Raw genomic sequence first — 72089 nt, 5'->3', positions numbered from 1 at the left:
GGTTAAAGTGGTCCCATACCTCAGACCTCTTTCTAATAGAATTTGCATTAGCTCTTCTTTTCTTCCGGCCAATAGGAGGAAGATCTACGGTTGGCCCAATGGGTGTTGTTGATGTTACAGTGTCTTGCTCCATAACTGAAACAAATGTGCAACCAATGAATTAAATTAAATTCAACTCAACCAGATACTACACAACTAAGAACATATGTGTAACAGACTATATCATGTGAGCAGTCCCTGTTTCCCCACATCAGTAGCAGCCTTATTTCCCCACATCAAACAAATGGAACTACATTTAATCTTGAAGCTTGCATAACAAAAAACAAAGAGAAGATTCACATAACAAAAACTTGTATATACTGGAACTACATTTAATAAAAAAATTGTTTATATACTTGTAGTTCCAGTACATTTAACCATAACAAAAACTTAAGATTCCATTTAAGTTTAATCATATACTAGAACTACATTTAATCATATACTTGTATAACAAAAACTTATACACCTAGTAAAAAAAACTTGCATAACAGAAGCTTGTATAACAAAAAAACAAAGAGAATATTAACATAACACAACAAGTAATTCACATACACCTAATCATGAATAAAACTTAGCCTATACATATCGTTATTTTGCGTATTTTCATGAACTCTTTGCATATCTCAAACTCCTTGCATATTTCGAACTCCTTGCATTTCTCGAACTCCTTGTATATATCAAAAAAAGTTACTGACTAATTACATAACACTGCATATCAATAAAAGTAGTTCAGTACAATTGAAAATTCTGAGTTAAATGGTCTGAGTTGCATAAGTTCGTCGAAAATATGTCTTCTCTTAATTTATCTGAAAAATATGATAAGAAATAACACATTAAACTCTAAATCATAAATGGAGAGAACAAAAAGAAAAATCACTACTTTAAATACAGAGTTTCAACGTGAACGATGGGTGCTGACAAGTTTCAAAGCTGAGCTCGTGATTTCAGTCAGATGTTGAAGGTTGAGGTATGTCATCTACTTCTATTTTTTCTTCTCTTAATCCTTCTTGCTCTTCGTCTTCGGTATGGTGGAAAGATTTGATTTCTCTTGGTAATATCCCGGTGGAAGACCCTTTAGAGATGAAATGTCGGTTTGAGATTGGTAATGGTTTTATCACTCCGTTTTGGGAGGCTCGATGGGTGGATAATTTTAGTTTGAAGGAGTTTTTTCCTTTGTTATTTTCGGTTTCTTGTTTGAAACGGGTGGCGGTGGCTAGTATGGGAGGGTGGGTGAATGGTGTGTGGAAGTGGGAGAATTTTGGTGTTTCTTTGAGTGTAGACTCCGACCCGTTGGTGTTAGCGGAGTATGTTCTTCTCCATCTTATGTTGATTGGCCGAATTACTAACATGGAGGGTAGGGATAAGGTCTCGTGGGGTGGTTCGTCGGAAGGTTTGTTTTCCGTTGCCTCTTGCTATGATTTTTTGGCCGGTCATCGTTATCCTTTTGGTCCTTCTAATAGAAGTGATGTTGCTTTAGATTTAATTTGGAAGGTTCATGTGCCGTTCAAAATAAAGGCTTTTGGTTGGAGGATTTTTGTAAATAGACTTCCAACAAAGGATTTATTAACGGTTAAGGGCGTTCCATTATCGGTAGAGAATTTAAAGTGTGCTTTTTGTGGTTGTTTTCCGGAAAGTTGTGACCATTCTTTTTTCAAGTGTGATATGGTGAAGGTTGTTTGGAGAGAGTTGGCTATTTGGGTTGGAAAACCGGTGGGTGGTATGGAAGAAGTTGGTTTATCGAGTTTCATGGATTGGTACCTCTTTTGTAAAAAAAAGAAAGTTAAAGAGGGGAAATGTGGCGTGATTTGGTTAGCTATTTTGTGGATATTTTGGTTAACTAGGAATGGTATTTGCTTCCGCAATGAAGGTTGGGTTGTCGATAATACGGTTTGGAATATCAAGTCTTTGTTATGGAAGTGATCGTTTTTTGGAGAAATTACGCACCCAATATATAGTTTTTATGAGTTTACAAAAGATCCTTTGTATTTTCCCTCATAACTGTATTTGGTTTGTAATTTCTTTTCGGCGGGCTTTTTTTTGTTTGTTTCCGCCCTATTGTGTAAACAGGTTTTGAGAACTCTTAGTTCTCTTTTTAATTTCATCTTGCTTAAAAAAAAACGTTTATTTCTATTTGTATACTTGCAATTATTTATAGGTCACCATCAATTAGACATTTAGGTAGACAACAAAAAATCTATTTTTACACGTAGAGCCATATATCATGGAGCCAGTATGATTAACTAAATCAAAATTATTAATCATCTAAGTGGAAGATGGGTCACCCATGTCTTTGAATTCCAACAAAAGGAAGAGAGGTTTATAATTATAATTATGTATTTTTGGTTTATTTTCCAATCATAATAATATGCCTATAATTCAATGAGCAAAAGAAAAACACAATGTAATTTGATTTCTTCTCGTATTAAAACTTTGTTCTTTTATTCATACATAGTGCATACTATAAGTCATCAGAGAGAAGATAGATAGATAGTGACCTATGTTTACCATAATTTATAATACAAGCATGTCTTTATTTTTTTGATTAAATAATTTAGGATTTGGGCATTATTTGATCTAACATCTCTTTCACTTGGTATAAAGTTGTATAAGTGTGGTCCCTCTAGCTATCAATTTCTCTTTAAAAGGGGTGGATTATTTAATAGCAATTTTCTCAAAAATTAAATAATTGCCAAGGCATGCTTGATTCACCTTAAAAAGCAAAGAGAGATCATACTAGTGCAGTTTGTCCTTTTTTTCTTCTACTTTTCATTTTTCTTTATCTAAATAGTTTGGTAGCATTGATTTTAGTTAAAGAGTTCCATCTAATTAAATTTATTTTTGAGGTATAGGAGATCCTTTTAATCTTATATACTAATACATTGACTAGTGGTGGTCAATTTCATGTCCATGAAGACAAAGTGCTTGCCTCTTAAACGTTTAGAAGCACAAATCAATCACATACATATATATATATATATATATATATATATATATATATATATATATATATATATATATATATATATATATATATATATATATATATATATATATATATATATATATATATATATATATATATATATATATATATATATATATATATATATGAGAAAAGATAATATTTTTAAGATTTATAATTTGTAATTAATTTAATAAATTTATCAATTTTAATAGGTCAAATTCATTATTTAGTCATTTATATTTTGTCTTAATAATGTTTTGGTCTTTTTATTTTGAGTTTTAAATCGGTCTTTTATCCCATCAAACTGGTCTTTTATGTTTGCCTTAATAACATTTTTGCTTATAATTCTTTTTTGTCAAATTTTGGAAATGTTTGATTACATTTGTATATATACTCTTCTACCACGTACACTTTAAAATAGTTAGCCAACTTATCAGTACAATGAAATTTTTATCTTTAAATATGAGTTGCCAAAAAAATTGATCTTCCATGCTAAATAATTATATAAATCAATGATACAAAGTAAAACTCTTAATTTGGGAATATTTAGTTAATTTTAAAACACCATATAAGAGCTGAAAAAAGGAGGTAGAAAAAGAAAGAATTAAATGAAACAATAATGAATTAGTTTAATGGGTTAATGGTTCAATCCCTAGCTCTTATCTGTAAAAGAAATCCAGTTGAAAGTAGGGAAATCGTGGTATGTGTCTAATAAATTTGAGAAGATTGAACATTATAATAAAGAAAGAAGAAGAAATAACTTAATGTGATGAAAATGGAAAATAAAAAGATGATTTTTTTACTGAGCCAAGGTCATATAAAAAGTATATTTGCTATTTTTGGTAAGGAAAATTATGATTGCACCATATAGTTACTCACAGACCTACGGTGAAAACTCTAAAATACTTCTATATTTTAAATATACATATTCGAAGACACCTTTAAAAAAAAGGTGACTTCACATATGCATATCTGAAGTTATATTTTTTTAAAAAAAATGTGTCTTCGGATATATCTCCGAAATAATTTGGAGTATTTCACAAAACACAAACAATCACCCCCAACTATTTGCATACTCCACAAAACGCAAACAAACACCAAATTTTAACTTCTAACCCATTTTTACCAAGTTTGATTCAAGCATTCATCTTCTACAAATTCCATTCAAGCATTCATTCAAGTTCTACTTAAAGCTCCAAAAAATTGTAAGTTTCCTCTACTTTCTAGCCCCAAAAATTGTTCTTATGGTTGTTAGAAGTTGGAATAATGTGTATTTTGAAGTTATTGTAGTTCAATGAGTGTTTAGATGGAAAAAATTGGATTTTGGATGACTTAGGGCAAGAAATGAAAGTTTGCCATAATTGGTTGTTCGCACCACATTTTGGATGTGCATATCCGAAACTGATTTATGATGTCTTCGAATATGCATATTCGAAGAGCATTTTGGAAATTTCAGAGGTGTTTTTCATCCTATATGGATGCAATAAGAAATTCCCTTTTGGTAAATCATTTGCCAAAAAAACCTCACTAACTTTAGTGTAGATCGTTCCGTGGAGTGTTGTTTTCGATCAAGGTGTAAGTTGAAGGTGATAAATTAAATGAAGATCTAAATAAATTGTTCGGGTATCCACCAAAGTCTAATTCATTCAAGATCATAGCACCAAACATCTCACATCATATAATATGTGCCGTCAAATCCATCCAATGTACTTTTACTACAACAAAGTTATGCTTTAGCGTCGGCCAAAAGCCAACGCTACAAGGCTAAAAGCCGCCACTAATATTGATTAACATGTTTATGACCAATGGAGGATAAAGAGCTTTATTGCTTTCCTCCTTTTGTTTCCGATCAAGGTCTATTTGTTTCAGCTTTAAAAAAATGGATTTTTTCTTTGTATTTTTTAAAATAGATTTTCCAATACCGTTTTTAAAAATATTACAAGTTTTTTTATATTCGTTTTTTCCAAAATGAAAAACTTATTTTGACATCCTATAACATAAACATGCATTATTGAAGACCAAAATTTTGTCAAAATCCCAATTTTTTCAAAAAGTTATATTTCAAAAATGATTTTTATGAAAATCTATTTGAAATAGCATCAAAATTAAATGATTTTTTGAAATTTTGATATCCAAATTTTTTCTCATAAATAGACAAAATACCTAAAATCACATTTTAAAAATAACTATTCAAACAAAAAATTTCATTTAAAGCTTTTATAAAAAAATTCTTGATAAAATTTTTTTCATAAAATTATGTAACACCATAAAAATCATTTTTTAAAAAAAAGAAGCCAAAACAAACGGATTCAACAAAGTTTAGGAATGGATTTGATACAACTTGTGTTGAAACCTGTTGGATCATTTCCGTAGCAGTAGGTGTAATCCATCGTAGGACAGTTTGCTTGTATTTTTCATAGGACTAAACTTACATGGAGTTGCTTATATATGGTTTCTGTTGTTCTCCATTCATAATATAACACGTGGAGTTAATGTCAAAAATAAATATACAGCAAGTTCATGTTTTTTACGGAGGATATTAAAATGAGTACAGTTGTCACTTTATGAATGGAAAAAAGCACCAACAGCACAATTGGAACTGCACCAAAGTTTTATCCTTTTTCATATTCAACAATCTTGTTTTTTTCACCAATTTCACCAAACTTGGAGACAATCAAGTTCAATATCACATGAGAAACAACATAACCCAAATTTAACAGTGCATCTCGCAGCTCATTTCAATCGATTTTGCCACTCACATCTTTATGAAATCGCTTAAATATTCCTTGTAACAAAAACCACTTAGTTAAAGAAGTTGATTACATATTGTATGATGCGAATATTTAGCTTAACAACATAAAAACTTGGGGGAGAGAAAATACCCTCCATCTCTAAAGATTGTAAAATGAGGGCAACTTCTCTACCCATCACAAAAAGTTGGGTAGTGTACCTCCAACCAATCACATAATTCCATCTCATTTAACACATTTAATTATTTATTAAAATACTACAAATATTTGTTGTTTTCAAAGCATTTTACAAAGGAGGTAACCTTACCCAACTTTTTGAGTTGGGTAGATAAGAATTCACCTTGTAAAATATATAGTGAACTCCATAGGTCCTGCATTACTATGTCCAAAATTCAAACAGCGAGGGCAAAACAAAAATCAAATGACCATGAACTATTAAACAAACGCGTTAAATTATAGGAAAATGGAAATGAAATAGACACTTAGGGTCTGTTTGGTAAAAATAACGGTTGACTGATAAGCTAGCTGATAGCTTATAGCTTATGACTGATGGCTGATGACTTATAACTTATAGCGGATGGTTGAGACTGATAGCTTATAAGCTAATTAAAGTGTTTGGTAAAATTAGCGGTTCAATTAACTTATAAATGTAAAATGACATAAAAGATATTTAATATATAATTATTTTATTTTAAATTAAAATAAATTATAAGGGTTAAAAATGGATATTAATTAAAATATTAAGGATAAAAAAGAAAGAAAAAATAATAAGCTATAAGACATAAGCTAAAACGCTATTTAAAATAGCGTCTGAAAAATAAGCTATAAGCTAGTAAAATAAGCTATAAGCTCGTGATGAAAAGACTGTTACCAAACGAGTCTAAATTATCATATGAGCTTATAAGACATAAGACATAAGCTATAAGCTCGAAAACATGTCTTACCAAACAGAACCTTAATGATTATAGTATCCAAAATTTAAATAGTGAGAATGGTGTAGCTGAACTATTAAAATTGTACTTGGGGATTTGGCAAAAACTGAAGCAAATTAGGGAAACAGAATTGTAACGAAACAAAAATGAATTAGAAATTTAGGATTAAGAAAAACTAAGTCAATTGAGATGAAGATAAGGAAAACTCTTATGTAAAACAATGGAAGTGGATTGGATTCTTCTTCTTCGTTCTTTATTTTGAGAAAAAAGTTATTTATTCTTTCTTCCGAGGTCGGGTTCATGTTTGCAATTTTACAAGTCAGAGGAAGAAGGTAGTTGAGGGATAAAAAAGGAATGAAGAGAAAGAAAGTAAAACGAATGTGAGAAGAAGATGAAGATTGTTAATGTTTTAATGTAATGAAAATAATTTCACATTTTCATGGTAAAAAAGAAAGTTACAAGATTTGAGATCGAAATTTTCAGAGAACGAGAGGGGATTTGGTCGTGATGAGAGCAATTTGTTTTCTAGAGTTTTCAGTAGAAAAGGAGAAGACACGATATTACATGAGTTTTGTTTGTTTTAGTTTTTTCTCTAAGAGAAATTAAAAAGAAGGAAGCGAAAAAATAAGGGGCAAGGGATGAAATTTTTAATGTGGGGATTAAATATATAAAATTTTAATGAATAAATATAAAAAAAAAATTATTCGTGGGAAAATAACATTAGAGTCGGTTCTACTTCTAATCGGCATTAATATTTAATAAATAAATAATTTTAGTCACGAAAAAAATTTGTGTGGATTAAGACAAATCTAATATTTAATAAATAAAAATTAAAATATAATGAAAGACGTTAGTGTTGACTTACACAGACGCTAATATTAAAGTCATTTAAAAAAAATAAAAATTAAATGAATAAATGCATTAGCGTCCGTTAGGATGACGTAAAGTCGACGCTACTAGCATTCAAGTTGGGATCGACACTAAATATTTGAAGCTAAAGTGCATTTTTCTTGTAGTGTTTGAGAGAACTTAGGGCATCCATACTAGAAGAACGACTTAGAACTTTGGACAAATAGATCCACTACCGAGGAAGTTGTTCCCAATAATGTTCTATTAATTCAAAACCTTGAGATGGTCTTGCCTTACTGGTACACTTGATTAGAGTTAAGTGATCATTTGAGGTTGTTATATTTTACTATATTGGATGTTCTAACATTAGTTTTTCTTGACAAATGTGGCTAGTAGAAGGTTCTAGTACCTCAAAATCTTACCATCCCACTATAAAATATTACAGACCAGACTGGGGTACATATTGTTCAAATATAAATTTCGCTGACTTGATCATCGTAGTTTCTGGATGTACACCCTATCATTAGACACATTGCAAGGCAGGTCACACTAGAGTTTATCATCAAAATTACTACCACCAACACAACACTTTAAAGAAAAGGATCACACCGATTTGAAATTAATATTGATCAACTAATTTATTTTAAAAGTATAAGATAGAAACCTAATTTCTTAATGAAATAATTATTTTAAAATACCAAATTCTTCATGTGGTCCTTTATATCTGTCTTTTGAATTTATTTTTTTTTGGTTTCAAAACAATCCTTTATTAATATTTTCTTGGGAAAATGGTAATCATTTACAACACAGTAATAACTTATAAGTGACTTAAAGGACAATTTAAAAAAATAATTAAAAAATGACCAAATCACTACTAATGCCAAACATAAAGGACTGAAGAAAGTGTTTGGTCTATAAAATAATTAAATTTGAGGAGCTGGTAAGAGTTTAACCTTTAACCTTAAATTACCTAATTCAATGACTATTAGTGTAGCCTTAATTTAAAAAAAAAAAGTTCACATTCAATTTTGTAAAAATTAAATAAAATAAAATGACTTGTTATGTAAACAAATTCATGATTTATTCTATTAACTGTTATTAATTTTGTAATTGCTATTTAAATATTAGTTATTTATTTTACTCTTTAAGATTAATTAATATATAATGTATTTGTAACACAATTTATACCGTCAATTAATCATAAATAATTAGAAAAATTATTTTTAAAATTTTTAATGACAAATTAATATTATATATAATAAAGAAATAGTGTACAAGGGATAAACAAGTTATAAAAAATCTGGATAATGAAAAGGGCATCAAAGGTTGGGCTCCAAGCTCCCACCAGAATCACAAAGATAAAGAGCACAATATTATCTCGAAAGAAAACTGAAACTAATTTTTTTTAATAATCAAACATTTATGGTTAATTAGGAGGTTAAGTTTTTTTTTTTATTGAAGGGAGGACTAAAAAACCAAAAAAGAAGAAGAAGGAACTACAAAATAATCACACGAGAGAAGGAGACCCCTAATAAATCAGATTGAAAAACAGAAAAAATCTCTTCAGAACAACTAGTTAAGTTAGAGAGCATTGAAATTTTTTTTTTTTATAATAATCAAACATTTGGGGTTAATTGGTAATGTAAAAAGTCTTTGCATTATAAGTACATGTGAATTAAATTTGCCTTCTTTAAATAAAATATTCAATTTAGAGAAATTAAAGTATAATTAAGTGGTTGAGCTCAAATGATTAATAATATTCCGTTAATAATAATATTCTTTTTGAAATATTATATTAAAATATTAATAAAACATATTTTCATTTTAGTCCATTAATAATAGTCCATTTAAATTGACATCGACACTTCTTCTATTTCTAAAATATAAATTAATATTCTCTAAACTTATATATATCATTGGAAATTTTTAGTGAAATACAAAAACCATAAATAAATATCATTTGTATGTTTTTTATTGTTACTAAAAGTTTTGATTGATATAGGTAAGTTTAGAAGAAATAAACACATAATTAGATAAAATGTTAGTTTCATTTTAATATATCTTATAAGAAATGTGGGTGTAATTTCCTCTATAAAATATGACTCTAACATGAAAGTGTAATGGTTTGAACAATATCATCACTAGGAAGAGACCAATCATTTGGTTAATAATTTTATCATCAATTTTAGGCAAAAAGAGCTTCATGACACCGAGGAGGCCACCCGATTAGTAGCACATTGTATCCTTTATATAATCATACTTTATTCATCTGAAAAGTTTGGGACAATATATAGTGGCTAGTTTTGCTTTTACTATAAATTTGTTAAATAAGCAAGATATTTTCATATAATTTATTAAGAGCAATCAGATAATTGGTTTAATAAACACTACATTTTCATTCAAAATTGTAAAAAAATCAAATGTTTGAATTTTCTCACATATATATTAATTAAAAAAGTTTTAAAATATTTATTATGAAAATCAAATAATTGAAAGTTTTGGTAACTGTTTACTACTGTATTAGAAATTGTTTTGTAGAACAGTTGTAATCAGTTATTACGTTTTGGTAACCGGTTACCATTATGTTGAAAATTTATTTTAGAATACCTATAATCGATTACCAAAAAATTGTAACCGATTACAGGAAGACAATTTTAATTTTTTTTCATTTAGCTGCTTGTATCCCAATCAATTCTACTTGTGTATATACCTTTGAAGTATCAATGTAATTACAATGTTGAATGCACATTTTCACTTCAATTATACTCTCTAATTTTCTCTCCCACTCTCTCCCTGTCCACACTCAATTACTCAATTTTCACAAGCCTTGTGGTTCCAAATTCTAACATTTGACATCAAGAGCTTGGTTCGATCCACCAAACATCTAATGTGCAACACGAATTCTGTCTCTAATGAAAGAATCCATGCAAATTTACTCATCCTTGATGCGAAGAATTGAGACAAATGGTGCAAGCAAATGAAGTTGTTGTTTGGCTACCAAGATGTTCTTGGTGCGATCAAGAACAGTGTTAATCCTCTTGTTGAAGGTGCAAAGGATGCATAACGAGCATCACATAAGATGCTAAAAAGAAGAAAGATTTCAAGGCATTGTTTTTAATCCATCAATGCGTAGATACAGATAATTTCGAGAAATTTAGTGATTGTGAATCATCGAAGCAAGCGTGAGAAATTTTTTAGATGGAATATGCAAGGTTGAAAAGACGAAACTTTTTAGGTTAAAAACTCACTAACGTCAACTTGAGTTGATTTAAATTGAGGAGATGGAAACCATCCACGTTTTCATGAAGAGAATTACTTTGTTGGTGAACCAAGTGAAAACATGTGGAGAAACTATCATACATCAATATGTTGTCGGGAAAATCTTGAGCTCTTTGACGGCAAGATTCGATAACTTGGTCGTAGTAGTTGAGGAATCGAAGGATCTTGCAACGATGACCAAAGAGGAACTACAAAGCTCTCTTGAGGCACATGAGCAGAGAATGGAGGAAATGAATGTTGATAAATCAAAAAACGGAGATCGCTTTACAAGCTCGTTTCAATGAGAGAGACATAAAGGCGAAGGGAAAGTGGCCCGTGAACAAAGATAGAGGTAACTTTCAGAATCTTGGTGGAAGACAGTCCCAAAATTCCAAGAATTCAACATCCCTAAAGGATCAAAACAATGGTAGCAGGGGTGTTAAATCAAACAACTCTAGAGGAGACAATCTAAGAGGTAGAGGTGGAAGAAGAATGGTTGACAGGAGCAACGTGCATTGCTTTAATTGTCAAAAGCTTGGCCATTTTGAAAGAGAGTGCAATTCCAACAAGAAAGAACCTCAAGAAGATGAAGCTAGAGTTGCAAGGCAAGAGTTTGATGATGAAAACACATTTCTGGTCATGATCACAAAGGAGGAATACAATAGCAGCAAGCGGCGAGACAACAACAATAGTAGTTTGAAGAATGATGCATAACCATGAAGTAGTTGGTTACGTAAATACTATAACCGATTACATGTTGAAGAAAATACAATCATGACTTTCAAAGAAGCATTGTAGTGAAGCGATCAATGGTATTTGGACTCCAAAAGTTTAATGCATATGACAGGGAAGAAAGGTTGTAGAGCCAAGCAACACCTTAAGGTGGTGTATTCGAATGTGTATGGACCGATGCAAGTTGATTTGATTGGTGGCAATAGATATTTTTCCACATTCATTGATGGTCATAATAAAAAGCTCTAGACATAAATAATCAAGAGAAAGGTGAGGTATTTGAAGTTTTTAAGAAGTTCAAGTCCATGGTTGAGATACAAAGCGGTCATAAGCTCAAAGTTCTCAAAACGGATGGTGGAGACGAATATGTCTCAAATTACTTTGGGAGGTTTTATAATCAAGAGGGCATAGTACATGAGGTAATACCACCCTATATATACTACATCAAAATGGTGTTTCCAAAAGGAAGAATCAATCGATCATGAATATGGTTAGAAGCATGTTGAACGAGAAGAACTTGTTGAAAGAGTTATGGGGGAGAAGCGGTGTCCACTGCTGCATATTTGTTTATTAGATGTCCAACAAAGAAGCCTGAGAATTTTTATAAATCTTTTTTGTGGTAGTATTCAGGGTCTTTGACTAGGGGGGTCATAGTGGCACTTATGACAAAAGGAGAACTCACAAGAAGAGATGTAGAGAAAATATGAGATGCAAGAAAAGTGAAAATGGGTTTACCTATTTATAGCGTGCTTCTGAAGATTTGAGTGTGTATTTTAAGCAAGTATTAAGTGCAGATTGTGGTGATGGAAAATCAAATCATAATCTTTCCTTTTTGGCTTTCCTAATCGATTATCTAGTGGCTATAATCGATTATATTTGTAATTTCTTCAAGATTTAATGAAATATTCATAAATAATGAGATTTGATTTACATGACGCGCAAGGAAAACTTGAATTTTATTTGAAAATAAGTCCTCCAAGATTTTCTAATCGGTTAAAAATATGTGCTAATCGATTATTTCTTTCATGGTCCAGCTTTCTTAGTGCTTAATGGGTTTTGGGCTGGATTTTCCATTCTCATGGGCCCCTATCTGTCATTATTTGCACCTTTTTGCTATAGAACACTACAAATACTCATTTTATGGGTTATACATAATTTATTTTAAATGAGTAAATAATTAAAGTTATTATTTTAAGGGTTTAATCAGATTTTCCTTATCATTTCAACCTTAAAATAATTTTACCTCCCTTATCAAAAAAATATTGATAAATATTTCCCAAAGGGAAGACATCACATGGTGTATCCTTCTTCAGGCATCATTGGATGCTAGAGTTGGTAAATCCACATTATAGATAAGTCCATTACAGACTTATTCATTCAATTGATCATTTCACATCATTAATTTGAAATATTCTCAAATATCTTGCTTTGATCACAACGTTTGACATTTTCCACCTCTTTTATTTTCGAGATCAGAGACTCTCATAAATCTTTGTATACTTCTAGAGTATAATGATGCTTTGTATAACTTTCTCAAATAATATTTAAAGCTTCAAGCTGCAAAGTATACCTGCAAAACAGTAAATGTTTCACCTTTGGCGCCCATATCATCTTCTTTAGCTCAGATGCATTAGTCATAGAAAGGTCTAAGGTTATTACTTTTAGATCTTTTCAATTTTATGAAAAAAGATTTATAAGTGTCCAATTTTCTTATATTAAGTGCATTTATATACTGAAAACTTCTCTTCTTTGCGATATACTTTTTCCAACCTTGAAAATGTATCTCCCTCGTTGGGTGCCTTTAAGAAAATTCTATCTTCTTCGTTGGAATACAATTCTTTCATATTTCTCTCTGAGGTTGATGTTTCTCCTCCTCTTATTTGTTCAACTATTGAAAAAAATTATTCATCTTCTTTGTCGATCGTTGAACAAGAGGATCCTTCATCTGATGTTGAATTTTCCGAAGATCGTTCAAATAATGAGTATGTTCTTTTGAAGTATTGAACTAGAGTTGTATGATAAGAACAAGATGAGGATGATGATGCTTCGGTTTGGATTTGTTCGTCTTAAAGTAGTTGAATCATCTCTTTTATCTTTTTTAAGATTTCCTTTTTTCTTGATTTTTCCTGAAATTCATGAAGACTCCCATCTACTGATACAATGGTTAGATTGAGTTTCCAATTCTTAATTCTTAGATATTTGTTAGTAAAACAGTTTTTAACAAAACTTTCTATATTTCTAATGTTGTGAATTCAATGCCAAGAACAAAGTATAAAACAAGGAAGAATAAAGGACAAGGAAGAAGAGGAACACAAGAATTGGTTATAACTGTTATTCTTTCACTTTCTCTTAAAACAAGATTACAAGTTTACAAGAATAACAAATAACCTCTCTCACCCTAAATTAGGATTTGCAGCTTAGCAATGATGAAAGACTAGTATGCTATTTATAATAAAACCTAACATACTAACTAATGGGCTTTTTCAGCAAGGCCCATTACACAAGCCAACTTAATAAACAAGCTAACTTAACAAATTAGGGTTTAAACACTAAAACCTAATTTAACATGCTAACAACCCTAGCATCTTCGACATCTGCATGCTAGACCCATATTCGACTACAGCATGCACACTTCGACACCAGCATGTGAACAATCCTTCGACTTCATGCTTAACTCTGTTGAACTGTCGAACCAAGAAGCTACCCTTCGACAATACTAGAGTTCGATCCAATATCTCACAAATCTCCACCTTGGACCTAACTCTACAACGTCAAGGAACAAACTAACTTTCTTCATGCAGCTTTATCAACTGCATACAGTGGAAAAACTTGCAACTCGGCAATGTCTTGGTGATCATATCAGCAGCATTTTCTTCAGTCGAAACCTTCAGCACTTGGACTTCTCCATGCTCGATTACTCCTCTGACGAAATGCAGCCTCACATCAATGTGCTTAGTTCGCTCATGATAGGCTGAATTCTTCGACAGGTGTATTGCACTTTGACTATCACATTTAACAGTGATACCTCGACCTTGAAGTTTCAGATCCTTCGCAAAACCTTCAAACCACAATGCTTCTTTCACAACTTCAGTTAGGGCAATATACTCCGCTTCAGTGGTTGATAGAGCAACAACCTTCTAAAGTGTTGCTTTCCAACTAATTGCAGTGCCAAACATAGTGAAAACATATCCAGAAATAGATTTTCTGGAATCCATACAACCTGCATAATCAGAGTCGACATATCCTTCTATTGCTGCTTTACTATCTTCACCCAAGGCTCCACCATAAATTAAGACTCTATTTAGAGATCCATTTATGTACCTTAAAATCCACTTCAATGCTTGCCAGTGAGCCTTTCCAGGATTCGCCATGTACCTGCTTACAAGACTTACTGCGTATGCTATGTCGGGTCTAGTACAAACCATAGCATACATCAAAGAACCAACTATATTAGCATACGGAATGCTATTCATATAGGCTCTTTCGACATCAGTACTGGGACACTGATTAATACTCAGCTTGAATTGAGAGTTTGTTGGAGTCACAACTGGCTTCGAATTCGACATACCAAACTTTTCAAGAATCTTCCGTAGATATGCCTTTTGAGATAAGCATAACTTCGACTTCTTTCTATCTCTTCGAATGTCAATTCCAAGAATCTTGGAAGCAGCTCCCAGATCCTTCATATCGAACTCCGTATTGAGTTCAGCCTTCACCCTCGTCACATCTTCAACATTGTTGCTTGCTATGAGAATATCATCCACATAAAGCAACAAAATAAAAAATGAATTACCAGGTCGAAATCTGAAGTAAACGCAGTGGTCGAACTGACTTCTAATGAAACTTATACGTGCCATGAACTTGTCGAATCTCCTATTCCACTGTCGAGGAGATTGTTTCAGCCCATATAAAGATCTCTTTAACTTGCACACATAATCTTCCTTCCCCTTTTCGACATACCCTTCAGGTTGCCTCATCAGGATCGTTTCATCTAGATCACCATACAAGAACGCAGTCTTCACATCCATCTGTTCCAGTTCAAGATCGAACTGTGCCACCATGGCAAGCAACATTCGAATGGACCTATGCTTCACAACAGGAGAAAACACATCATTGAAGTCGACACCTTCTTTTTGAGTGAAACCCCTTGCAACTAACCTTGCCTTGTATCTTTTCAACGTCACTCCTTCAATTCCTTCCTTAACTTTGAAAATCCATTTACAGCTGACTAACCTTGCCCCAACAGGTTTCTTGATCAGTTCCCAAGTATGATTATCATGAAGAGATTTCATCTCATCATCCATGGCCTTCAGCCATTCAGTCTTATTTCGACTCCTCATAACTTCCTTATAGTCTCTAGGTTCTTCGTCTAGAACCTCACTTGCAGAGATTAAGGCATAAGCTATAAGATCTGCATATCCAAGTCTCTGAGGTGGCTTGATGACTCTTCTCGACCTATCTCTCGACAATAGGTAGTCATCGTCAGTTTCCTCAACTTCAGCATCTTCTGCTTCTTCTTCGACTTCATCTGGGATATGCAATTCAGCATCAACATGCTCCACCTCAACAGGAATCTCTACCTGTTCCAGCTCTTCGTCAGATGTTTCTGTACTTCGACCAACATCATCAGTTTTCTTAAAAGCCATTTCAGCTTCATTGAAAACTACATCTCGACTGGTGATACACCTCCTGTGACCTGGCTCTAGGCACCATAGCCTATAAGCTTTGACTCCTTCAGGGTATCCCATGAACATGCATTTCAGAGCTCTAGGTTCGACCTTGTCTTGCCTAATGTGAGCATAGGCTATGCATCCAAATACTCTCAGTTTGTCGAGATCTGGTGGATGTCCCGACCAAACTTCTTCAGGTGTCTTCATATCTAACACTGTCGAAGGACATCCGTTTATCAGATATGTTGCTGTCGAAACAGCCTCAGTCCAGAACACCTTCTTTAACCCCGCACTAGTCAACATGCATCTGACTCTCTCCAAAATAGTTCGATTAAATCTTTCAGCCAAACCATTTTGCTGTGGAGTACCTGCAGTAGTTCTGTGCCTTGCAATACCATAGGCAGCACAAAAACTGTCGAATGCCTCATTGCAAAATTCAAGGCCATTGTCGGTTCTCAACCTCTTGACCTTTCTGCCAGTCTGATTTTCAACCAGAGTCTTCCAACTTTTGAAATTTTCAAAAGTTTCATCCTTAGTCTTCTGGATGAATACCCATAATTTTCTGGAATAATCATCTACTATGGATAGAAAATACCTTGCTCCTGAATGTGATGGACACCTTGCAGGCCCCCAAAGATCAGCATGGATGTAATCAAGGGATCCATGTGTTCTTTGTTTGCCTTTGTTGAACTTCACTCTGCAGGATTTTCCAAGTACACAGGGTTCACAAAACTTCAGCTTTTCGACTTTGTCTCCACCAAGCAGATTTTGTTTCCCTAATTCGACCAGACCCCTTTCACTGACATGGCCCAATCTCATGTGCCAGATTTCTGTTTTCGACAAAGGTTTCGTGGATGCAACATTTGTCGAACCACTTACAACTTCAGCTTCAAGGGTATACAAGCCTTGTTTCTTCACGCCTCTCAAGACTTCCTTCGAACCCTTCATGACTCTTAGGATATTTTTCTCTCCTTGGAAAACATATCCTTTCTTGTCGAATTCACCAAGAGAAAGCAGATTTCTCTTCAAATCAGGAACATACCTGACTTCAGTCAACAACCTTATTGACTCATCATGGAGCTTGAATCTCACAGATCCAACACCTGCAATCTTGCAAGCCTTGTTGTTTCCCAGCAATACTGATCCACCATCTTGATCACATAATTCCTCGAACAAGTCTTTGTTTGGAGTCATGTGCCAAGTGCAACCTGAATCCATAATCCACTCCTTCTTAGAGTCACTGCTTGAAACCACAAGAACATCAGATGATTCGAAATCATCTTGAACAATGGCAGCGTTGCCATTATCCTTACCTCCATGATATTTCAAGCGTTCAGGGCACGCCTTTCTTGTGTGACCCTCCTTCTTACAATGGTAGCATCGAATGCCAGATGCTTCGCCACTGTAAGTCTTCGACTGGCTTTTGCCTTTCTTCTTGTCGAACTTACCATCCTTTCGTAAGAGTTTTTATTTAACGGCCAAACCTTCGCCAACAGTCGAAGGTTTATGCTCCTTTCGTTCATTCAAGTCCTTAGAGTACAAGGCTGATTGAACTTCTTCAAACGTCAGGGACTCCCTTCCATACAAGAGAGTTTCTTTGAAGTGAGCATGTGATCGAGGCAAAGAACACAATAGTAACAGCGCTTGATCTTCATCATCGATCTTCACATCAATATTTTCAAGATCAAGAATCAGCTTGTTAAACATATCCAACTGCTCAGCCAATACTTTGTCTTCAATCATTTTGAATGAATACAAAGCTTGCTTCAGGTAGAGTCGATTTACCAGCGATTTGGTCATATACAAACTTTCAAGTTTCACCCATAACCCTGATGCCGTCGTCTCCTTTGATACCTGCCGGAGAACCTTATCACCAAGGCTCAACAAAATTGCGCCGTGTGCTTTCTCGATCATATTCGTCTTCTCCGTTGCCGTCAATTCTGCATTCATGGCTGCCTCTCCCTTCAACGCTTCCAAACAACCCTGCTGAACCAGTAGAGCTTTCATCTTCAAGCGCCACAGACCGAAATCATTCACTCCGGTGAACTTTTCAATCTCATACTTTGTTGAAGGCATCTTCTCCACGCTCACCGCACCAATTTGTTGTGAATTCAATGCCAAGAACAAAGTATAAAACAAGGAAGAATAAAGGACAAGGAAGAAGAGGAACACAAGAATTGGTTATAACTGTTATTCTTTCACTTTCTCTTAAAACAAGATTACAAGTTTACAAGAATAACAAATAACCTCTCTCACCCTAAATTAGGATTTGCAGCTTAGCAATGATGAAAGACTAGTATGCTATTTATAATAAAACCTAACATACTAACTAATGGGCTTTTTCAGCAAGGCCCATTACACAAGCCAACTTAATAAACAAGCTAACTTAACAAATTAGGGTTTAAACACTAAAACCTAATTTAACATGCTAACAACCCTAGCATCTTCGACATCTGCATGCTAGACCCATATTCGACTACAGCATGCACACTTCGACACCAGCATGTTAACAATCCTTCGACTTCATGCTTAACTCTGTTGAACTGTCGAACCAAGAAGCTACCCTTCGACAATACTAGAGTTCGATCCAATATCTCACATCTAAAATTAGAAAAACATTCTTGACTAATATCTACTTCGCCTCGTGTGTTCATCTTCTCTTGTTTAATACTTGGAGAAACTCCATATATCTTTTGTGGAGTATCCCACATTTCCTTGGCGGTTTTACAATGACAAACATCTAAAAATTTACTATCATATAAAGACATTATTATAAAATTCTTAGCTTTAATATATATATCTATCTTTCTCCTTTCTTCTTCGGTCCAAAGAGAATAGGGTTTTTCCATTACTTCACCATTTATTTGATGAGTAGGGTAAACGGACCATTGATCTCTTGTTTTCCACAATTTATGATTTAAACTTTAAAGAAACTTTTTGAATCTGGTATACCAAATAGGAAAACTACTATTTTCAAAAAAGTGGTGGTGTATTTGAAAAAGATCTTGTGTCGGAAGCCATCTTCCTCCTGGGACGATTAGTCGTTAAACATGAGTTAGACTTTGATGCCACTTGTTGGACTTAAAACTTCACACACAAGAGGGGTGAATTGTGTGGTTGGGAAACATGGTTTTGGAAACTTTTTCATATTAAAAATAGAGTTTGAAAAACTTAGGCAGCGGAAAGTAAATAGCAGAAAATAAATTGTGGAATTTAAAGAGTTTAAGGGAAGAATAATGACACCAAGAATTATACAGGTCCTTTAAAAAAACGACTTAGTCCTGTCCCCAAGAACTGGTCTTGAGAGTTTCAAATAATAGTTTAGACTTTTTAGTAAGAAAGACTCACGAACCCCCTTATACAAGGAATTGGTTGTTGATCTTCAACCAAATAATACAAGACGATGAATGCGGGTGTTTTTGTCTTTTCTTCAATATATTATTGAGTGTGAAGCGGCCGATCTTCCTTCCCAATGGTGGATTAAAGTGGTTAGTCTTTTTTCCACAAACACGGACCTTGGAGTGGTTAGTCTTCAAGTTTCAAAAAATCTGAGCTCAATACTTTTGTTTTAGCCAAGCTAACTAAAAACCTATGAGATTTTACTCAGGTTGATCTCAAATTTGTGAAGCTTCTAATATCAGGTTGAGCTTCAACCTATCTTGGTTTTAATCGAGCTAACTTAGAACCTATCAAGATTTTAACACTGGATAATCTTCAATCAAACCTAGGACTGATCACAAAGTCCCCAAATATAATCTTTATAGGATGAGCTTATAGCTCATATAAATCCCTAAATGGATAGTATTCAATCAAGGTGTATATAAAATATTCCCTTGATGAATTATACAATTCTAGCCTCCCACAATTACAGATATATTTTCACTCACAAATGAACTTTTCTCACAAATGGATTTGGCTCAAACATTTAGTGAAAGAAAGTTAAATAAAACTTTAGAGAGAGATGAAAGTGTCAAAACATGATTCTGGTTACTTTGAAATAAGAAATGAGACCTTTATTTATAGGCAAGAGGCTGACTCAAAAAGGAATTTACATTTAACAAATTTTACTGTTAAAAAATTGATTAGACCAAGTTGCTATTTGATTCCTCAAAATGGAAAGCTAAGATATCTTGTCGTTGCAAATAATCAAGGCGCATCTAATCTAGCTTGGGCCTCAAGTTTGTTCAAATTTAATGGATTGAACATATGTTCTAATCGATTAGAAAAGTCAAAATTTTGCCCATGGATTATTTGACTGCTCTCAATTCTTCTGACATAACTTCTAGATGTTTTCAAAGTATTATCTTATGTAAAATCATTTTAAAAAAGGTTTTGGGGCGGTGTGTGTGTGTGTGTGTGTGTGTGTGTGTGTGTGTGTGTGTGTGTGTGTGTGTGAGTGAGTGAGTGTTTTAGCCTTGTGCTTTTATGAAAAAGCTCCATTTGCTTTTACATAAGATTACTCACTTACTAAAATAGGAGATTACGCATTTTCTACAAGTTTTTGCCGGTTACCTATTCTTTACGTTGACACTGCTTGAGATCTCTTGATATGAGGTTTTAGATAATTTCCATTTAATTTGTCCTTATTGAATAATCTAGTTTATCACCCCATAATACTTATGTTTGCATTTTTCACCGCTTAATTGTTCATGCTTGACTTATCATAGTTTTCATTAGAGTTGTCATCATGGTGGTTATCATCATCAAAAGTAGATGTCATATTACCTGCAAAACAAGGTTCCACAAACTAGACCAAGGTCATGCCTTTTCTTTATTGAAGTAGGGTTGACTAAAAAAGATGAAAGAAAATATTTTTAGGGCAAGAACCCATATGCATACCCTTACGAAATACCAAGCATCTGGGTGGAGTTGAGAGGTGTAATATGAAGGTAATCCAATACCTCCTTTTTGAAAGCGGCCAAAGGCAATCAAACACCCATCTTATGAAAGATGCAATCATAGAAAGGAATAGAGCACCCATCAAATTTTCTACAAATATTTTTATCAATAGGGATGGTGGAGATAGACCAATATGAAGATGGACCCACCATGAAGGTAACCTTCATTACAAAGACCTCTTAGATATAGGAGGAACTTATTCCCATGTACGCAGGATTCACCCAAGGATATTAATTTGTATTAGGTGTCTCTAGCAAGTCCTTATGTCGAACCATATACGTGTCTGCGTCATAAAATGAATCAATCTAATCACTGAAATTAGAACAATTCAGAAAGGAAGTACAAACCCTAGAACACCTACGGGGAGGATCTTTCTTGAGAGACTTGATAAAGAAACCAGTCTCACACTCCTCCATCTTAGATAAAGTAATACCCAAATTAAATTCAGCACGGGTGTGAGAGGCAGCGCAGACGGAAACTTTCCTCATCGACGAATTGTCCTCTTTACCAAATAGTCCAACCCTGATCCAAAGCTACCACTAGGGGCACTCTGGTTAGGAAAGAGAGAATCCACCTCTTAGAAAATGTCCACTAGTTCAGGATTCTCAAACGTAGCAGATGATAAAAACTCATCATTGTCATGTCCAATGGCCACGTTTATAAGTACATTCCCTAGGTTAGCCATAATGGTGTATAAAAGAAAGATGAAGACATACCTTGAGAAGAGAAGACAAGAGGAAAAGAATAACCCACAACGAAGAGACTTCGAATGGCTAAATTTGTCTGAACACACGATTATAAGAATGGACTCAGAAGAGAGTAGTAAATTTCGAATGATTAAAGAAACAAAAGGAGATGTTTGAAAAAGAGGCCAACCTTTTATAATGACATAAAAAACAAACCAGAAATCTAGATCAGAAGTAGAGAGGAAATTTAAGAGTGATGGATCAACCGCTCCTTGGAAATATAAGTAATTTAGATGCACTTGAGTACCTTAGGTGGGGAATCCACGCCCTAACATGCGGGTCTAGAGCCACATGTTAGGGAAAATTGTGAAACATCTCAATTATGTGAAAACATTTAATACACTTGTTCCTCGTTACCTATGTAAATGCCTCATGACCTTCCACTTCTAACTATGGCCAGACATGATGGTCAGATGTCGATAAATAGTTTGAAAGACTTTCCAGCTAGTACACACTTGGCAAGCCTTGGTGGCAGGTGTTATGGACCGGCGAAAGGCCTAATGCAAGGTACAACCATGGACAAACCAGTTGAGATTATCCAACGTACACAGTTAGCACATGTGAAATTTAAGGTACGGTTTTTGATCTTCATATTTCACTACACTCATCTTAATCTCTATAAGTGGCTTAGGCGTTGGAGTGTTATCCGCTTTACAGTATCAAAGATCAATTCTAATTTCAATATAGAATAATTATTATTATTCTTTGTTCTACCCATAAAATAGTCTTAAAATAATATATTATTGTATTTCGTAACAAAGACTATAAATAAGTCATATATATTCTTTGCAAAAGTAAAGTACAAATTGCAAATCCAAAAGGGAATATCCATGTCAAGTGCTGTTTTTCTTTTTGTCCCTAAAGTTGGGTTGGCAAAATTCAGCAAGATCTTGCAGCATATATCGTGTATTTTGTAAACCAAAAAATAAAAGAAAAATGGAAGTAGCATAATAATTTTTTAAAATATAACATTATTAGTTGCTCAATGTTAAAAGACACATTCTCCAGCTTTTGGTAACAAGAAAGCATGTGGGTTATGTACAATGAAATCACCAATCTAATATCTGTTCTACTCTTGGGCAATTATTCCAATTTTATTTTTGAGAGATGGAAATAATACCAATGTAAATCATTAAGCTTTAAGATACTGGTTGAAAATTTGATTATTAATTGGCTTTAAAAGATTATCATTATAGATACTGGTTGAAAATTTGATTATTAATTGGCTTTAAAAGATTATCATTATAGTTTCGTTAACTCAGTTTTATTGATAACTTTGCAAAAATATCAAAATGCAAAGATGCTGATTCGAATCAACGACATATTATATATTTATTTTTAAATGATGAATTCGAATTACTAATCTACTTGACAAAAAATTATCAGAGAGTTATATGTTAACACTGGGGGAGCAATTTTATAGCAATTAGAGAGTTTACAATATTCACTCACATCATGCATCAATCATTTGCGTGACACTCATTTATAATGTAGAAATTAAATTGTATATGCATAGTTATAAAATAAATTTGTCAAAAGAAATAATAAAGAGTTCGATTTGATGGGGATTATAACCACTTATGTAAAAAATCATCTCTAAACCAAATTATACACTTACAATGAATTGAATACCGGTGATGAAAATCAAAAAATAAATGAATGTTAGTCCGATCTAACTATTTAAATGGGTTAGAGACACATAGAGCTGTTTTGATTTAGTTTTGTAAATAAAAATAGAACATGCAAGCAATTATATATATCCTAAAGAAAAATAACATGTATACTTGGTGACAACAATTTACTTTTCTCTAAACAAATATGTTTTCAACTAACAAGAAAATGTTTACCATGACAAAATAGAGATAATTAAATAAGAGGATTGTGGCAATTAAGGTCAATATTTTGTGTAATTCAAATAGGAATCTTATACAAAGCCTTGAAAGTTGAAGGCTTTGGGGGATGTGCTGGAGGGTCATGAGAATATTCTAACCTCTAAAGAGTTCAACAGCTAAAATCCAAAATTTTATTTTAAACAATGTTAGAAAGTAAAAAATGATTAGATTATGATTAAGAGTTTGTACCAATTTTTCTAGAAAAGTCAGCCCACAAGTAGACATCTACTCTTATTTCCAAAAATTCGATGCCTTTGTCAGTTGGCTGTCTTTTTACACATGCAAGTGTAAAATGTAACATTTCTTTGTTCACATTTACTCTTCTAAATTACTACTTTGAAATAGGAGTAATAATCATAGGATAGTTTAATATTGAAATTTAAGTATATTTGACTAATGGTTGCATTATTTATGTGATATGATAAGAAAATACTAAAAGTTAGTCCTAGTGGGCAAGAAAACTTGTCAATTTTGAACATAGACATGTTAACTATTCTCTTTTCTATGTTGTTTGGTTTTTCCTTTTTTGGATTTGCCTTCTTGACTGTTTATGAGTATGGACACTTGTGCCACCAAACTCATCTTTATAAACTTAAAATATTGTAATCAAAATATAAATTTTCCTCTATCTAGCCTTTTAAATAATAATAATAATAATAATAATAATAATAAATATTATTATGTTTATATACCTTAGAATGTAGAGGTGTTCAAATATAAACTCATATTAATCAAGAGAAAATTACTAGGTATGCTTCAATTTATTTATTTGAAAATCAATTGAGATTTTTATATATATTGAGTATCCTCTAAGTTAATCTGGATGAGACTCTTACTATCTCAACCAAATATTTTTGAATATTATTTTTTATAATATTGACATCAAATCAAAATTATAATTATAATCTCGATATGAAAAATCAATTTAATTAAATCACACTAACCTAGCTAAAATGGATTGAAATTCTTAAATGAGTTATCCAAACTAATTTACACATGATTTTATTTTTGAATTGAAAGATTTTTAATCTCTAAATCTATCCAAATGTACACCAAACATAAAACATAGGGTGTGAGAGTATAATCGATGGGTGGCTCGAAACGATAGGCCCGTGATATTATTATAGAATTAAAATTTGATCTAATTATCTTTACAAAGCTGATTTGTAATGTAAGAGTTGCTCTATTTTTAATTAATGGGAGACTTGAGTTTTTTTTAAATAAAAGATTTTTTGAAAATAACATGCACTTTCACTTTGTATATGCTGCAAAAACCCAATAAATTTTTCACTTTTATGTCAATTAAACATTAAAGGTGTTTGAATTTGCTTCTTTTTCCAACTCATAAGACACACATAGCATTTGCTTTAATTAAATTAATTAGTGATAACACTCTTTTGAGTAACCCTAAACCCTAAACAATGGTAAGTAATATATCATACCCTTTTTTGTTATATTGAAATTGAAAAAAAAAATCCATAAAACCACTAAAAAATACTTGAATGACAAATGATTTAAAAATTAAGAAGAGAAAAAGGCAACAAATTATGGGATAATCATTCCAAATGGAAGCAACTTTCTTGCAATCAACCTCATCATATGTGTCATCATACACCTCTTTTCTCTCTGACTTAACCCCACCAATTCCTTTCTCCTCTTTTGCTTTTCAGCCTCCCATAGCAACTTCATTTTTTATTCCACCTAAAAAGTATTACTACTAAATAATACTCCCTCCGTCCCACAATGAGTGACCCAGCATATCATTTCACACGGATTAAGAAAAGTGTAAAAAAGTAAGAGAGATAATATTGTTTTTACCATAGTACCCTTATTATGTATTGGGAATGGTGAACTTTTTATAATTAGAGGGTAGAATTGGAAAAAATGTATTGGAAATTGAAATGGATCATTCATTTTGGGACATCATTTTATTCCAAATGGGTCACTCATTGTGGGACGGAGGGAGTAATAAAATTCACTAACATATGATAAATAAATTAATAAACAAAAAGAGAGTGACATAGAGATCCCATCTTCTAGTATATATCATTTCTTATTGTTTAGGGTTAGAAACCATATAACTAAGAAAGCTATAACTATAACCATAACTAGTCTTTCTATAGATTCTTGCAAACAAAAATTGAGTCAAACTTAGAATTGAAAAAAAATGAACAATAGAGAAATAATTTCAAATGGTTTACTTCATGAAAACACAACAAGCTCATCAAATGATAATCTTCCTGTTTTAAAGAGGAAGAGAAACCTCCCCGGAAATCCTGGTAAGTGAATGATTTAGTATACTTTATATAACACCGACGCCTCAGATTGAAGACATGTCTGGTACACTTCATATTGAAGACATGTCTGATATGTCTTTTATAGACACATGTGTTAGTGATTCATAGATTATATTATGTTTACATGCAGATCCTGAAGCTGAAGTGATATCTTTATCACCAAAAACATTGATGGCAACAAACAGATTTGTTTGTGAAATTTGTCTAAAGGGGTTTCAAAGGGATCAAAACCTTCAACTTCATCGACGCGGGCATAACCTTCCTTGGAAGCTGAAACAAAGAACAAACAAAGAAATAAGGAAGAGAGTGTATGTGTGTCCAGAGAAGAGTTGTGTTCACAATCATCCTTCAAGGGCTTTAGGAGACTTAACTGGGATAAAGAAGCACTTTTGTAGGAAGCACGGTGAGAAGAAGTGGAAGTGTGAAAAGTGCTCAAAGTTTTATGCTGTTCAATCGGATTGGAAAGCACACTCAAAGACTTGTGGTACGAGAGAATACAAATGTGACTGTGGCACTGTCTTTTCAAGGTATATAATTTTTATCTCTTCTTGTTGATCATATATAGATAATTAGATATATTAATCAAATTTCGTGTCAAATTTGTAACTTGTTTAGTGTTCTAAAATGGATCTTAAATTCATAATTATCTCAGTAATGAAAAGAACTTGAAAGCAACCATTCAAGTTTTATTACCTTTTTGAAGTTATCTTATAAGCTACAAATTGTTTGTAGCTCGCTTTTAAGTTGTGGTCCGAAACTGCAATTACGGCCGCAATATTGTTGATGCAATATTTTCTGCAACCACGTCAAATCATAATTGCGGTGTGATCACGAATGCAAAATTTTAAGAAACACATTACACAATTTCGCCAATGTTTATTAATTTTTTTTCATTAAAAATTATAAGTTCAAACCCTAAAACTCATTTTTCTTTTAATATAATAAAACATCTTAACTTTAAGCTCTTGCAACTATGTAAATCAAGAACCTAGCTCCCAATCAAAATTCACGCTGCAATAGAAGCCATGTGTGTCGCAGTAACCGACACCTGAGAAAAAATGCGTGTTTGTATCAGTGTCGTGGTTGGACACCTCTACCGACACTTGTGATTACATTTAATTTATTCATTTTTTCAAATTATTATCGGTGTCAATGTCGGGGTCATTTTCGAGGTGTCCGTACTTCATAGGCAGCAACCAACCGCAACCGCATTTGTGTCCGCAACTGTATTTTAGAGTTATTTTCTAGCATTCTTATTTTTATATTGTTGATAACATAAATTTAATTTGGTGGAACAGGAGGGATAGTTTTGTGACTCACAGGGCATTCTGTGAAGCCTTAACAGAAGAAACAGCTAGAATAAACGGATCAACAAACTCATTACTAGCAATGGGAGGTTACAACAACATCATGCAAAATTCTCTTGTCCCAACTCATTTTTCTTCAATTTTCAAGCCAATTTCATGCACAGATCAAGCATCTAGATCAGGTCTATCCCTTTGGATGTCTCAAACATCTCAGGATGATTTTCATGACACAATGGCCAATAATAACAGCAATTTGCATGAGATTCATCAACTTGAAAACCCACAACCAAACTCTAATTATCATCTAAATTGGGTTTATGGAAATAAACTATCTTCTAATATTGGTTCCCAAGAGTTAACTAGCACTGTTTCACTTCCAATGGTCAATAGTAACAACAACATTGATAAGGATAGTGTAACTGCAAGTGCAAACAATCTTGTTAGTGTTCCTTCCTTATATAGCTCACAACACCAACCTCAATCTCATATTCAAACATCTTCAGCAAACATGTCAGCAACAGCTTTGTTACAAAAAGCTTCTCAAATTGGAGCATCTTCAAGTGACTCATTGTTCTTTGGAGGTTTAGGACCTTTGGGATGCAATACTCCAAATCAAGATCATAGGAACAAATTTTGTGGGGTGTATAATTCAAACTCAGTACTCACAACAAGCCATGAGACAGAAGGTAACTATTCAGGTGAATTGTCACAAATGCCCCCGACAAAACGGCGACGCATGCATAATGAAGAGAGTGTGTGGGGACAAACTAGGGATTTCCTTGGTGTTGGTGGTGCTAACCCTTTGCATCCTTTCATCAATCAACGGATGGATTTAATTTGATGTCAGGACCGTCTTGAAAGGCGTGTAAGACGGATTACTTTACAAATTTTACTGTTAAATTGAGGCTAAATAGGGCCTCAGAAAATATGGTCACGGTTAAATTGTGGTTTAATAGTGTCTCTGTTTGTTTTGTCATAGGTCTCAAAAAATTTAGGACCGCTATGCATCGTTATTTTCTAAATTAAGAAGAGATAATATATATGCATGCAATGCAATGCATATTCTTTTGAATCTATAAAGCTGACTTCTTTTAAAAATGGTGGCTTTAATTTTTGTTAAAGGAAATATAGGACAGCTTTTGGACTCCATTATTGCTGATTTTCATCCCTGCATGTTGTGGTTGTTCCCTGTCGTACTGGACTCAAAAGAGAATTTTTCAAGGAGCAAAAAGCATGATTCTATAGTACAAATAGGTATGTAGCATGTTGGTTAAAGTAAAAGGTTCATAAACTATAGTACCACTTTCATTTGATCATCAATGGACTGGCTATGTCTATAAATAATGGTGTTTATAGTCTTCTTAATCTTTTGTAGGAAATTAATGTTTTAATAGACATCTTGTTTTGTGATATGGTATTGGTATCTATATTTTGCATAAGTTGTCAGTCTCTCTAAATATAAGCCCTTTAAAAGAAAATTCTATAATTTAATTTGTACATTAGATCTAATCTCTCTAAACATGTTGAAAAATACACCATGATCATGAGTTAAAGTTAATAACGTGATGAATCAAAAAGTAAAAAGATGGTAGATTTGTGGATCATATGAAATAAGTTTTCTGTATATCTCGAGTTGTTGGATTAAGAGCCATTATCGATATACATGTGGGATACATTAGTTGATAACTCTACTAATGTTAGGCAAGTTAGAGTCGCAATATTATTTTAAGTATAAGTTATATGGAAAAAATGTATTTGTCATTTCCTCTTAGATTGTAAGTTTATATACAATCTCGCAAACTCATTCTCCATGAGATCAATTAATGAGTCATAAACATATATCTCTCTTTATCTGCATGAGGTCAATCAATAGGAATCAACTCCTTTGCTTTTTTTATTTCGGACCGACCATCAATCGGATGATTCGGCTTGGGTTCAGCCTGTTTGACTTGGCCCATTTATATTGTTTCAAATAAGTCATTCCCCATGAAATGCCTTGAAGCATGTAGGGGCGAAATGTTTTATAAGAGAAATTGGATTGTACAGAGTCCCTAAAGCACGAGGCTTATAGGGGCAAGATGATTTATATGAAGCATCAGTTTGTACATAGTCCCTCAAACATGAGGCATGTGGGAAAAGATGATTTTTGTGAGGAATCGATAGTTGTACGAAGTCCATCAAGCTTGAGACAGGGAAGGGTGAGATGCTTTATGTGAGGAGCCGAGTTGTACATATTTTCGATCTTTGGAAGATATATGTTCGTCTTTCCATAAGGTTTATCTAAAGTCGCGCCCGATCTTATAGGAATTCTCTTCATGTCTCTTGATGTTCCTACTTTTCTTGTGGATTTTACTTTACTTAGCATTAATTATTACCAACTGCCCCAAGAATCACATAGAAGTTAGGTTATCATTAACTTTACATTCCTAGGATACTATCCTTAAGTGTAACCACATTCATGTCTGTCACCCACGCCTTTAAGTAAACACCGATTCTTCCTTTTCCAAGTTAGTCTAGTCTTTATTCTTACACAGAATTCACCTACTTTCTTTGTAGATCTTTGCTTATCTTCTTTCGTTCACCATTCATTAGCAATCGCAAGTAGTATCTCAAACCTTTTTCTCTTATTTATTCGTAGTTATGGTTTTTATTGGGGAGATGTGTTTGGAAAATCCATAGAACCTCAAACTGTTTTGAATGTGGATAGATGCTTGAAAGCTTTGAAACATAGAATAGGAGAAGTGAAAAGGAAATTTATGGAGGGAGAAGTTCATTTTGTCTAATAGTTTGTCAAGAGATAGTGACATTGACTCACTGTCTTCTTCCTTAAATTTTGTCGAATTCATCATGGAGGTCTTCACCTCTCCCATACTTTCCTATTTCTGAGGAGGTTTTGAGTCTAGATTCCCTATGTCTTGAAGATCATTCAGGGTGGAAGCATTTCAAGTTGGCATGGAGCTGTAAAACGCTAATAGCAAACTTGACATCATTTTAGAACCCTATGTTCGAGGAGAATCAATTAACATATATACCTTTTCCACTCTATAAACTCCCCAACAAAATATGTTAGTAGAAAGGAAGAATAGATCTCTATAAGAGCTAGAGAGGACGATTCTTAATGAGACTAACCTTCTTAAATATTTTTGGGTCGATGTTGAAAACACTACTTTCTACTGAAGGTTCAAGAAACACAAGAAATGGGGCTTGAATTGATTTCACATGTGACAACTTTTTGGCAAACCAAAAATAAGAACAACAGTGATAGAAATACACTCATCAAAGTGATTTTGTCTTCTCACAAGGACTAAATCCACTAATTAATCAAATTACAAACTCAAAGACGAACTTCCAATGACTTCTCAAGACTACAGACCAAACTTAGTCCTCCAAAGAATTTAACCGAAGTTAAAATACAACAAGTGTGTGTTTACAAGACTGCTTCTGAATAAGTAGATAAAAAAAGAGAATTTTAAAATTTACACTTAAGTAAATATACAAGAAATAACTCTAAGTGTCACGAGTGTTGTAATTGTTGTTTCTCTCATTGTTCACACTATTTTTCAAATTTCATTGTCCTCTTTAAATAGATCATGAATAGTAATATTGGAGGATAGAATTAGAAACTTCTTCAACTTCACAGCTATAATAATGATATGAGGTTGAGTCGTAAAATATGGAGATCAGTTGGTAGTAATGTTTCTTAAGAATTCCGACATATTTGTCCTTTTTAAGGAACATTTAATTTTTCCGCTTGAATGTACTATCTCCAATAATATTATTTCAATTATTATTCTCTAAATCATTGAATTTGTATTTGAGATGATTTAAAGCTTGATCAAAGTTCAGAGCCTTGAAGATTAGGCTTCAGAGTCTAGTAAAAATGAGGCTTTAGTTATCAGAGTAAATTTGGACTGTTTGTTGTAGACGTGTTATCTTGGTTATCCAAATGATTAACTGTCAGATGAACACTTCTTCATATTTCAACTTTGTTTTAGACTACGTTGAAGTCTAGAGTTTCTTTGTCCATAGTCCAGAGTATGCTTTGTCCAGAATCGAGAGTCTGGTTTGTCCAGAGTCTAGAGTTTGCTTTCAATATCTTAGGATTTTGCACACTTAATGAAACTATTAGTGTACAAAATTATTCTCTATAATTTGTTATCATCAAAACTTAAGAATTGTAAATGTAAAACCAAACTTGTTCCAACAATCTTCCCCTTTTTGATTATGACAAACACAAGTATTTTGATGAACAATTTTTACTTCATAAATAATCAACTAAAAATCATAATTAGGTTTGTAATCTCCCCCTGAGTTGTAGACATTCAAAATCTTCTTACCTTAATTATACCGAGTGAGGTTTGCAAGCTCCCCATGAGTTTAAGACTTGATTTAGAACAAAAAATCAATAAGCACAATAATCTCATAAATTAATCCACAAAATTATTAAATATTTGAGATTTATCTTAGGATACAAATGAATCAAAATCATATCTAGTAAGATCCTAAGATAAGATTGAAAATTATCTTATCAAAAACTAGAAAGATAAGATTGTAAATTACTAATATTGATTGAGAATGAAAATAAACAATTTATTAATCAGTCAAAATTACAAGGTGTGTAATGAAAAAGATAAACAAATGAAAAAATATAGTTTAGAAGATAAATTGGTGGAGACTAGAAGGGAAAAAATTCTAGAGGATAAATTGGAGGTGACAAGAATAGGCTAATGAGCAAAGGGTCCAGCTCTATAATCAATATTTTTGGACTTCCACCTTTGACCATCAGAGCTTTCAGCGCCATTAAGCTTGAAGCCCCAAGAGGCCACAAGAGCATCAATTAAGCCTGTTTTTTTGTACTTTCTTAACTATTCCTTCATGGGTGAAAAGTTCTGAAAGAACTCGTCCATATTATCAATACTTTGTGAAGGTGAAAAAATACACAAGAAAGAGAGTTGAATTGTGTGTTTGATAAATATTCTCTTTTTTAAATAGCAACTTCTGAATCTGACCAAGTTCAGATTCTAAGCTTGAGTATGCAGCTGCAGAATAATTTAAAATAAAGAAACAATAAATAAAGCACACACAATAGTTATCCGGGTTCCTATATAGCGAGAGCAGTCCAGTCCCATTGCCACGCAAGAGCTTTTTCACTATAACCAAAACATGATTACAATTTGCTTAGACACACCCGTCCAAAACTTCATGTTCAATCTCACCAGAAAGAGACTTCTTGCCAAACTCATTGTCCAAGATTTCTTTGCTCAAACAACCTGAAAGAAACTTCCTTTCCTAAACCAATTGTTCAGGATTTCCTTGTTCAATCACACTAGAAAGAGACTTTCTTGTCCAAACTAATAGTCCATGACTTCTTTGCTCAAAAACACTCAGCCTGATACTTTCTTGCTCAAATAAAGCCTAAGACTTTTACAAATTCTAAACAAACTTTTTGGGATTTACAACAAGATGTATTTGATATACCAACACACACAAAGACCTTTCTTGAGATGTATAAGATATACAAGTGTAAGAAACTCTCAAGTTTATGTGCAATACAACCATTATATACAATAGCTCAGAGAACTTGAAGGTTCTGGTACATACGTGTTGTATGTTGCTTTTCTTGTTGTTCTTGTTATTGTGCATCTATTTGAATCTTCAACTCCTTATATAGAGGGACCCAAAAAAGACGTTGGAAGTTGCTTGCACAAGTGTCTTTTCTGAAGAAGCGGTTTCCAAGATAGAGGCGTTGAAGTTGATACGATGAGGATCTCATCTTCTGAATAATCTCTTTATCCTTTGTGTCTTTCTTAAGTAAGGCGTCCATAGGCATGGAGTGGTAGACTGAGGAAATCACACCACACCGTTGAGCCTTGTGATAAATCACTAGTTTACTTTTTTCATAATCCAAGCAGTCTGATAAGATGACACTGCTTTGGCACATAGTATGGTTAGCGAACGTTTTTACTTGTGTTTCCGGCAAGGCGCTTGAAGCTGCAATTTAAATATCAGATGCTGAGTCAGATTTCGCGCTAAGATTTTATTTGAAAATCAGATTCTGCTTCAATAAAATCAGAATTGACTCTTCTTTATAAGCTAATTAACTGAGTCATAACCAATTTAATAACTAGTTTTAATGAACTTGCACACTTCATCAAACATTAGTACACCATTTTTCTCTTTAAGTACTTCTGTTATCGTTAAAACATAAGGAGTATGAGCATGAACAAATTTTGTTCCAACAATCTCCCCATTTTTTATGATGACAAACATAAGTATTTTAAGATCAGTTGGTTGGTTAGTTTCAATAATTTGACAACATCGGAGTCTAATCAGTTTGACTGGTTCAACTTGCCAAAGGTTATTCTAAAAATTTCGCAAAAATTGTAGGTTTAAGCGCATCGCCTCTAAAGGGCCTCACGCTTGGGGGGGCTATGTACATCCCAAATTTTAGAAATTGGGATGGGACCTCCTCTGGCTCAGAATCAGAACCATGTCAACCTTTTGAGAAGAAAAGTAACAAGCACTTAAGCACATCTCCCCTAAGGGGCTTCACACTTGGGAAACTATGTACATCTCGAATTTAAAAATTGAGATCGGACCCGCCTACTGTGAGCTAGGAAAAACTGGGATCCTTCGAACATCGCTTTCCAGATAATAATTCGAGGTTTGCCTAAAAAGCATACCTCGACTCGTCTGAGGTCTCACACTGAATGGGAACCAGATACTTAAAGGTCGGGAAGTCAGCAAGGAAAATGACAAGGTCTTCGATGGCATTGATATTCATTCCTTGACAAGGGAACATGCCTTTGATGATCCATCAAGGCGTTTGATGGTCTTCAATGGCATTAATACTCATTCCTAGACAAGGGATGCTACCTTTTATGAGCCATCAAGACATTTGATGATCTTCATAATGTTCTTTGATCCTTGAAGAGGCTATAAAAGGGCACTTCAGATCAAAGGAAAGGGATCAACAATTGAACAGAAAAACACTTACACATTGCGACCTCTCCCAGTCAGCACCAGGGAGGTAATCAATATTGTTCTTCAGGAACAAATTCCTTAGGTGTGGCTTTTACTTTATTCCAATAAAAATATGACAAATATACTTAAATATCATATAAGGAGTGAAAATAGAAATAAATTGCATACGTATAAGAGAAAATTATATGCTTGTCATATTTTTATTACAAAATAGTAAAAATCATCCTTAAGAAATTGTATTTAAGAATGTGTATTTTTTCTTTGAAGTTATAAAATATTACTCCATAGAAACATATTCTCAAGGTTATTATTTTGTTATGAATAATATTCATATGTAAGTGATTGGTGAAATATTGAAGTTTTTGAAAATATTTATAAATTTAATTTAATTTAAAAATTATAAAAATTAAAAAGTAAAAGAAATGTAAGTAACGGTGAGAAGTTAAATTAATTAAACTTTATTTTCATGGATTATTGGATTCTCACCCTTTAACGTAATATGAAAAAAATTATGTGTAACAAGAATAAAAAATATACCGAAATAATTTTTAAAAAACCGAAACAAACATAGAATTATTGTATTGCAATAAGATATTTTCGATAATATTATTTTTAGATGATTTCTCACTATACCTCATAGACCTCTTACGCACCACTGAATTGGTAAAAATTGTCTTCCAACTTTCGTAAATGTACTTTCGGAAGCACCTCATTTTTTCAAAAAATTTAATTTTTTTTTTGTACATGCATCTATGGAAGCTTTAAAATGGAGCACTATCTTTTCAAAACCTCCTTAGACGTAGCTAAAGAAGATTTCATAAACTTAATTAATTTAGGATTTTTCTAATTAGTTGAGAAATTAATTTGAAAATTTCCTAATTAATTTGTTATTAATTGGGAAAATATAAGTTTTACTATGTTTTAACGTTTCTGTAGTGAAACTTAGGATTTTCCCAATTAATTGAGAATATCCCAAATTAAGTTACAAATTAATTGAGAAAATTCCAATTAAGCTACATCTATGGAATAGTTTGAAAAGAGAGTGATCGATAGATGTATCTATGGCCCATTCGGATTTTTCAATTAATTGGGAAAATCTCAAATTTCACTATATTTTAACGCTTCCCTAGATGCATCTTCGGAAGAAAAAAACTAATTTTTTAAAAAAAAAATGGATGCTTTCGGAAATATCTACAGAAGCTGAGGACAAAAATAGAATTTTGCGCGGTGCGTAAGTGATCTATCGGGTGCATTGAAAAATTGTCTTTTTAACTCAATATAAGTTTTCTCCTTTATTTAATTAAAAACATATTTAATTAAAAAAAGGAAAGGTATGTGAAATAATATGAAGCATTAGATTGATCTTTTGGTAGAAATTAATTAAATGGCATGGTGACTTTCCAGAGTGGAAAATCACTGAACCCTGATCCCGGTTCAGCCCACAACAACCCAAAATCGAACTTCCCTGCATTTTCCCATTCCTCTCTGAAAACAAAAACCACTGAAAAATACAACATGAAGTTCACTGACTCGCCGGTAATCGAACTCCCCGTCGCCAACGCCACCCTCTCTCTCCACCAAAACAACGGCTCCATGCACGTCGGAACCTCCGTCTGGCCCTGCTCCCTCGTCCTCGTCAAATTCGTCGACCGCTGGATCCACTCCCCACCCGACAACAACCCCTACACCCACCTCCTAAACTTCCCAACCAAACGCGCCGTCGAACTCGGCTGTGGCTGCGGCGTCGCCGGTATGGGCCTTTACCTACTAGGCCTAACGGACATAATCCTCACCGACATCTCTCCCGTGATGCCCGCACTGAAGAAGAATCTCAAAGTGAACAAACCTGTTCTCAAGAAGAATCTCAAATACTCGATTCTTTACTGGAATAATAGGTCTCAGATTGAGGCTCTGAATCCTCCGTTTGATTTTGTTATTGCGGCGGATGTTGTGTATATTGAGGAATCGGTTCCGGAGTTTGTTTCTGCCATGGAAGCGTTGCTGGCTGAAGATGGTGTTGTTTTGCTTGGTTATCAGATTAGGTCGCCGGAGGCTCATGTGCTTTTTTGGGAAATGTGTGGGGGAGTTTTTGATGTTGAGAAAGTTCCTCATGAGCATCTTCATCCTGAGTATGCTTATGAGGAAGCTGATGTTTATCTGTTGAGGAAAAAGAAAAAGCAGTGATGATGGTAAGGTTTTAAGTTCTGTTATTCACTTTTTGCAATTCATGTTGCATTACGGAAATTATGTTTTTAATAATCATGTTACTATTTTGTATGCAAAACATGTTCCAGGGCTTTAGGGGTTTTATGTGGTACCAGTACCACTCAAGATGAAAGGAAAATTTTATCTGACTGCGTTAAGACCTGCAATGTAGAATGAGAGAGAATGTTGGGCGGTGCAGGTAAGTGTAGTAGATATGTGGATGTTGCGTTGGATGTGTGGTAAGACTAGACATGATACGATTAGAAATGACAATATTAGAGAGAGTGTTGGGGTAATCTATAGTAGAAAAGACGGTGGAAAATAAATTTAGGTGGTTTGAGCATGTAGAGAGAAGATTTGTAGATTTGTAGTAAGGAGAGTAGATCAAATAGAGAGAAGTCAAACAGCTAGAGGTAGAGGAAGACCTAGAAAAACTATTAGAAAAGTTATTAAGAAAAATATCGAGATTAACGATTTGGATAGAAGCATAGTCTTGGATAAAACATTATGGCGAAAGTTGATCCATCTAGCTGGATGTTGTTGTAGCTGCTATTTGACACCATTTTATACTAAATAGTAGTGTATTGCAGAACCATTGTTATTTGTTCATATTTGGCTAAGCTATTGCCGTTAGTTAACAAGACTTGTTGAACTGATTTGATTAATCAAGTGATTTATAGCATCTTCTATTTTGGAGTAAAGATATGAATTCAGTTAAAAAAAGAAGATAGTTGTGTTGTTTTAGCTTCTGCTATACACAATTTTGGCTAAACTCCTCGTTAGTTTATTATATTATTAGAGTAAACTTGTTAGCTTATATACAAGATCATAACTTTTGGAACAAAGAAACATGGGTAAAATTTTGGGACACACATTGCATGTCTTGGCTTGATTGATCTTTTGACAAATCGTGTAGTTAGCAGAGATGTGAATTGCGGTTTAGCTTTTTGATAAGTTATATAAGTACCAAAATAGATGAGACAAAAGGAAAAATCATTTTACTAATATTGAACTCAGACCTGTACCGAGACTCTCTGTTTTGAATGTTTGTTCATGACTGCCTGCGTTGCAATTTTTTTTTTCATATGGATCTTGTAATGATGTTTAGGTTCGTCTTTGTTTTCATTCTAATAAGTAGAGGTAAAGAGACTTGCCCAGCAGTTTAGCAGTGAATCAATGATGTCTAGTAGCAGCAGCTATAGAGCTGAAAAGTAGCCGAATTTGAAGCAATTCTTACTGTTCTGCAATAGTCTAATTAATTTAGTATAAAGTGCTGTCAAATAGGGCTAAAGTGGCCGGTGATTTCAAATAGCTGCACCATGGCCTCAATGGCAGATATACATGGCAGTTTTGGACTCGCCGTGATGGTAACTATCATCTGATATTGCGGGGTTTTCCTCCATAATTCGCTATAACAGTGCCGCAAAGCGGCTGGTATGGTGGGATTTAGGCTCTCCGCCATGGACCGCCCTCTGCCATAGGCAACATTAGTGGCGCATTACAACATCTGTAGCATAATGGATTTTGAACAAATTGCTATTTTCCCGATGTGCAACACTGCAGTGTAGTATAGGTATGATGTGCAGCTCCATGAATACAAATTATGTATCTATATATTTCCTGATTTTTTTCACCTTACTCTTAATTCAGAATAAAAATTCCTTTTGAGAACTATTCTATAACCAGGTGAAAGTTTACCAACCTATTTCAGAGTGTTCTAATTCAAACTCTTTTTGTTCTTTAATCTTTCTAGGTCCTTGAGAAACTTTTTGTGGAGAAAGATTGTTGCTAACAGGCGTGCCAGTGCCCGTGTTCATGTTTGCTGATCATCAGATGATTCCCAGCACATCCATAAAAACTCGACAGACAAATGTTTCCGCATGCTCGCTGCTGACTTGGTTTTGGGATTTAGGATTCCTTGTTATGGTTGTTGAAGAAATGGTTATGATACAAATTTTCATGTCGAAAATTGTTAGGCCTAATAAGCAAAACAATTATAGTTGAACTGATCTTAATTTTTATGGCTGTTGAAGATTTAGGATACCATCTTATGGTTGTTAAAGTTCTTATTGACTTGATTGTAATTCACGTAATTTACACCGATGTATTGACACAGTATTCGACTCTTTCAGTATAAACTACCTAAAATAGAAACACAGCTGAAGGTCATGGAGGATGATCAAGAAAAAAATGATTATATGGAAGTCTTATAAAAGGCATATGAAGAGGTTAATTTCTATTTTGAAAGTTTAAAGTATAATCAATATTCAGTAATACTACTATCTAATATAAACACATTTATAATCAAAACATATTTATAGTAAAAAACAGACATAATTGTATTTCAAGACTTGCTTAAGGTAAAAGTCATGTTTGTGTACAATTTGATAGTTAATATTTACCCAAGTATAAAGGCATCAAGCCTTTGATTTGGTATGTTTTAGTGTCATAGTACATAGCATGAGAGTATCAGCTACCCTTCAAAAATTGTAAAACAAAAAAGTAAACAAAGTTACAATCAAATATATATATTTTTCTTTACTTATATATCCTTTCCCTCACCTCTAATTTTCAGAAGAAGCATTTACTTTTCCCTCTTTACCCTTTTAACTACTGTTTTGTTATTAACTTATTTCTTCAAATTGTAATTAAGGATCCATGCACCTTCATCAAGGAATGAAAGAAGTACCATCATGGACAGGAAAATGAGAAATCACTTGAGCATTGCTTGATCTATGTTGTTCCCCTTGATCAAAAGATATGAAAGAAGTGTTATAATATTCAACAAATCCACTGTTTTTATGATTAACCACCTCGTTAACAACTTGATCGCCGATTAGTTTTTGATCGGAAAACGAGGACGAGTCTTTCATCAATGAACCACATTGTCTTGGTTGTGTTTGGTAGAAAACTTTGGAAACTACCAATTCTCCTTCTTTCTCTTCTTCATTGTTTCCGAGATGGTATTGATGCATAACCCAATTTGTTTTCTCTGGCTTTCTTTGCTTTCTGTAGTTAGTGTAAAGAACAAGGATTTTCTTATATCCTTTTAATTTGCCGATCACGTAAACCGGTCTTGTCTTACCGGTCTTGTGCCACCTTGTTTCACTTCCATCTGAATCTGTGTGTACTTTTCTTCTTTTTCTTGTTCCTGTTGTGTATGCTTTTGATGGCCTGTGAAAGAAATGTCTGATCAAGCCATCTTTGCTTACACCTACAATAAAATTAAATACACGGCGGGTTATTGTAAGCAGCAAAGTGACCTTGTTATCAAGTCTGCTGAAGTTCAGTCCTTGTCGTTTTAATTCGTAAAAAAAAGTAGAATACTAAGGAATGGAAAATTGATTACGAAGAATAGACCTGGCAATTTCTCCGGATGAGTGCAGCAGATTCCGTTCTCTCCTTCAAGAGTAGGGATGAATTCATCGATCAAAGGGTGAAGCATTTGAATATCGGACCTCACTTTCGCTTCCAAATGTTCGAGAATCTCTTGATCAGTTGGATCAAACTTCACTCCAGCAGGTAATCCAGGTAACTCATGAATTCCAGCACCCTATAATATTCATATTATTTTTCATGAATCGTTAAGCTAATAATATCATAAATAGTTTAACCTCACCAAAGAAAAAACAGTATACGCTAATGTTCGTTCATTCATAAACGAACGAGCTATTATAAATACGAAGAATTACCTGATCTTGGCATTTGATATGATGACCACAAGTCGGACAAGTTCTGATTATGCTATCTTTGCGTCTCTCCATAAGAACACTGTGATTATTCTCTTCAGGATAACTACACTGAGTCATTTCCTTTGTTATTCTCTTCTCTACCTCTCTTATTCCATTTCTGTGTATAACAGAAATGAAACAGAAACTCAAAAAGATAGACCAAGAGAGAGGCACAGAGAGAGATTTAGAGAGAGAGAGTTAGGTTGAGTTAAGAGATGGATATTTAAAGTAGCAATAAATAATAATAAGATGAAGAAAAGAAGAAAAAACTTGTCTCTTCTAAAGGGTTGTTCCCCTCATGCCATTTCTTGTTGAGAGGTGGGAAGGAATTAAATTCTATGTTACTTTTTTTAGTAATTAATATCGAAATTATAAGTTAAAATATTGTAGTTAGTCTTTCCTAATGGAGTGAATGAGAGAGTGTGACACCTAAACATTCTAAATATAGAGACTGATATTAAAAATTAGAGACATAGAGTTAGTTGCACTGTGAGAGATAGAGAGAGAAGAATAAAAAATATAAAAAGATTGCTTGGATCTCAAGTAATGTAGTTGCTTTGTATATTTGTATGAAAACTTGTTGAGGAATAAATGTAGATTTTTTTGTCCTTTCTCAGTGTGAGTAAAGGGTAGCTTTAATTAAGATTAAAAATTAGAATAAAACAAGTTTTAAGTTGAAAAGAAATAATTAAGAACATGGATGTGTAGAATAGTTGAGTGGGATTTGAGCAACCTATAATGTAGAACTTAGGTCTAATGTCAAGCTGGAGTGAAGATAAAGTTAAAAAAAATATTGATACCAGAAAACTATAAGGAGAAATTTAAATTGAAGAAAAGATTTTCAACCAACCATAACAATTTCATTCCTTCACGTGGACTTTTCATGCATAGCAAGAAACCTCTCTCTCATAGAATGTAACATCACTGATAGTTGCATTGCAGCATACTATATGCTTCTATTTGGCAGAAGCAAGCTAACACCACTATCTGTGATAATATGTATTAGACTATAATGGATGTATATTTTCAAAATCAAAACAGTTCAAATCGGTTGAACTGTAAACTAAGGTTATCTGTGGTTTAGTTATTTGAACCATATGATCGTAGTTTCATTTTGATCGAGTAGTTTAAAGATGAATAAGTAGTCTATTTGTTATAATATAATCTTTTAAAGATGGATAAATAGAATGTCTCATACTCGAATCTGCGTCTCTTATGGTCCGATGTCTCTACACCGCTATGCTATGTTATATTTGTGTTATGTGAAGGATAGAAAAAATAACATATTGGAAAACAGTTTACAAGTCAATTATTTTTGTGTTCAGATTCAAGTTCAATATTATAGACAACACGGCTAAGATGAGACTTTGCACCATTATGAATTTAGCCTAAATTAATGTGAAAGTACTGTTCTGTCCCCACATTTACTTATGAGCTGACGGTTATTTGCATTGACCCGTTACTACATTTGTGTAAGTACTATAAGTGAAAGTAAATGTAGTTGTCTTAGTCTAGTTAAATAATTAAGTTGATAAATGTCTAAAAACATTTGACAGCAGATACACGAATTCAAACCTATGATATCTTATTTATTCATTTTTAAGTGGTAAAATTATAGCTATTAAATTATAAATTTGATGTTTAGAAATAAAAATAATTTTAGAAATGTAAAATAATTTGAAGTGATTTTGATGTCTTTGGTTCTAAAGTTGAATTGAATCTGTATTCAGAATTGATTTTATTTGAAATCAATTATGTTAAATTAAATTTTGTTAAAATTAATTTTACCAAATTTCAATTCTGTCAAAATCAATTTTATTCACCCTCAATCCAAAAATACTGTAAACCAAAAAAATATAATTGTTGTAATGCTCACAAATTAGATTTTAAATTCGGAATTATTCATATATTTATATGTAAATGTGTGAATATAGTAATTAAACTATTTTTTTTAATAAAAATGTTGATGAGCAGAAATTGGAGATGACTTTTTGTTGTTTAAAACTCAATAACTGATTAGTTGACTTAATGTGTAGAAAAAACAAAAAAACATTTATGATATGAGTTATAGAATATTCAACTCTTTCACTAACATTCACAACTAAATAATTTTATTGAACAGCATCAACAACAGCTAGTTAAACTTGTTAGACAAAAATTCACACATTGACTTCTTACAAAATTTGGTATGTACGGACAATATTAAATTTACATAACCTACATTCTTCATTTAATATGTTCAGAAAGTCACTTACTAAATTTAACTCCCCGGAAAAAATGACCTAGTAATCAATCAGTAGAAGGGTTTTGTGCATTTCTTAGTATACCCTAGGAGGTGGAAAAGAATTTTATAGAGAATCGAAAATATTCTTCAATTTTTAAAAAATATATTTTTTGACGCACTGTTTGTATTACACAGCAAGTATAAAGATACTGTCATCCTATAACTAATGAAAATTTTATCCCGGAGATACATCTCCGTCACATAGTATGTAATGATTTTTTTTATGCGTTCTAGTGAGTTATTCGAAGATGTAACTTCGAACAATTGAAGCAGGAATTGAGAATCGGGCGTCTTTGCATCTCCGAATCAAACCCCATATCCAACTGATCAGACCCCAAATGTGTTATTGCTAGGAACCAACATGATCAGACTCTATATCCAACTTTTCCAAAAACCCTTTTCAAAAATCCTTCCATTCTCGATCAAGATTTTGACTCTAAAACTTCATTCTTGTGTTTCATCAAATTAAAAGGAGCAAAAGAAGTTGGAATTGAAGGTAAAGTTCATTCATTTCAAGCCTCGTTGATCACATTAATCCTGCTTTCAAGCCGAAAAAAGTTATGTCGTTTCGGAAATGTATCTCCGAATTCTTTATGAACTTATCCGGAGATGTATTTTCGCAAGTTGTCTGTTCTCATTTTCCAGCAACCTGTTTTCTGTTTTAGATGTTGCTGAGTAATTTATGCTTTTGTTTTTATTAAAAATGGGGCATCCCAATGTTTTTCGCCAAACCTAATGTGTTTCTATATGCCTCACGTGTAGTTGTGAAGGAGGTAGATGTTGGCAACCAATTAAAAATGAACAAGAGTTTGAATTTCGTGATCACATGCTTCAATGGATTCGTACAGAGACATCCAAACTGGGGTTTGGTGTTGTAATTGGAAGGTCTGATAATGGTTCGGATAGAAGAGATGCATTTGTAACATTGACATGTGAAAGAAGTGGGAAATATAAACTACATCTCCAGAATTTCAAACGAGATGAAACCGATTCAAGAAAATGTGAGTGCTCTTTTAAGTTGTGTGGTTATTCGTTGGGAAATAACAAATGGAGTTTTAATGTGATATGAGGTTTACATAACCATGATTTGTGTGAAAGTTAGTTGATCATTCAATTGCATGTCGTCTCATGCCGGAAGAGAAAGAATGTGTTTCTAACATGACATTAAATTTGGTGCAACCGAAAAACATACTTGTAACCTTGAAGCGTAAAAGACCCAAGAATATCGTAAATATTAGACAAGCGTACAATAGGCACTATCAAACTAAATTAGTACTGAGGGGGATAGAACTGAAATGCAACACCTCTTGAAACTTCTAGAAGATAACAATTTCCACTACTACAAATAACACGTTTCACCTCGGACGCGAAATACATTTAATCTCGGCTACAAAAGCGAGGTAACGAAGGGCCTCGTGAAAAGTATCAACTTTATCCAACGGTTTTTAAAACACAGAGGGGAAAATGTGTATGCACATGGGTTCGAAATCCAGCATCTACACTTTTAATATTTTCAAAGCTAGCTCATCATACCTCTCGGTTTATCAATAACACCGAGGGGTGAGATTGATATGTTTTTAAACTCATTACAAACTACAGAATAATAATTAATTAATTATTTACCCATAATATTACATTGTTTACACATAATATTTCTATATATATATATAAAATAATTTTTGAATCTGATTCATCGTCATCATTGTTGGTGAAGATCAGATGTTGGATCCTCGTTTCATTGAAATATTGGGGAAGATAAAATGTTGAATGCAATATATTCCAGATTCCTTTTGCATTTATTGGTGTCTGATGTAAAACAAGAAAAGGGTTAGTTAAATGAATGAATATATGACTATTGAAGAACACCGTAAAAAAATGATTATTGAAGAACACAAACCTTAAACACAATTTATTTTCTGCCCTTACAATCTATCCTAGAGAATTTTACCAAGGTTTTTGCGCTTCAAAATGTTCATGTTATATGTTTCATTAACAATTACTAATATTCAGAATGCTTTTATAATGGATGTCTGTTAGGCTTCACGCAGATCACTAATGGAAATGTCTTGAGCGTTGATACTCATGAAATGGACGACACAAATTTGTTTAAGGACGATGATCAATATTCTCAATTATCACACCAAAATTTTATCCTCAATTTTTGACAAAAACCTAGGTAAATGGTGTATACGTTTTTTTTTACATTACATAATTAACACAAAATATTAAATTACATTATTACAACAAATGCAATGTTATTATAGTAGCTGTTAGTCTTGGAGAACAACACATCTTTGCTGTAATCCATATATAGCTGGATACATTTTGTGCTCATTATTTAAAAGCTTTATGGATTGCATGCAATCAACTTCTAAGGAGTTATATGCTCCAAGTAAGGATTTATCAGGTCTAAATATTGGAAATATTTTTTCTGCACTTGCAATACATCATAGAGAACTTTTCCAAGCTTCTTTAAGTTTCAAAATTTTATTATTTTGAGCAAATATTATCAAGGAAAATGTAGAGTAGGGATTCATTGTTGTATGTGTGTGACACATTCCCTCAGTTTTTATTTAAAAAATCGAGGAGAAACGTATTTTCTTTTTTAAATAGAAAAATAAAATAAAATAAGCAAGACCCATAATTTTAGAAAAACACCGAGGTGAATAATATTTTTTTAAAATATTACATTGTTTACACAGAATATTAAAAAAGTCAAAATTCATCATCATCGCTGCAATTCTAGATTTCTTTTTTGCATAGTGCTCTGAGTTCCATTTTTAACCAGGTTGTTTTTAGTTCACGAGTCATTAGCCATAGATTTGATAAAAGGAAATCCAACTAGACTTTGACATCAACTGACGTTGATACTTCATATGTTCTGATAGCAAGTCAGAATCTGAGATAAAGTGACATATAGAACCAGACATGTCCAATCAGGCTCTGAGATAACATAGTCAAGCCCCGAGATAACGAACCAGGAAATTCCTATCAGACTCCGAGAATTTGTTAAGTATCTTAATCAGGGAAGTATTCTTTTCATGTTGATTAAAATTTTTTACGCATCAAAATTATTTTGTAAGTCTTGAACTCACGGGGAGCCTCTGAACAAGTTAAGACAAATTTTTATAGTATGAAACTTAGGGGGTGCTTTCTAGTTCACTCGGATATGTTTTATGTGATTAAACAGAGTAAAAATTGTTCATCAATATACATGGTTTTGTCATCATAAAAAAGGAGGAGATTGTAAGAACAAGATTTGATTCTGCATATAGCCTTTAGTTTAGATGATAACAATACATTGTTTCTTAGAGAACAATTTTGTACCATAATGGTTTTTGTCTAGTGTGTAGCTTTTTCTAACAGGTTGTGACACTGATAGAATACTGCGAGACATCATCAATTTCTGGAATCAACATACTCTGACTCTAGATAAATACAAGTGCGCTTTACAAAGTATTAGTCAATTTTTGGAATGCTACTAAACAACGGTTCTGAAGAAAGTTTGTCTAAAAGCTTTTGTTTGTGACTCTAATAGAAAAGCTTCTGAACTTTTCAAGGTCTGAAGATTGTGTGCTTCCAAGTTCTGAGGTTCTGAAGACAAGGTTTTGGAGAACAAGTTCTGAAGACTCTGAAGACAAGGTTCTGAAGAGTCTCTTTCAGCTTTGGATCCTTCTAAGCATGCTTCATCAACATGCATCCAGGAGACTCTGAAGATTAGAAGATAAGATCAAAAAGGTTTTACGTGAGTGAATAGTACATGGTACAAGATCAAATATTCCTTCCACTATACTGATTCTGTGGCGCAAGGACAATACTATGGTATCATTTTGTCTACCACTCTCTGTTGACCGTTATGCAAGGATACGGCAAAAAATGTAGAATTCCATCTTCACCCTTCAATAAATATTTCTTTGCCTATATAAAGAATACTTGAAGAATGAAAAAGAAGAAATTTTTACAAGAACTTTTGATACAACTCTCACGCGAAAGTTTGCACAACATCTTGATCTTAAATATTTCATCTTTGTGAGAAAAGTTGTAAAGCAATGAACTTTTATTCATATACTTGCTATCAAACACTTTTATGTTAATCATTGTATTTCATTTGTGTAATATGCTTTCATAGAAGCAACTTTGTAAACACGCCTTTTGTATCTCAACTATTGCGTTGATTTTGTTCCTTGAGGGACTAGGGTATAGTCAAAATTCTCAAGAGCACATTGACAATAGGTCTTTGTGGTTGTAATCATTTTATTTATAGTAGATTAAGTCCTCGTGAGAAGGAGAAATCACCTTGGCGGGTGGACTGGAGGTAGCTTCGTTAATAGCGAACTAGGATAAAAATATTGTGTCCATTTTTTTCTAAGTTCTTTGTTTGTTTGTATTGGTTGGTAAAAAAAATCATTCTTGAAACCCAAATCAAACCCCTCTTTCTTGTGTTTCCTTAACCTTCAAAAAGATATGTAGTTCCTTTGACGAATTTTTGGTGGCACTTTATTAGTGTTTGTTCACTAGGATTTGATTGTGGTTGCCTTTCATTGACTTTTTAGGTGGCCGTCCTAAAGTACTTGAAGGTTTCCCCTTCCCAACTTCATATGACAGCCTAGGCTTATATGAGGGTGTTCATGTTTTCTGCCGAGCATAAGTCTTGAAAGTCTTTCTTTGGGCTGATACGGTGTGCACCAAAGACTTATTACTTTCCACCAGGATGATCTTTGGTCCAACCCTTTCACCCATGATAGGGGAAATTTTTGAGGCCCTTCGTGCTAGTGAAACCCTCACTTCAGAGGCCCATTGCGACTTTAGAAACTCCCTGATTGAATATTTTTGTTTCTATAAAAGTAGATTCCTGAAGTATTAGTTTTGGCCTCACTTTCATCATAATGTCAATTTCTACCGCGTCAAGTCAGATCTTTTTCTTTCGACGGTGTAACGATGAAGGAGGACCTACGTTCTTGGTTTCAAGTACTTGGTTATGAAGAAGAGTTTGGCCTCGATGAATTTCCTTCCTCTGAGCAGAGGGAAAGCGAATTGATGGTTATGTGTTCGTGAGTGCAGTCGATCATGCAGAAAGGAAATAAATATTTGGTGAGGATAGAGTACTACGTTTTTTTTACATATGAGATTGCATCTTGAAGATAACATGGATAAATTGCAATTGTTCTATAAACCACTGCTCCTTCTGGCCAGGTTGTGATGCCCCTCCTTCGACCACTACTCCTATACCAGATACCAAGGTTACAATCGCTGCCTCGGGGGTCGATGATAAACAAATTTTCAAGTGTACTAATTGTATCAAAGTAATAAAATTTATAAGTTTTTCTCCAGATGCATTGTGTTATTTTAACAAAGCGATTCACGTGCTATTGAAATTAAAATTGGAGGTTTTCAGATTTAATTGGGTAAAATAAAGCGTAAATAAAATTGGTGAAATTTTTTATCAGATTAATGATAATTAGATATTGTTTCAAATCCCCTATATATCACTATTGATGTTGGCATCTATTTTTCCCTAAGATGATTTATCACTGGTTACGACGATTTAACTTAGCCGTTATACCCAATTTATTGGTGTATAATTCATTATTTTTCATTACACTCCCTAATCCATTAGTTTAACTGGCTAGTTAAAACAAACAATGTTTTCTACGTTAACTCCTAAGTTACAACTTATAATTCCCAATCCCTAATCAATTACTAAGTTTTGCAAATTAATTTAGTTCGGATTCATAAAGTTATGGTCAGTATAATCACTACGAGTCTAGATCGATATATGTATTCGTAAACACATTTAAAACAATGAACACAAAATTAAACTAAATAATGATACTGAATAAATCAAATATGTAAATAGTACAAAGACCTAAACATATGTCCCAACAGATTCATACAAGTGATTATTCAAAAAAAAAAATATTCATACAAGTTCATCTTACAAGCCATAATCAATAAAACATAGTTATTCATACTTAGAGGAATTATAATTGAAATGATAAAGAAACAATACATAAATTTCTGGTTAGAATTTGGCTTTCGATGATGAAATACTTTGTTCTAGACTCCCAAACTTGCTTTGTCGTTGAAATCTAAGTCTCGAGAATGTCCATCCCTTTCTTCTCCTCTCTTTCTCCTATAAATAACACACACAAAAACGTGTGACAGAAAAAGAAAGTCATTGCGACAGCGATACAACCATCATAACAGCGATTTTCCAGCAGCTAGATCTTTTTGTTAGCTTTCATTTTCAAAAAGTCCCGTCTCAATTCGAATTACGAAACTTCATATACGATCAAATTAGTAGACATACTCCAGAATTTTCTTCATCTTTTCATCATTTTGTTTTATTTCTTCAATTTTTTGCTATTTCTTTATAAAATTTAAACATAATTAATCGAAAATCATTAGATGTTGTAACATTAGATACTACTTTTGTTATTATTTAATTTCTTCCCTTTTTCTAATTGTTGTTTTCACCTATATAGATATAGATTCCCTTAAGCCACCATGATTTTTTCCATTCATTTGATTTTAAGGATTTTAATATTACTAAGCGTTTCTTATATTTAAGTTGTGTTAGCTTCATATTCCTCTATTTCCATACCACTTTGCATTTCTTATCCTTTTTACTTAACTGTACTTGCAGTGCTACTTATGTTTTGTCCTTTTTACTATCAACAACTAATACATAGCAAAATTTGAAAAGAAAAGAAAAAAACTCAACTGCTTATGCAGAAAGTTAATTAGGGAAGGCTAACTTAAATTAACTAACTCTCAACAAAAATTTCATAAAACACTTATTCTTATTATCTTATCCATTTTGACTAAAACTTCAATTATCTTAAGTGTGAAGGTTGTATCGGTTTGACTTATTTCAGATTTTTGAAGAAAAATAAATCTAAATCGATAAAAAATAATCGGTTTAAGTTTGGTTTTATTTTTGTAACTTTCTTCACACAAAACCCGAATAAAACCAAATAATAATGATAACAAGTCCATCAAAAGTATTTCAACTTGAAAAAGTTGCCAAATTTTACGTATAAAATCTCAATAATGATGACAACAAGCTTTCCAAAAAGTATCTCATTGTCTAAGCAAAGCATAAGCAGACAAGTAGATATGGGCTAAGCATGCTGCATGAAACATTTGAGGATATCTATTAACAAATTTTCCTGATATTATATAGTTTAAGAACTCCCTGTAAATATTACTATATAGTTTAATGATGACAAGTAGATCTAGTTTTATGATTCCGAATGATCATTGTCAGAGACTACTTCTTGATAGTAAGGAGAGAATCTTCCACTTCTGGATTTCGAACCTACTGTTACTTCCTGCAGCATTTTCACCACACTTCTCATTGAAGGACGGTTTATAGGAAGAGAGCTTGTGCAAACAATTCCCAACTTGAGTACTTTGTTTATTTCTTCCTTGTATTTCGAATAATCAAGAGTTCGATCAATCACTTGATCAAGCTCTTCCTCGTTCAATTTCGAAGAAACCCATTTAACCAAATCTTTTTCTCCATACTCCTGATCAATAGCTTGTTTTCCAGTTACCAACTCCAAAATCACTACACCAAAACTATAAATGTCACTCTTTTCATTCACCCTAAGCGTATACGCATATTCTGCATCATAAAAATGAAAGCGCGATTAGTTTATAACACGATTAATTTGCATAGAATTGACGCATGTTGAGAACAAGATTCTAAAGACAGGAACATTAATGATTAATGCATTATTAGTATTACTACCTGGTGCAATGTAACCATAAGATCCTGCAATCATAGACATTGGTTCTTCTGTCCCATTGCCGACACCTCTAACAAATTTCGCAACTCCAAAATCAGCAATTTTTGCACCAAATTCTTCATCTAGCAAAATGTTACTAGATTTTACATCTCTATGAACAATAGGAACAACACAATCATGATGCAAATAAGAGAGTCCTTCGGCCGCATCAATAGCGATTTTAAGTCTAGTTGGCCAATCCAACAAGTTTTTCTTGCTACTATGCAAAAAATCAGCAATGCTTCCATTTGGCATGTACTCATAAACCAGAAGCTTACTATCACCATTGTTATAACAACACCATAACCTTACGATATTCTTGTGCCTAATCTTTCCCAATGTTTCAACTTCGATTTCAAATCCATCCTTTTCATGATCATCAACATGTCCATTTCCCGTCTTCTTTGCTCCCCATAATTTCTTCACCGCGACTGTCTCTCCATTACTCAGCACCACTTTGTAAACCTTCCCGGAAGATCCACTCCCTATCACGTTATCTTCACTCATCAGTTTAACAATCTCAAACTTACTAAACGCTATTTTATGAAACGACCTCCATTTCGACAAATGAAATCCTTTCTTCGTCTTCTTGAAATTCCGGAATTTGAAGTAAAACCAAGCCACCCCGACAACTAACATAACACCAGCAAGTACAAATATGAACCTGAAAACCCACGCAACGTTCTTATTCTTACTCTTCTCGCCCGAAATCGGACACAATCCAGAGATATCGCCGCATAGACCAGCATTTCCTACAAAACTGTCCTTAAAATACTCATTAGCATAAAGAGGTGGAATTTCCCCTGATAACTGGTTATTTGACAGATTAAGAAAATTAAGCTTCAAATTTTGCAGCTCCATTGGAATTTCACCAGAAAGAAGATTACCAGAAAGATCAAGAAAATTAAGCCCCGGCAAGGTTCCTAGTTCACTTGGAATATCACCAACAAACCTATTATTCGCTAAATCAAGCTCGTTGAGCTGCTTCCAATCACCAACTCCATGAGGAATCTCTCCAGAAAACTGATTGTCCCTAAGAACAAGCCTGCCCAATTGGCTTAACTTAACCATACTGCTCGGAATCTGACCGGTAAGACTATTACCGCTAGCCACAAACACTCCGAGATTATTCAACGACCCGATTGACTCAGGAATCGACCCGTTAAACCTATTTCCTGAAATTAACAAAGTTGAAAGATTACTTGCTCTTGAAATTGCATCAGAAATTGACCCCGAAAGGGAATTCTCAACAAGTTCAAGTAGATACACATGGGGCAAACCCCAAAAACCTGAAGGAACAACACCAGAGAGATTATTGTTCCCAAGCCTAACCCTTGTTAAGCTCAAACAGTTTCCTAGACTCTCCGGAATTTCCCCGGAAAACGAATTGTAAATCATCAACAACTCCTGCAACGTTCCCTGAGAGCACAAACTCGCCGGAATCTTGCCGGAAAATTGATTAAACGAAACATCAAGCATCTGTAACCTTGACTTGCTCCCCAAACCAGTTGGTAAATTCCCGGAGAGTGAGTTGTTGAACAAAAGAAGCATGTATAGACTCTCCGACGAAGCTAAACTCTCCGGCAGAGAGCCCTCGAGTTGATTATTGTACAGATTAAGAGACCCGAGATTCTTCAAACGACACAACTCATCGGGAATCGTCCCAGTCAGGTAATTTTCCGAAGCATCGAAACGTTCCAACCGAGTCAAGTTGGATACACCGACACGCGGCAACTCGCCGGTGAAAGAGTTTTGATAAAGCTCGATTTGAACAATGCTGGTTAAACCGGATATTACAGTTTCCGGTATGGTTCCGTTGAGCATGTTCTGCGACAAGTCTAGGTTCTTGAGGTTAACGAGTTTACGAAGAGAAACGGGAATGGGACCGATAAGGTTGCAACCGGAGAGCCATAGATTTTCAAGGTTGACGAGGCTTCCGAATTCAGTTGGGATCGGAGCTTCAGAGAGGAAGGTGTTGTAAGCGAGGTGAAGTTGTTTGAGAGATGAGATGTTGCTTAGAGAGGAAGGGATTGTTCCGGTGAAGAGGTTGTTGACGAGGATGAGAGTTTGGAGTTGTTGAAAGTTGGCGAAGGTTTGAGGGATGTTGCCGGAGAAGTTGTTGAAGGAGAGGTCGAGGGTTTGAAGGAAGGGGAGGGTGGAGAGAATGGAAGGGAGTTCGCCGGAGAGGAGGTTTAGGGAGAGGTTGAGATGGCGGAGGGTGGTGCAGGCGGAGATGGTGGAGGGGAGGGTGGAGTTGAGATTGTTGTTGGGGAGGGAGAGGTAGGAGAGAGAAGAGAGGCGGCAGAGGGAAGTGGGGAAGGGACCGGAGAGGTTGGAGTCAGGGAGGTTGATGGAGGTGACGGCGGAGGTGAGGTTGTTGCAGAGGATGCCGGTCCAGTTGCAGGGAGTGGGGTCGCGGTGGTTCCAGGTGGAGAGGGAATTTGAAGGGTCGGAGAGATGGAGTTTGGCTTCAAGGAGAAAGAGACCGTCTTGGTTGAGAGAGAAAGTGGAAGAAGAAAATAGTGAGAGAGAAAACAGAAACAGGAGTACGAGGAACAATGGGTTCGACATTTTCCTATGTTTGTGGTGTTCATTCAATTCAACATTTGTGTTTATTAGTTAAGTGTTCATTAGTGATTGAGAACAATTTTCAGAGAAGGATTGGGAGAGAAATGAAGCGGTGGGTGTGTAGTATGAAGAGTTTGAAGAAACTGCTGCGGCTTTGACTGTAAGGACAAGTTTGAACGACAAAATGAGGTCCACATCATATGAATGCAGTGTATGTGTGTGATTCAATAACATAAATTGATTGTCATGTTATTTGGAAAGTAACTGATATATTATTGATTTTGAAGTTATATTCTAAATTTGAAAGATTTATACTCAATTTTATGTTGTTTCTACTTTCTATTTACATTACATTATATGTGGAAAATGGAAATCTAAATGACCATATAATAGTAGTAATTCTATTAAGCTTGTATAGTATGTAGATTATTTTATATTTTATAATTTAAGAAAAGTAAAAAGAAAATATTACAAACCTTTTTTAGCGCATAGAATTTAAAGAATATTAAAATATACTAACCGACTAAGGGATTTTTAGAGATATAGTAAAACCAATTTTAGTACCAAATAAAAAAGTTATTGGTGTTAATATATTTCTTATTTAAGTAATATTAATATTATCTCAACTTAATGCTTTTGGCTTTAAATGAATATCAAGGCTTTAATAACCATTGTTTGGTTTTTATTTCAGAAGATCTAAATGTACTTTTTGATCTCTTTAATGACTTCTTTTTGGTTTCTGGGAGACTATGAAATCGTTGGTTGAATTGCAAGGTGCTCCTTAAATCGATGTCTTTGTATAAATCTCATATCTTTTGCGAAGTAAATCAAAGTGTTGATTTGTTTGCCTCTTTGGACTTGTATCCCTTAAGGCTTGGATACTCCCCTCCCATTTGTTTGGAACATGACCCCTTCTTTAATCACTCCTCTTGTAATTCATAAATAGCTAGGTTTTTCTAGTTTTAGATTTTCTAATCCTTGAGAGAGTTTGGTCCGGTCCCACCTCTCTCTTTTGTATTCTCTTTTTGTTTTAATCCCATATTTTACTTTAAAAAAATAATACTTTATATTTATTATTCTTTCACTTTACGTTAATGATAAAAAAAAATATTGATAAAGATAATTTGATAAAATTACGTTTATTTTTATTTCATTTATTACTTTTTTTTTAAATTTATGCGAAAGTGTCAAATATAACACTTATTTTAAGAGAAATAGAGTAATAGAAAGAATTAACTAAATTATAAAATTAACAAAATTAAATTAAAAAAACTTAATTATAAGATTTAAAATAAAACTAATAACTAGGTTAAACAACTAAAAATTTAATTAAATTTTAAAAATATAATATTTTATATTAAAAGTATTCTCTAGATTACATAAAAAATAAAAAAAACTAATAGCCATGCAATTTATGTAGCTGTATAGTAAACACCGAAAATACTAGAGAAATTTCGAGTCCAAGACTATGCTATGGCTATGGGTCAACTTTAAAGATATAGGAATTGTTGAAAATAAGAAACATGGTTCCAAATTCATAAGACTGGGATTGAGGGGTCCCCTTATCAGTTTGAAATCTACACTGGCAAGATCCGAAACCTTTGAAACCTTGTGTGTAGTAGGATCTTTCAATTTTCAAAGGTTGTCTTGTCTTAAACCAGAAAACTACTATTGAACTAAACCACTTTCTGGTTGCCTTTTTGAATTTTCACCCTTATTACTGTTTTTGTTTTTTAGTTCAGAATTTAAAGAAATTGTTTATGTATCTTATGCTTACTAAATTTTTTGTTTTTTTTTTTTCTATAAGTTACACTAACTAATCAACCCATATTTTCATCGAATACCAGGTTTTTGATTTTTTTTTTATTATTTACATCCTTTGTCATTATAATCATGCTTTGCTATTTATATCAGTAATTTGGTGAAATTCTGAAAATAAAAATAGGGCTCTATAGACAAAATGTTAAAATCTTCAATTCCACACATGTATACAACTTAAAATGATGGACACTATCGTTGAAATTTGCTATGAGCCTATATGATGGTGGGACATCTAATATTGAATTTAGTGGCACCTAAAAAGTTACACTGTATTAGTTCTCAATCAATGATTATTATTGTTCATGAATCATTCAAGATCAACATTACCAACAAATTCCGAAATTTTAGTTGTGTTCTTCTTTTTGACTCGACTTTGCTCCCCAAAGTCTCAAAAGGTTTGTTGAAAAACTTCAAGTTGAATTGCTAGTATTTTTTAAATGGTAATCTATGTTAAGGATTCTGACCTCCAATAGACTCTAAATTATGATTTGATTTTAAGTAGGATAAAAATAGAGAATTTAACTGTCATAGCTACCTCAAAGATCAAATCTTAATTATGACACCCCACATATTTTATTAATTGTAAAGTTGTTTATGGAGAAAGTTGGTTCAAAAAGAGCAAATAAATTTTCTGTAGTTTATTATAAATTTCTGATAGCAAATTAAATTTTTGATAGTTTATTTTAAATTTTTAATTATAAATTAAATTTTTGTTAGTTCATTTTAAAATTGTCGATAGTAATTTATACTAGTGCTTTTAAAAGTCGGTCTATGTCGTAAATATCAGAAATTTCAAAAACTCTAATAATAACTTATAACTTATGAAACTTATGATTTTTTATCAGAAATTTTAATTTTTTTTTCAAAATTGTCTGTGTAATTTTAAAATTTCTATTATTTATTTATATTTTATAAAAAATCAATAACTTTAAATAAAAATATAACAGTAAAAACATGCATGTTGTGAGGTATTTGATATGCCAACAAGTGGCCGATTAAATTTTTGATAAAACTAGTGACAAACATGTGCGTTCGCACGTTCTGGTACGGAACGCGCATTTGTTTTAGATTATTTTTTAATAGAAAAATATTTGGTACCCGTGAAAAAATAATAATTGAATGTATAGAAAAATGTCTGGTACCCGTGAAAAAATAATAATTGAATGTATAGAAAAATATCTGATACCCGTGAAAAAATAATAATTGAATGTATAGAAAAATATCTAGTATCCGTGAAAAAATAATAATTGAATGTATAGAAAAAAGTCTGGTATCCGTGAAAAAATAATAATTGAATATATAGAAAAAAGTCTGGTACCCGTGAAAAAAATAATTGAATGTATAGAAAAATGTTCGGTATCCATGAAAAAATAAATTGAATATATAGAAAAATGTCTGGTACCTGTAAAAATATTTAGGTTAGTAAGATTTTTTAGTGCAAAATACAATTTTGTTATAAAATATGAGAAGATTAGAAGCTAAAAAAATATAATAAAAAATAGAAGCTAAAAAAATTATGAATGAAAAGAGTATGAGAAAAATTAAACTAGAGAATTTAACTGTCATAGCTACCTCAAAGATCAAATCTTAATTATGACACCCCACATATTTTATTGATTTTAAAGTTGTTTATGGAGAAAAAATAATAATTGAATATATAGAAAAAAGTCTGGTACCCGTGAAAAAAATAATTGAATGTATAGAAAAATGTTCGGTATCCATGAAAAAATAAATTGAATATATAGAAAAATGTCTGGTACCTGTAAAAATATTTAGGTTAGTAAGATTTTTTAGTACAAAATACAATTTTGTTATAAAATATGTGAAGATTAGAAGCTAAAAAAATGTAATAAAAAATAGAAGCTAAAAAAATTATGAATGAAAAGAGTATGAGAAAAATTAAAGAGAAATTTTATGAATATAAAAAAGAAAATAATATTTAAAAATAAAAGTAAAAGATAGAAAGATATATTAATTTATTTTGTTATATTAAAAAAATTATTAAAATGATATATGTAAAAGGGTTTAGCAATACATTAATTACATGAACAGGATGGTGAAAGTAAATATGATAAAAATGTTAACAAATAGTATTATTATATTAAAGTATTATTAGATTTTGGTTTTAAGTATTTGTAGCATGTGCAGTAATAAATCAAGTAAGGATCATCTCCATTTCTAAAAAAAATAGAGGCGTCCATTACTATAATTTTAGTGTAAATAAAATATATATTTACATGTATTTCTAAAAATAATGACATTAATTACACATTTATAAATTAAATGAAATTTTTTTTTTTAAATGAAAAAAATCTTTACTCCAAGCAAAGAATTTGATTACAAAATGGAAGCATTTCGGTACTTTTCAGAATTTCACTTTTCTTATATTATATTGTAGATGTAAGGAATATGAACACAGGCTCCAATAATCATTGATATTGACCTAAATATTTGGATGGGCCCAAGCCACGTGGGAGCAAGGAAAAAACACTAAAGAGAGGAAGCCAAATTCTAAGTATGATAAATAGGGAATGATCAACGAATGTTGAATGTGTGATGTACTATCTCTTGTCTCATTGGATCCTAATTTTTACTGTAATATTTTACTTTGCTAAATTTTGAGATGTGAATAGAGATGATAGTAATGGAAATAGAAGGAATACTCCCCGGAAGGTACATGTTCATAAACTAAAAGGAATATAGATTATAGATGATACAATTTCATTTTTTTAAAATACCTTCTGCAAGTTTATTATGGGTGTAGAAAATTTGTTGATATGGATGCTTAAAATGTGTGCAAGTGTAAGGAAGGTAAATTTTTTTTGTTGGTACATTTAAATCTGGTTGTTGAGGTCAATAAAAAATATGTGTTAGGGTTTAATAAAATAATATTAAAAAAATCATGACGGTAAATGTTTTAAGGCCGATACTAAGTCCAAAATTAGGGAATTCAACTTCGACCATCTTATAAATATTGTAATTGATATAGAAACATGCATGATTTATCAATCTATAATTTATTCCATCACCATTACTTAAAAAATTAATTTGTGCGTTGAAGTGCTAATATTGCAGGTCCACCCCGCACAACCGCACCGGGAATACACCTGTGCTATCACACCAAAGAGTTGCATTAACAATTTTGGTTCCAACATGAAACATTGACGCCGTCCGTGGCAATTGACCATTAATTCCTATAAATTTTCACAATTGGATATGTAATCTAAATGGTCTTCTAATTCGAATCCACATCAGTCGACAGTCGCGTTCAGATGGGCGCAATCTAAAATATTTTTGGATCGAGTTGTTCTTCAACTTTCGTTGTAGATACCATCAGGAAAGACCCATTCAAAAAAAATAGATCCCTTATTATAAGATCTAACGAATTTACACCCTTAAGCAAGGAGCAAGGAGACGATAGACCAATCATGGGATTTAGAGATCATGAGAAGGTGGATGAAATTTCCAACGTTGTCTTCCACTGTTCGTAATAATTGAACATGTGACTCCATACACAAGAGGGGAGGGTGAATTATGGAGGTTTGAAAATCGTTGATTTAAAACAAATTTATTTTAAAAATTAAAGTTTGAAAATATTTTATTGAAAAATTTGAATAAGTATGCAGCGGAAATTCAAAGTAAAGAGATTAAGTGGAAAATAAAAGAGATATGGGAAGAGAATATGACACTAGAAAATTATAGAGGTTTAGTCAAATGAAGTGACCTATTCCTCTTCCCGAGAATTGATTTTGAGAGTATCCATTATTGCTTGAGAGCTTTTAGAAGGTTAAGTCCATGAATTCCCCTTATACAAGGAAATAAAATTTCAGTCTAACATACAATCAAACAACAGGTTGAACTTGAAGCGGTTAGTCTTCAAACCAAACAACGAACAAGCTTGAAGCGACTAGTCTTCGCACCAAACATAGGTTTTACAGGGGCTGATCTTGAATCGAACCAGAGTTTTGAGTTGACTATACTCCAAATAGAATTGGGGTTTTACACGGGCTAACCATGAACAACACCAAATTTTTGACAGGAATGATCTAGAACCTACTGAGCTTTTAACCAGGCTGAACTCACAATCTGAGTGAAATTTTACACCAGGATGATCTCGAACCAATAGAGCTTTAGACCAGACTTAGCTTAAGAACCATTGTGAATATGTTTCATTAGTTGATCTCCACAAACTAAAAAGAGAGTTTTTCTTTAATGGCGGAGCTTAGAACCAAACAGAGACTTCGACAAATCCTCCAAATACAAACAAGAGCTTTTGCAATGGTTTAACTCTCAAGTCTCAACCAAAATAATTATTTCTTAATAAAGAATAATTTACTCAAGATAAGAAAATACTCTTGGTAAATTTATAATTAAGCCCTCACCCAGAATAAAATTTCTTACTAAACTCAAATACGTAATGAAAGCGATATGACTAAAATATATGAGAAAAGTATAAATGATTTAGAGAGATTATGATATAAATGAAAAATGGGGGTTTTCGGGATGAGTTAAAATGATAGAGAAACTCTCTATTTATAGGCCAGAAAATGGTGTAAATTTGGAAACAATCAATGGGCCAATGAAGTGATATGATCGACTAGCTAATCAATTAGGCACTGTAAATAATCGAATATTATTCTCCAAAATGTATGGTTTAGATAGAGAGTTATTACCAATCATTAAGAGACTTTCCTAATCCGTTATTGAATCGATTATGCATTATATGATCAATTAGGCTATAAATCTAATCAATTGAACAGCTTAGAAAAATCTCATAAACTAAGCAGACAATCCCCTAATCAACTGTCTAAACTCTAAAAACATTTTTTGGCTGTTTTAATTAAAAAGTGGGAGCTTTTCAATGTTTTAAGTGTGTGTAATATTTAGCCATAACATTTCCAGAAACATCATTGTGTCTTTACAATACATTGATCACTCAAACAGGAATCATCAAGCGAGCGTTCACACTTCATCTCTTTCACACTTTGAAGCATCAAGTCTTGGCATTATCATTGATTTTATCATCCAATTAGAGCCTTGAGTCTTCGTGATGAAGTTTGAGATATTTCCATATTAGTTACCATCATCTAAGATGTTGAAGATTTAAACTGACAGTGATCATAAACCCTAAGTCTTCACTTGAGATTTGTTGGACTACCGTGTTAACTTTAACAAAATTGTCTTTAGCTTGATTATGAAGGATAACTTGATCTTGATCAACCACCTTGTGCATATTTGACCAATTGAGATAACTTTCATAGTTGCTTCATCTTGAGTTTTATTATTATCAAAACCATGTCATCATCAAAGCTAAACACTTACTTCTTGAATATTGCTATGCACAAGCTTTATAATCTTGGATCACTTCTTAATTATACCTGCAAGCACATAGGTCCTCAAATTAATAATCATTTTATCGTAAGGATCCTTGTAAATGACACAAGCTCCTGCAATGTACTATACTTCAAAATTTTCCCCAAAGTAGGTAATGGTGAAACAAGATCTAGAGCCATGCAAAGGTTAAATCGTATTTGCCTTTAACGACCCTTCTATGTATAAAAATGAAAACAAAGATACATCCATTTTTACTCAATGCAGATAAAATAGGAAATTATAATTAGGGTCCGGTTTTTTAATGTGTCTCTATAGATAAAAATACATCTATTTGTATTAGATGTGTCATTTTGCTTCAAGCATGTGATTGATTGTGAATGATATCCCTAGCGCTTGTCAACCACCACAAATTCGTATTCCCATACATAACTAAGTAAGTTTCTAACATTATAGATATTTCAATTTACTCAATGTATACTATTAACACTAAATAACTTATTTTAATTTTTATAAGTGGTCCACCCATTTGGATGAACTACAACATATGTTCTCATAACCATCACGCAATACAAAATATATTTAATCACTTGGAACTAAACGATTTATTACCACTAAACTATTCATTTCATAATAAATCATTTTTAATATTAACATATATTAAACTAATTTATTTTCTATAATAATCTATTTGGAGATCATATCTTAGTTTATAAGATCATCATGAAGTGGATTAAGAAGATGTTGTTGTTTAGACTTTAAAAACATTGATTATTTTGTTCAATACTATGGAGATTCACCACATTGATCGTGTGAAATTTCAATTCGACATGCACAAAGAAATCTCAGGTCTACCGAGGTGCTTCACATAATTCCATATAGCAAAGTCTTAAACCAATGGGACTATGACCATTGGACATGATACGCCAAAGCTGAGTGTTGTGAATGGAAACGCCGATATAACTTGGTCCTAACCAACTCTATAATGTGATTCCATATATTTAGTTAACCCACGCCAACAAACTTCATAGTCAGACACCTAATCTCCAACCCAACACGCACAACCCAACAAAATTATCAACCAACAAATACCTAAACCCATAACCAATACATGCCACCCACACAACCATAATACCAAGAACCCACTCATAGCAACAACAACCACAAAAAAATTATCAGTCCCAACACCAACAAGCAAAACTAACCAATCCATCACACACTTACCAAAACACAGAACAAACAAACATAAACTACCAAACACCACAACAACTATTACCTTTTTTCCAACCTCAACATTTCCACCAACATTACTATTCAACCAAACTCGTCACCATTTGATCGGTACCTCATCAACACCAACAACACAATATAACTACGAAGGCAAGGCAACAAACTCAATTATGATGGCATCAGCAATCTAGGTTCATAGAGCTTGCAAGACTTATGAGACTTTCTTGAAGTGACGCCCATGGGGACTTCTTATCAAACAATGTCACACCCCAATTTTGTCCGGGTCTTTTACTATTATAGGGTTTATTGTTCCATTTTATTTTTAATAAATGAATTGGCACAATTGGTAAAATACTTGAGTTCAGGGAGGTATGAGCATTGTGTCTTGAGTTAGAATCCCACCATTCCCATATTTTCCCTTTTCTTTGTTGTTTCTAATTTTATTTCCATGTTTATTCAAAAATGATTAAAAAATATAACACTTTTTTAAAATATTATTTTTAACTTTTTCAATTTTAATTCAAAAAATTAAAAAAAAAATATTGAGGAATGGAAACACCTCTTAACACATTAATTTTGGAGCCTAACACCTTTTCCGGATAAAAGTCATCATCAAGTGCCACCTCTAACTATGTATGTTGTGCCCTTTGAGCCTGACAGTCGCCTATAGCCTTTTTTAGCAATGAAACATGAAAATTTGGATAAATTCGGGAAGTGTCAAGTAATTGTAACTTGTATGTTACAGCTCCCACCTTGTCCATAATTTTGAAAGGACCATAATAACAAATAACTAGCTTTTGATTAATCCTCTTGATTATTGACTGGTGTCTGTGAGGTCTAAGCTTAAAAAACACCCATTCACTGACATCAAATTGTACATTTATTCTCTTTTGTATCTGCATACTTCTTCATTTGTTGCTCAACATGCAACAAATGACTCTTAAGCTGATTCAAGGCCTCGTCCATTTAACTTAAATCCAATGCCACAACAGCTACCTTTGTCTCGTTGCTTAAAAATATTAACAGGCTGAGAGATGGTCTTCCATACACCATTTCCAAAGGTGTCTTCCCAATAGAAACATGAAAAGTAGTGTTATACCAATATTTTTCCCAGGGAATCCAATGAGACCCGGAATTTGGCTATTCGATACAAAACACCTTAGATAACTCTCCAAGCATTTATTTAACACCTTGGTTTGCTCATCAGATTGTGGGTGGTAGGCAAAGCTCAACTTCAATTTTGTACCTTGTGACTTGATTAATTCCATCCAAAAATGACTCACAAACAAAGGGTATTTATCACTGATGGTAGAAGTAGGAACACCATGGAGTCTGACAATCTCTTTCACAAATAACTCTACTATGGACTTGGAAGTGTATGGGTGTCTTAGAAGGATAAAGTGATTGTACTTAGATAGTTTGTCCACTACCACAAGTACAGTTGCATAACCCTTATATTTTGGAAGGCCAGTGATAAAATCTAAGGACAAATCCTCCTAAATGGCATTGGGAATAGGAAAAGGCTGTAGGAGACCACCTGGGATAGTAGCTGCATACTTTTCCCTCTAGAATATGTCACAAGCTCTCACAAAATATTTTTTTTTTGTGATACCCCCTTATAAAACAATGATTCTGTTTTCAGAACCCCCTATCCCTTGTTTGACTGATTGGGCGTGGGGAATCTTACAAGGTGGCATCCATGTGGCTTTTTAAATATTATTTTAAATATTATTTATTTATTTGTGATTTTAAATATCACATTAGCACTGTTTGGAAACATTAGAAGTTGCATTTTCCCAAAATTTGGCAAACATGGAACTTGAACCCACATCCTCCATGTTGCATGAAATGGGCGCTACCACTAGGCCAATTTGTCTGTTATGTTTTATTATAGAACTGAAATAATATATTATTAAATATTTTAACTGAAATGATATATTATATATATATTTGTTACATTACTAACATTAAGTATATAAGTATATATGGTATATTTGGTACATATATATTAACATATATTAACTACATAACGATATATTTTAACTGAAATGATATATTATATATATTAAGAGGAAAGAGAAATTACTAATCAAATTTTAAAAATTATCTTTTAATTTCAACCATTAAATATTAATCCAATACTTGTTATTAAATTTTTTTTTTATAAACTAATGTTAATATAATAATAAATGTTAGTTTAAAATTTAGTAATAAAAAAATGTTAAGATAAATGTTAATATAAAAAACGTTAATATAATAATAAATGTTAGTTTAAAAAACGTCAAATATATATATATATATATATATATATATATATATATATATATATATATATATATATATATATATATATATATATATATATATATATATATATATATATATATGTACTACCTATAGCAAGATTAATACAAAAGAAATTATTTGGTTCACTGGTTGGGAGTTTGGTTGCTATCCGTGTGTTCTTGGATTCTATTTTCATGGGAATCAATTTTTTTAGAATTATTAATCTATATTATAATTCCAGAATGTCACGTAGCCAAGTTCCCCATGTCCAGTCAGCCAATTTCCTCATGTCCAGTCAGCTAAACAAGGGATATGGGGTTTTGAAAATAGATTCTTTGTTTTATAAGGGGGAATCACAAAAAAAATACTATAGGAGGGGAAATCAAATCTCGCCCTAACGGCAAGGGGGATCGTATATCCCACCCAATATGAATTCTCGGCCAACCTTCTATAGGTCACGAGGTACCCCGAATGACCTCTTGTAGGTGTGTTGTGAATTTCTTGTAACAACAATGGGATTGAGGGAGAGTTTGGGGACAAAACCAACCTGTCATGATAAAATAAGGTACCCTGTTGCACAATAAAACCTGGCCTTGTATCTAGTGAGGCCATCAATTCAACAATGATCTTCTGAATTCCAGATCATGTTGCACTTGTAACAATTTCTGACCTTCCAACCATTTTTGGTAAGAGACTATAAAATTCATCTCCACATCCCCATAACATTTGGATAAGGCATCAGCTGCTTTATTCACACCTTCTAGATTATATTTGAATTCAAATTGGTACCCAAGCAACTTAGCTAACCAACATTGTTGGTCTGGTCTGGAAATTCTTTATTGAAGGAAGTGTTTCAAGCTTTTTGTGGTCAGTAAACATAGTGAATTGTTTCCCCAAGAGATAAAGTCTCCAGCGCCGTATAGATATTACTAATGTCATAAGCTCTTTTCCATACACGGATTTTGATAAATTGCCATCAGACAAAGTCTTGTTGAAAAAAGCTACAGGTTGTCTGTTTTGCATCAAAATTGACCTGATATCCCTTCCAGATGCATCACATTCCACTTTAAAGGGTAGGGAAAAATTACGCAGGGCTAATACAGGAGAGGTGGCCATGATTGTCTTTAGTTGACAGAAAGTCTTAGAGGCTTTTGGACCCCACTTAAAATTATCTTTCTTGGTCATTTCAGTCAAAGGTTTAGGCAAAAATCCACGTACACCTTTTACATGTTTCGGTTCAGACCGGTCCACTATACATCTAATCTTCTCAGGGTCTATTGACATCCTTGTGCCATAAGTTATGTGTCCCAAATAATCTATTTGTTGACAACCAAACTTGCATTTAGATTGATTAGCAACAAAACAATTGGATGGTAAAACAGACAACACTTGCTTCAGATGGTTCTCATGATCAGACATATTCTTACTATAGACTAGGATATCATCAAAAAAACTAATATGAATTTCCTCAAAAATGGTCCGAAAATGTCATTCATAGTGGCCTGAAATGTGGCTGGGGCATTCATCAACCCAAATGGCATTACTAAGTATTCATAATGTCCATTATGATTTCTAAAATCCAGTTTATGGATGTCCTTGTATGCTACTCTAATTTGATGATAACTAGATTTTAAATCAATTTTAGAAAAATTGTTGCTCCGAATAACTCATCAATTAGTTCTATAGGATACTTATTTGGTATTGTAGCCTTGTTGAGAGCTCTATAGTCCACACACATTCTCCAACTACCATATCTCTTCTTAACTGAGATAACATGGCTTGAAAATACGCTCATACTAGGACGAATCACACTTGCTTCGAGTAATTCTGACACTTGCCTTTCAATATCTTCTTTTTGATGATGTGGATACCTATATGGCCTCACATTAGCAGGGTTATGATATGAGAACATCTTGATTTGATTCACTTGAGACCTCTTGGGAGGAAGCCTTATGTATTCTTGGAATATGCTCTGAAATTGACTCAACATAATTTTAAGCTCTTTTTGATTTTTTTTTCTACACCATCTAACTTCTTTTCACCTTTTGACCAACTCCACACTTCATCCCTTCTCTCATGTCTATCTTCCAAGAAGTTGTTGAGGAAACCTTGTTGTTCTGGTTTCCCTCCCTACCCTTATAACATTACTAGCTCATCTTAATGCCAAAATTGCATAGACAGAGCCTTCCAATCCATCACCATCTTCCCTAAAGTACTCAGTCATGAAACTCCCAACACTATATCCAACTCACCTAAATCCAAAACCAATGCATCCACCACTATCACCATTGGACCCAAATTTATACTAACTCCTTCATACACCCCTTGAGAAAATACCTTATTTCCATCTCCCAATTTAATGCTCTTTGCTCCTATAGTTATTCCCTATATTCCTGTATTCCTTTGCCCCGTCTTCTAGTAAAAACCCTCCCTCCACATTTTTGGCTTAGGTGCTTCATCTACAAACAACAATGTTACTATTTCTCAAACTCAGTATGATTAACTTGTCAACTTAGACCAACAAGCAAACTTAAAAAACCCATATCAGGCTTCAACCACCAACCAAGTTTCAACTTCATTCATAGCTCACAATCATCTACTTATTGAGTCCACCTCAGGTATCATTTGCAATATTTTTATTAAATCGGTTAGAAAATTTAATTCTTAGATCGTGTTGGACTATGGTGCCAACGATCATGTGTGTTATTCTTTACATTTGTTTAACACTTGTTACAAAATTAAGCTTGTAAAAATTATTCTTTCTAATGGTAGCTTTATATTTATCAAGTATGTTGGTAACATCACTTCCTCACATAATATATACCTTACTCATGTCCTGTTTTAACCTGAAATCCACTTGAATTTAATTTCAGTTTCAAGGCTATGCCAAACATTGAACTGTTATGTCCTATTTTATGTCAAACTTGTGTTTTGCAAGACATGAATATCAATATGGTTGATTTTGGTAATCAAACGGAAGGCTAATATAGACTGCAGATAACCTTGAAGTTCAAGCCAATAAACACAACCTGACCAACTCAATCAATACTTTTAGTACAATAACTTTGTAATTCTCATGTCACCTATGTGCCATTTTAGACTTCGTCATGTATCTCTAAGAGACTTACACAAATGTCTCATTTGTATTCATCATCTTCATTTGATATATTAAAGCCACTTATAACATGCCATTTAGCTAGATAAAGAAAATTATCATTTAATTCAAGTCAGTCTATTGCCTCTATCACCAGATTGGTTTGGATCACATTACTTAAAACCAAAACATAAGTATATCTACTGGTCCAAAATTTCATTATCATGATTGTCATTTGTCATCCAATTCAACATATTAGAACAGATAATGAGTCCGAGCTCGTGCTAAACCAATTTTATACATTCAAAGGTGTTGCTCAACAAAATGGTAGAATTGAAATAAAGCATCAGCACATACTCAATGTTGACAAAATTCCAGACATAAACTCATTAAAAACATTTGGCACACATGTTATGTTTCTACCCTTCATGTGCACACAACCAAACTTGATCCAAAAGTAAAATAAATAAATAAATAATAAAAAGTATTTTTCTTAGGATATACATCTGGAAAGAAATGCAATGTCCTTCTTGACATGGCCTAAAAAAAAAATTGTATCAAGACATGTTTTCTTCCATGAACATATACTTGCTTATCAAACAACTTACCATTTGTATTTAAAAATTTCAGCACAGACAATCTTACCACAAATCCTGATTCAATCATCTCAGCTCAGACAATTCCTTCATATACTTATAAAAACATTGGCAATCATGACAGTTCTTCCATAATTCATTCAAGAGGGAAAAATCATTATTCCTATCTACAAGACTATGTGTGCAGCATGTACCAAAATCTTAATGAACATTAACCACTGCTATAAATATAACTAAATTTTAGCTCATTGTATAACCAACCATAAAATAGACCAAATATCAATCCAAAAATTTGAATCACTATACTAAGTAATAATAATCTATATAAAAAAAACAACCAAATTTCCCAATAGCCTTCTGTCAAGATTATGGTAAATCTAATTTACAATTTGTTCATGCAAAGAAGCCAAGATGTGCCAATAAATTTCTTACTTTATGCAGCTAAGACTTTCTTCAATCCCGTTTTCTGATCAACAGAGAGCCGAGATGGGAATTTGATGTTGAACTTTATCCTCAAGTTTCCCTTCTTTGTTGGATCCTTTGGCAGCGGCATTCCTTCTCTTGGAACAACTTCCTCGTACTCCGGATGAACGACATTGTTGACCACTATAGTCAAGTTTCTACCATCGAGTGTGGTGAGATTCACTGTGCAGCCAGATAATGCTTCTGCAAGAGAGATCTTCTGTGTTGCAACCAGATCATTTCCTTCGCGAGTGAACACGCTGTGTGGTTTTTCATCAATGACGAAAACGATATCAGCAGGTATCGAATTTGGATGCTCGTTTCCCTTCTCTGGGAAGGTGATCTTTGTGCCCTTCTTCCAACCAGGTTTGATGTTAATCGTCAAGATCTCGTCCACCTGAATGACTTTGCTGCACCGAGAAGGAAATGAAAGAAAAGTCATCAATAGGGCATTCTACAACACTAATAATTCCGTAATGAGAGATATCAATATCTAATATCATACATAAATTTCAGATATTTACACCTTATCTGGAATACTAGATGATTTAGTTAGAGGATATAAATGCAAACTAAGATAGAAAATCTATTATGCTCGAAAAACAATCCATGTTCCTAGCCAAAACAATGAAAATGCCAGCCCCGAACCCATTATTACATTAGACTAGGGCATACCGATTATTGATTCCGTTTAACAAACACCAAGCCATTGCAACATTAATTAAGAGAAGGATAAAACATCATAGTACCAGACGTTATCGAGATTTTGCAGAAGACTTCTCTACTCTTAGACTAGAATGAAATAGGACTAATAATAATATAATCTCAAAAATCAGTTACACAAACTTCATAACAATCGCACAATGGGATCCACCATTTCTATACATGATGCTATCCACACAAACTTCAAATCATATTTTGAGTGTAACTTTACGAATTACGACATGGTTAGTAAATCAAAAGTTCTTAAAAGAGCAATTTGCCAAGCAGAGCTACTTACTAGCTATAAACAGTACTTCATGATTAAAATTTAAAGTTTCATACTTTCATTAACTCATAACTTAGAATAAAAACAGTAACAAATCTATAACAGTAGAACTCTAGCTTTATATCGGGCATATACATTTTATTTGATGTCAACTACAACTGAACAATAATTCTTCTACGAGTGCAAAACCTACCAAGAAATTGTTCTATATGGAAAAACTCAAGGCAACCCTAACTTGGGTGATTGAAAAGTTGATTCAATTTAGTTATGAAGCATCAGTATTTCACATTGGGAGAAAAGGAAAATTCAACCGCGGTATGAATCAAAGCATATTGTAATCAGTTAAACAATTACTATAACTCCCAAGTAGTTTTCATCTTTCAACAAAGAAGCAAATGCCACAAACATTGCATCAACCAGAATTACAAACTACAAATTCAACCAGCATATTCTGAGCTAGATAGATGGATTAACAAAAACATAGAGAAATGAACAATACAATTGGCAAAACACTTGCTTCAAAATGAAACACAAAAGAATCAGTTATGATGAATCAAATCAAAATTGCTAATCAACCAATCTACAAGGCCAGACATGTGAATCTCAGCTACACTACAATGTACCAAACTGAAATTGAACTCATTTAAATATCTAATAATCGACAACAGTAAACACATCATTGCAAAATGAACCTAAAAAAAACAACTCACCCATGAACATCAATAACTTCTCTGGTGATCTTCATCTTCCTTGTAGCCCCTTTATATATATCCTCAAGAGCACACGGCAATTTGTTCTCAATAGGCGGCGCCTTCCGAGGAGCACTCTGATGCACATGACCTCCACTTCCTCCTCCATCCCCAAACGATCCAAACACATTATCAACAAACACGCCATTCGGAAGCCTCACTCCCATCCCACCAGAACCACCAGCCCCTCTTCCAAATCCTCCCATCCCACCAAAGGGACTCGAAACCCCAAAAAACTCAGCAAAAATATCATCAGCATTCCGCTGATTGAACCGAAACGAAGGCGGTATGTCTGCCGGAGAATAATAACTGGCTCCACCACCACCACCACTAAAAGCATCAGGTGTTGGTGGCATTTGCCCCTTCAACCCATCTTCCCCATATTGATCATACACAGCCCTCTTCTGAGAATCACTCAAAACCTAACACAAACAATAAAAACAATAAAAAAAATTAACCCCAACACAAATTCAGCACAACCCATCATCTAAAAACAATAAAAATCAAAACTTTAACCGAGATCCAGTAAAAACTGTCTCAAACTTACATCATAAGCTTCAGAGATTTGCTTAAATTTCGCCTCAGCTTCTTTCTTATTGTTAGGGTTCTTATCAGGATGCCACTTCATAGCGAGTTTCCTGTAAGCTTTCTTCAAGTCATCATCCTTAGCGTTCCTATCAACCTGAAGAAGCTTGTAATAGTCAACACCCATGGCAGGTTGTTGCGCTTCTTCTTGTCGTTGTTCTCGCTTTCTCTTCGTCAGCTTTGCAATTTGTGGTTCACCTTGAAGAAGATTTTCTGCGGCGTTGGAAATTGTCTTGATGATGGGTTGAGAAAGGAACGGAAAGTTCCAGAAATTTATAAGGTTGGGTGGGTTTTGATTTTGAGCTTCGCACGATTGTGTTGTATCTCGCCACTATTGCGTATACATAGCTAGAGGGGTTAACAAATTCATGAACTTGGCATAGATGCTTATCATAAACTTTATTTTAATTCACTATATTACTATAGTTTAAATGAAATTTGATTTTTTTTTTTAGTTTATTATAATATATTTAAAAATGCAAAAAAGTAGTGTAGAATAATAAATTTAAATTATTAAAATATTTAATATATATAATTTGATTTAAAAAAGTCAAATAAAATAATATTATTAATAAAAAAAATTTTATATATTTAAGAATGTCTAATAATATTGAAAAAGTTATTTGACTAAACTTAAATTAAGTTAGATCTTATCTCAATGTGAGTTGATTTACCTTATCACATTTGTATATTTATAATTTTTTTTATTTTTTTAATAAAAAATTTAATATTTTATTTTATGTTTAAATAGTTTTTTTTTCATATAAACTATTTTATTTACGTCTCTATTTTTGTTTTAACAAATCCTTAAATGTGTCTTTTTTTTGTTCTATCCTTATAATTTTGAAAGTGTTTTGGTTTTCGACCCAATAACTTAGCAAAATTTTGAATTTTACAAGGACAAAAACCAAAAAACTTTCTAACTTACAAAGACGGAAATCAAATAAATTTGACACATCTAAGAATTTATTTTAAAAAACAGACAAAAAACACGCTAATTTATAGGGACCAGAAGATTATTTACGTATTTATTTTAAACTTTAATGGTGTTTTGGACTTACCCGACACTAAGAAACGACCCAATTCACGTCCACCTTTGAGAAGGCCCAATGACCTAGACCCAATCACTCACGGGGGGAGAAGGCATTCTTCCTGCGCCCGACACCGAACACTATGCAACCCAGTCAAGCAGGTCGGCTCCCACGTCCCTAGGCGTTCATTTGGCTTCCTAGATATCATCTCGTGTCGACCAGAATCGCCCTTTTGCTCGCATAATGGCTAGTGTCAAGCAGTCCCCCAGAATCCTTAGGTCTACTCCTATAATTCTGACAGTTACGGATTTTGGACCTAAACCCTCGGCTTAGCCCAAAAACTCAGACCGTTGGCCACACGCTGGGGCATTATATAAACTCTCTCCGTTGAGAGGGTCAAGTAACACATTTTTCATAACCCTAAACACTTACTCATATATGTGACCGTACTGACTTGATCGCCGGAGTACCTTACAGGTACACCTCCTCTCCTCTTCCTCGACACCATGCAAGACGTTTGTGGCCCCTTTCTGGTTCCGACCCCGAGGTCGAAAGAGATGGTATATATTTATTATTTAGGTTTAATTTTTCATGTGGTTTCTTAATTTAATTTATGATTTTATGTTGTTCCTTTAGTTAATAAACATTATTTTTAAGACTCTTTAAAACACCTTTGTTAGTTAATTAGGTCATTTATAGTTAATTTTATCAAAAATGTTGGAGAAGCGACTCCAAACACAAGAAAAATGAATTGTAAACATTAGAAAACTTTTGATAGAACAGAAAATTTTTAAAAAATAAGAGTTTAAAGTTATTTATAAAAAAAATTAGCAGCGGAATAATGTAGAATAATAAGTTTAACTTATAAAAATATTTAAAAGATGTGATTTAAAATAAAGTCAAGTAAAATAATAATATTAATAAAAAATCATATATATCCAAGCGTGTCGTCATTGTAATATAAAAAAATATTGAAAAAGTTATATGACTAAACATAAAATAAATTAGGTCTTAC

At 33.1% G+C, this 72089-nt stretch overlaps 6 protein-coding genes across 7 annotated transcripts in view; 2 read left to right on the top strand and 4 right to left on the bottom strand.

Moving 5' to 3' along the window:
- Positions 1-133, bottom strand: part of LOC131625454 (zinc finger BED domain-containing protein RICESLEEPER 2-like) — a 1678-nt gene extending 1545 nt beyond the window's left edge. Inside the window, exon 1 of the mRNA XM_058896320.1 lies at positions 1-133. This exon is cut by the window's left edge and continues 420 nt beyond it. Coding sequence (XP_058752303.1) covers positions 1-133 — 133 coding nt within the window.
- Positions 134-25823: 25690 nt separating this feature from the next.
- On the top strand, positions 25824-28746 carry LOC131625431 (zinc finger protein MAGPIE-like). Its single transcript, XM_058896299.1, has 3 exons — positions 25824-26011; positions 26160-26556; positions 27328-28746. Exons 1-3 carry the CDS (start codon positions 25900-25902, stop codon positions 28175-28177), a joined length of 1359 nt encoding a protein of 452 aa, XP_058752282.1. The 5' UTR covers positions 25824-25899; the 3' UTR covers positions 28178-28746.
- A 6980-nt stretch (positions 28747-35726) lies between these two features.
- LOC131625446 (uncharacterized) lies at positions 35727-38902 on the top strand. Of its 2 annotated transcripts, XR_009290856.1 has the most exons (3): positions 35727-36509; positions 36615-38098; positions 38279-38902. XR_009290856.1 is itself a non-coding variant. In XM_058896312.1 (2 exons), exon 1 carries the CDS (start codon positions 35836-35838, stop codon positions 36502-36504), a length of 669 nt encoding a protein of 222 aa, XP_058752295.1. In that variant the 5' UTR covers positions 35728-35835; the 3' UTR covers positions 36505-36509; positions 38279-38902. The 2 variants fall into 2 exon arrangements, 1 of the variants encoding a protein (XP_058752295.1); XM_058896312.1 differs by lacking the exon at positions 36615-38098 and having other exon boundaries at positions 35728-36509.
- Positions 38903-39050: 148 nt separating this feature from the next.
- On the bottom strand, positions 39051-40668 carry LOC131625444 (NAC domain-containing protein 73-like). The gene is made up of 3 exons (XM_058896311.1): positions 40218-40668; positions 39886-40078; positions 39051-39739 (listed from the first exon to the last, which is right to left on the bottom strand). Exons 1-3 carry the CDS (start codon positions 40332-40334, stop codon positions 39195-39197), a joined length of 855 nt encoding a protein of 284 aa, XP_058752294.1. The 5' UTR covers positions 40335-40668; the 3' UTR covers positions 39051-39194.
- Positions 40669-49699: 9031 nt separating this feature from the next.
- LOC131625443 (receptor-like protein kinase HSL1) lies at positions 49700-53154 on the bottom strand. The gene is made up of 2 exons (XM_058896310.1): positions 50297-53154; positions 49700-50170 (listed from the first exon to the last, which is right to left on the bottom strand). The coding sequence occupies exons 1-2, from the start codon at positions 52902-52904 to the stop codon at positions 49785-49787; spliced, it is 2994 nt and encodes a 997-aa protein (XP_058752293.1). The 5' UTR covers positions 52905-53154; the 3' UTR covers positions 49700-49784.
- A 14384-nt stretch (positions 53155-67538) lies between these two features.
- On the bottom strand, positions 67539-70421 carry LOC131625442 (uncharacterized). The gene is made up of 3 exons (XM_058896309.1): positions 70006-70421; positions 69420-69880; positions 67539-68131 (listed from the first exon to the last, which is right to left on the bottom strand). The coding sequence occupies exons 1-3, from the start codon at positions 70168-70170 to the stop codon at positions 67693-67695; spliced, it is 1065 nt and encodes a 354-aa protein (XP_058752292.1). The 5' UTR covers positions 70171-70421; the 3' UTR covers positions 67539-67692.
- Between the last annotated feature and the right edge of the window lie 1668 nt (positions 70422-72089).

The sequence above is a fragment of the Vicia villosa genome, unplaced genomic scaffold (assembly GCF_029867415.1).
Source record: "Vicia villosa cultivar HV-30 ecotype Madison, WI unplaced genomic scaffold, Vvil1.0 ctg.000217F_1_1_3, whole genome shotgun sequence".
NCBI classification, from domain to species: Eukaryota; Viridiplantae; Streptophyta; class Magnoliopsida; order Fabales; family Fabaceae; genus Vicia; species Vicia villosa.
The sequence above is the reverse complement of the archived record's forward strand: the minus strand, read 5'-3'. Positions and strand labels throughout refer to the sequence as shown.

Bases quoted from the DNA above. Each gene is read 5' to 3' on its own strand.
- LOC131625444 (XM_058896311.1), bottom strand. From the start codon at position 40,334: ATGACTCAGTGTAGTTATCCTGAAGAGAATAATCACAGTGTTCTTATG. The intron at 40,079-40,217 runs GTAATTCTTCGT...TGAATATTATAG, and splicing joins ATATCAAATGCCAAGATCAG to GGTGCTGGAATTCATGAGTT. The intron at 39,740-39,885 runs GTCTATTCTTCG...ATTTTATTGTAG, and splicing joins TCATCCGGAGAAATTGCCAG to GTGTAAGCAAAGATGGCTTG.
- LOC131625443 (XM_058896310.1), bottom strand. From the start codon at position 52,904: ATGTCGAACCCATTGTTCCTCGTACTCCTGTTTCTGTTTTCTCTCTCA. The intron at 50,171-50,296 runs GTAGTAATACTA...TTTATGATGCAG, and splicing joins TTATGGTTACATTGCACCAG to AATATGCGTATACGCTTAGG.
- LOC131625442 (XM_058896309.1), bottom strand. From the start codon at position 70,170: ATGGGTGTTGACTATTACAAGCTTCTTCAGGTTGATAGGAACGCTAAG. The intron at 69,881-70,005 runs GTAAGTTTGAGA...TGTTTGTGTTAG, and splicing joins AAATCTCTGAAGCTTATGAT to GTTTTGAGTGATTCTCAGAA. The intron at 68,132-69,419 runs GTGAGTTGTTTT...TTCTCGGTGCAG, and splicing joins GAAGTTATTGATGTTCATGG to CAAAGTCATTCAGGTGGACG.
- LOC131625446 (XM_058896312.1), top strand. From the start codon at position 35,836: ATGAAGTTCACTGACTCGCCGGTAATCGAACTCCCCGTCGCCAACGCC.
- LOC131625431 (XM_058896299.1), top strand. From the start codon at position 25,900: ATGAACAATAGAGAAATAATTTCAAATGGTTTACTTCATGAAAACACA. The intron at 26,012-26,159 runs GTAAGTGAATGA...GTTTACATGCAG, and splicing joins AAACCTCCCCGGAAATCCTG to ATCCTGAAGCTGAAGTGATA. The intron at 26,557-27,327 runs GTATATAATTTT...TTGGTGGAACAG, and splicing joins TGTGGCACTGTCTTTTCAAG to GAGGGATAGTTTTGTGACTC.